General features: G+C 36.1%; 1 protein-coding gene across 3 annotated transcripts; it reads left to right on the plus strand.

The window, feature by feature from the left end:
* The first annotated feature begins 15,171 nt into the window (after positions 1 to 15,171).
* LOC131155617 (uncharacterized) lies at positions 15,172 to 40,978 on the plus strand. Of its 3 annotated transcripts, none has more exons than XR_009136861.1 (5): positions 15,172 to 15,635; positions 17,439 to 17,500; positions 17,619 to 17,723; positions 18,494 to 18,752; positions 40,607 to 40,978. XR_009136861.1 is itself a non-coding variant. In XM_058108865.1 (4 exons), the coding sequence occupies exons 1-4, from the start codon at positions 15,410 to 15,412 to the stop codon at positions 18,623 to 18,625; spliced, it is 525 nt and encodes a 174-aa protein (XP_057964848.1). In that variant the 5' UTR covers positions 15,172 to 15,409; the 3' UTR covers positions 18,626 to 18,846. The 3 variants fall into 3 exon arrangements, 1 of the variants encoding a protein (XP_057964848.1); XR_009136860.1 differs by lacking the exon at positions 40,607 to 40,978 and adding an exon at positions 18,898 to 19,005 and having other exon boundaries at positions 15,201 to 15,635; XM_058108865.1 differs by lacking the exon at positions 40,607 to 40,978 and having other exon boundaries at positions 18,494 to 18,846.
* Positions 40,979 to 72,089: the final 31,111 nt, after the last annotated feature.

Consider the following 72,089-nt stretch of genomic DNA (forward strand, 5'->3'; position numbering starts at 1 on the left):
AAGAACCCGAACCGTGATATATAAATTTAATTAATTAAGAGAATGGTAGAATGGTAAATTGAGCAAGCTTTGTCGACGAAGCTAGAGTTCATTGACGAAGGCCTTGTGTTGCTCAGCGACGAAATGCAGGGGCTCGTCGACGAGGAGAAGCCGAGGGGTTTCGGGAAACCAAAAATCTCAGCCTCGTCGATGAGGCCACTGTTTCGTCGACGAGCTGTCTACATGGGCTCGTCGACAAAGATGCCATTCATCGATGAGGACGGCCAAATATCCATTTTCATTACTTCTCAGCTAAGAAACCTCAAATCCTCTCTTTATCTCTCTAGGAACTCAACATACTCTCTCTCTCTCTCTCTCTCTCTAGATTTCTTTGTCATATGTTGTTGGAATCGTAGATCCGACGTTACCATGAGGATCAGGAAAGGATTCTCTGCAAGATTTACGGATCAGATCTTTGTTTTGGGCATTTTCGGGTTTTGGTTCAAAATCAAGCTATGGCTCGATTTCCATTTCGTTTCGATAGTCTAGGTAACGGAAATGTGAGTATATTCTGTACTGTGGTTTGTAGGTTTTGGAACTTGGTTCGCTATTTAGGGGCCGTAGAGTTCGGGATTGACCATTTGGGGAAAGGTAAGGGTATTTAGTTTATGTCGGTTATTTTTTAAATCGGACTCAGTGAAACTGTGGTTCATGGTCCTGTGTGCGTTTTGGTTACTTATTTGGGAGAATCTAACAGGTAAAATTATGGGTTTTTCATGTTACAGTTTTAGGAAAAGGGGACGACGGGCTGCATCCCTGGTTTTTTTGGAAAACCGTAGATATATTGTGATATAATTTTTTGTATAGGGAATGGCCATGCCTTGACTTGTTTAAACTGTATATGTCTGTAAAATCATGATTTTAGATTACCAAATGGGAGTGGTTTGTTTGGTTATATGAGCATGCATATGCTGTGTTTTGATAAGATGAAATAGGAACGGGGTTCCGAATTGTTCCAAGTTTTGAAATCTGATTTTTGCCGAAGAGTGCGCAATACCACTAGATCAGCCGAATTTTGTCGAAGGGTGTGAAAACACCAGATCTATACCGATTCAACGCTGAGGGCCGAGGCTATGTCAGGTTATCGGGGGCACCGGCGTTTGCCGAAGGGTTTGAAATATCACCAAACTGCTGGCGTTTGCTAAAGGGTGTGAGATATCACCAGATTGCCAGTTTTTACCGAAGGGTGTGAAATACCACCAAACAGTCCGGCTTTGAGCCGAAGGGTGTGACAACACTAGATTGTATTGCTTGTTTTATGAAAATACTGGAACTGATTTTAACTGTTTTGACTGTTGAACTATGCATGTTAATATGTCATGATAACACTCATATGTCATACACCGATATAACCTGATTCTTCCTTACTGAGAGGTGTCTCACCCCTTCTATACGCACATATTTTACAGGTCATTCGAGTAGCTGGAACTAGCGTCCTGGTGTTGGGAGTGTAGTGGTCGGTGTACTACGAGAGGTACTTGGCTAAGTACTAGGATTGTACTAGGTTGTCATTTTGGGATGTTGACTGGCACCCAGGTCTTATTTTGAATTATGGATCCTAGTTCTCTTGTATAGACTCTGGTATGGTACGAAGTATGTATAGAATGACTTTTTCCGCTGTGTTTATGGTTTGTATATGGATGTGTATAGGGTGCCTAGGTGTTGACCTTTTGAATTCGATCCCTGTTTTGATAATGAGAAACCATAGTATCCCACTTGTGTAACTGAGTGTGAACTGGTTTATATTTCTGTAAGCACAAGTGATGAATGCAAAATGGAAGTCGTAAATTCCTGCACTTAAATTCCAGTATGTGTATGCTTGTACATGTTTTTTTTGTAACTATCTTGCATGCACACAGAACTAATTTAAATGAGACATGCAACACACGTGTATGTATGCACACACTGATAACCTTGTCGTTGTACATACACGTTTTCAATATTGAATGGGATATGAACTGTGGTGAATCGACGTAATTGTTTAAATTAGTAAAAAATATTTTAAAACCCAATTCACCCCCCCCCTCTTGGGATCACACCAATTCCAACAATTGGTATCAAAGCCTGGTTGCAATAAGTTTAACCACTATTTTTATAAATATTGCAACAGCTCATTTTTCGGTGTATCCCTGTTTTGAGGGTCAACGCCTTGCAAATCCTCCACTAGTTTTATTGCGTAGATTTTACCATGTGATTATCGAAAATACTTTTGTAAAATCAAATGATTGGAGGATTTGGAAAGTGTTTGTCATGCTTATCATATCCCATTGAAAATGTTTTCAAATTGCAAATTTCCTAAAATTTGAAAATGAATTAAATTTGCATGACTTGTGTTTCAATGCTTATCATTTGAGTGTCATGCATACTTTTACTGTGCCTTAGTCACTAATGCTTTTATGAGTGTATATTCTTCTATGTGCTAAGGATTTTGGGAATCATAAGGATTTTGATAAATTAAGAGAGAAAAAGACACCACTCTGAGCATGAACTATTATGGAGGAGTAAATTGTAAAGGTATATCTTTCTCCTTCAACTTTGTTGAAAATTCTATGTCGTGATTTTGTATGGCTTGTGTTGTGTTAAATTTTTATGAATCATGATATATTGGATAATGTATGCATGCAAGTTATGAGAAATATTTCAAGGAAATTTCTTATACTCATAAGATCTTAGAAATTGTTATACATAGGGTTAGAATACTTTAAATAGTGTATAATGCTTAAAATTCAAAACCTTAATATACACTATTATCATTTTGAGAACCCTAAGATAATCTAGCCAATATGTGAGTTTTAATAATCTTATCCAATCTAAGCTTAATATATATATATATATATATATATATATATGCATATAATTATGATTGGTTAATATATGATAATGTTGGCTAGTGCATGCTTATATCATTATTAGTTTTAAAATTAAACCTCATAAGCATGTTTAAATAAATCTCATTCAAATGGGCAAAATGTTTTAATTGTTACATGATTTTTGGTGCTATATATATGCCTAAATTTAAAAATCTTAAATATAGTATGACTTGTCCTTCACACAGATTTTGTGTTTAGGGAATTAACATTATTTATATATATATATATATATATATATATATATATATATATATATATATATCATATAGCCCTAAATTCACAGTGGAACTTAAAGCTCATCCCCATATTCGAAAAATTTGTTATTCCAAACACTGTTATTGAATATAAAATTCTTTGATTGCATAATTGAGGGGGAATAGTATGTTTTGAAAATTCATTCAATATGCATTTTGTTGTATTGTGCTTATTATTTCATATATATTGGATGCTTTGTATGAGCTAAATGCAAATATCCATGTGTGCTAAATGAATATATTTTATGATGGATGGATATTCTTTAAATTTGATCTGCTTTGAGCTAAATACCACTATCCATCACTTGCCTAATGATTATATCCTCGTATGGATAGTTTATATTTTATTTGATATATTGATTGAACTACCTGATTGCATGCTTAGTCTAAGATGTCTCTTGCATGGTGGACGCAGTTGATGGGAATTGCATGCTGGTAGTGGAAATAGGTTCTCGCATGCTTAAACTAAATTAGTATGTGTTGATTGCATGAATCTATCAGGTTTTAGGTACACGGAAAAATGGAAAAATGTTCAATTTACAGTCGAAATGCTGCCGAAATTTTGGTAGATTTTTTCCCAAAAATAAAACCATGTATTAGGATAATAATATAATGCATGCTAAAATATTTTTGAAAGGATGAGTGAATCATAAAAGAATATTAATTTTCATCCTTAGTTATAGGTGCATACTGAACCGTCCACTTGTGCATGTTAAATTTTAAATGGTATATGCTTAACAGAAAACATACATAATCTTCATGTCATTTCCTAAGTTGCTAGATAATTAAATAGATTTGTACATGTAGAATCCTATTGGTTTGCGCTGAACTGAAAACATGTACACATTTTATGGACCTAGGAGAAACTTAGTTCATGGACACCATTCGATCCTAACCTTGGGATATGTACTTTCACTTCGGACCCAAATGGTAGAGCATCATCCCTTTTAAATTAAACACCCCATATTTTGATGATGGTCCATTGACTAAGGAATTTGCATGACTTAGGGGGATTTTTTCATTTCACACACACTCATTGTGAATTTTGAGTTGTGTCGTCCTTATTGAACCCTTATTGCATTACCTTTGAGTATAGCCTTGATTGGCTATTGTGTATTTAAATTGAAATGCAATATGTCATGCTAGTATGTGCTAAATGTCTATATTTGCTGCATGCTAAAAATCTTTTGAAAGGATGAATTTTTTAGGAATGTTCTTAAATGACTATCATCCTGAACTTAATGCAAGTATGTATGCAAGCAAATATACAGGGGGAGTTTAAGCCCCACTTTTAAGGAAAATGAACTTAATGTCTATAATCTCCTGCATGCTAAGTAATATTTAGAAGGATGAACATGTGTTGAGTGTGCTTAAATGAAATCCATCCTTGAACGTTAATGCACTTTTGTATGCTTGAGACTATATCGGGGATGTTAAGTCCCATCCTTGAAAAAGGATAAGAATCACTTGACCCATGGACTCGCATTATTTCTATTATTTCTACTTTTTGAGTGCGAAGCCTTTCTAAATACCTTGAACATCATATCCCGTCTCCACTGAACAACTTTGATATGATTTGTTCTAGGTACAAATGAACACCATGCATGACTTAGTACTTGATATTTAGCGCATGTGTGTTTAGAGACATTTTACTGGTGAAATTTATTCGTCTAACACATGTCTAATAAAATTTGAAATTAATACTTATACTGTTTGGACTTTCACAAATTATATCAGTATAAGTAGTTAAATGAATCTAAGCACGTATTCACATTAATAGGGGGAGCACCTAGAAATTATTTTTCTATCTTGTTGTGCTCATAACATTTCTAGCTTAGATTTGGTTTTTGAATTAATTGTGGCTTGTGCTAAATTGTAATGTCTTCATTGAATATAATAAATGAAAATATTTTGTTTGCCACAGTGTTTTGGGTTTTGCCATATGATCCCCATTCTTAAATTTATTTAATATCCTTGGATATGTATGGTTGCATTTTTCGAGTACTTTGTGATTTGTGCTTAAATAATAAACCAGGAAAATAATGCTTGTTTGAGTTTTAAATTAAAGTTTCTTTTCAGCAAGCATAAACCCCCAGTTTTTTAAGCAAACTTCATAAGGGGGATATATATTTATATATATATATATATATATATATATATATATATATATATACATATATATTTATTATAATACTTTATGGCAAGAACTTCTTTTAAAAGTAGAACTTTCTCTCTTGCCTTATTATTATTATTATTATTATTATTATTATTATTATTATTATTATATACATATGAGTTATAAAATTGCATAACTGGTTTGGTAATTTCATATGAAAATGCATGCGAACTTCGTAGACTATTTTTATGCTCAAACCTCCATTTGGTATCATATGTCATGTGCCTTTAATTCAAATCTTCCACGGGTCTTATGATATGTTTAAATTGCAAACGGTTTGTGCATGCTTATGGTCTAACCTTGTTTACATGTCATTTTAATCTTTTAAATGACTAGTTAAATTGTTCTATATGCTTAATGGTTATATCTTTTAAACAGTTATAAAATTTTTATGCCCAACTGTTATATCACATAAGGGGAGAGTTTTTCTTTTCTTCAAAAAGGGGGAGTTCTCTTTGCCGAGTATATTTTAAATGATAAAATTATTTTCTACTCAATTTAGCCCTTTTGTTGATGACAAAAGGAGGAGATGTTTCTTGAGCAAAATTATAAACCCCTTTTATCTCTTTGCCTTTTGTTATTCAAAATGGAAAATGACAAATGCACAAACTTGAATATTTTGTTAAAATAGCTTCAAACATAAGCTGCACATTGAACCACTGAGCTTAACTGTCAACTTGAAAATTTGTGAAGTCTTCATGTTTATGATTGAGCTTTTTTGAATATCATTTTGAATTTATGCATATTGTAAGGGAGAGCCCTATCAGGCAATCCCAATTTTGCTCCCGTGTTTGTCATCATAAAAAAAGGGGAGATTGCTGATTTTTTGAATCCGATCCCTATTTTGATAATGAGAAACCATAGTATCCCACTTGTGTAACTAAGTGTGAATAGGTTTATTTTTCTGTAAGCACAAGTAATGAATGCAAAATGGAAGTCATAAAGAGCACTGAGAAGAACACCAATCGGCGTATTCCATGGAGAAGACACGAAGACTTTATTTATTTTCTAGGTTGTAATAGTAATTAGAGTTAAATGTGCATGCATCTTACATGATTTAAATTGAAGCTCTACCTAACCTTAGATTGACCATAGGACCTCCAATTAAAATGAAAAACCCTTTTCATAAAATGTCTAACTTATACAAAGGTTTTTAAATGGTTTTAAAGTTAAAGAAGGCAAAAACTAAATTTTTCAAAGGGGTCGGTCAACCGGCCAGTCTACTGAACGTTAGAAATGAGCAATTTTATTACTCAATTCGATATCATCTCAAAATATGTTCAACTTGAAAATTGTGTCATTTTACCTTAGCTTTTGTTTGCTACCAAGAACGTCCAAATTGGAGTTACACATAAAAAGTTATGGCTAAAATACTAAAAGGTGTCCGTAATAGAAAAACTCCCTTCATGTTTCTTTCATCTCATTGATGGGCATTTATATTAATATAAAAATTCTTATCTTAAAATGTGTTAAACATAAAAGTTGTGGTATTTCCTCTTAGCTTTCTATTTATATCAATAAAATCCAATTTTAAGTTGTATAGAAAAAGTTATGGCCAAAACACCAAACAGTGTTAGCGCAAAAAAGTCGAGGCCGGTCGACCAAACCTTCATTACGGTCGACCAAACCTTGAGCTTGGTCGATCGAACTTTTTGGGAAAATGCCCCAACGGCCGAAAAATGGCTACTTTTCAAAATAAAAACATATTTTAAGGTCCCAAGAGCTATATAATGGTCACAAGGGGTGTTTTCCTATAAATACAACCCCAAAACACTTGAAAATTGTTGGACAATCCTTTTGTTAATTTAGTTTATCATTCTTTGATTCTCCCACACTTCATACCCCATTTGTTATTTAAATTCTCATTTTTCTCCTACTCTTCTTTTATTTGAAAATCATTTTGGGAGAAAATATTCTTGGGGGTTTTATGTGAAGAGGCTTGAGCATATATCATATACACATATATTACTTGATGTCCTTCTTCTTTCATTTGTGATATATTTTCAAAGATTAAAATTTCCCCTATTCTCTTCTTTTGAAAACCATTTTTGGGAAAAATATTTTTAGGGTTTTATTTGAAAAGGTTTGAGCATATAACATTCTCTATATGTATATTGCTTGAAGGCCTCTCTATTTTTCATGTTTTTAAAGATTAAATTTCTCCTATATTCTTTTATTTGGAAAAACAATTTTTTTGGAGAAATTCCTTGTGAATAATGTCTTGAAGGCTTGGGCTAATATTCTTGGTCATATATTTTGCTTAAATGCCTTCTTGGGATTAATTTTACTAAGGTCAATCATTTTGAACAAAACCCTAATATTCTCTTACTCTTATCTTGAAATATATTTGTTGGAGAATTTCTTTAGGTTATACAAGAGGGAGCCTTGAGCATATATCAATTTAATATATACTTCCTTGAGAGGCTTCTTCTTTTATTTTATAAAGGTTAATCATTTTGATAGCAAAATTCTAGTTTCTCCTACTTATCTTGAAGTATATTTTTGGAGAAACTCTTTGGGTTATTTAAGAGCTTTGAGCATATATTCATTAATTTATATTGGCTTGAAAAGCTTCTTGAAAAAAGAAAAAAGGCTAAAACATATATTCATTTTTGCTTGGTAGCCTTTTGATTTGAATTTGAAAAGGTCAATCATTTTAGAAAAGAAAATCATTTTCCAAACTTTCACGTTTTACTTGAAAAATATTTTGAGAGAAAACTCATACTCTACATGAACTTCATTTCAAAATCATATGAGAGTGCACATTAGATTTTAATGTTGTACATCCCTGCTTAGTTTAGAAGCATTTATTTGTACACAAATTCTATTAAATATATTTGTATTCCAGGCATAGCCTAAAGAGGAAGACTCGTCCTGTGAAGAGTCCTGAATAGACTTAGACTCGGTTAAGAAAGTCCCGGACTGACTTAGACCCGGTTAGGAAAGCTAGGTGCGTTATCCTAGTAAGGCGTGATGGTTAGGTTCAGCCCGAAATTGAACTGTGGAGTCTCAGCCTCGTAAGTGAGACTAGTTCAGCTCAGCCTAGTAATTGAGCTGGGGTTTTCCTTGCCCCATAAGGAGAGAATGTAAAAGGCTTTTACTCCGCTTGGTTAAATGAACAGGTTTAGTGGAATCTTTGGGGGGTATGCCCAAGGCGGGGATGTAGGCAGTATTGACCGAACCTCATTAACAAATATGTGTGTCATTCTCTCTCTATCCTATTTAAATTCCTGCACTTAAATTCCAGTATGTGTATGCTTGTATATGTTTTGTTATAACTATCTTGCATGCACACAAAACTAATTTAATGAGATATGCAACATACTTGTATGTATGCATACACTGATAATCTTGTCGTTGTACATACAAGTTTTCAATATTGAATGGGATATGAATTGTGGTGGATCAGCATAATTGTTTAAATTAGTAAAAAATATTTTAAAACCCAATTCACCCCACTCTCGGGATCACACCAATTCCAACACTAGGAACCCTATGGGGTTGGACCCTCATTCATTGTGCTGTATCATTGATGATTTGTATGATATAGGGACAGGTTAGGTTACTTATTCACTCCTGGGTCCCATTAACAGGTTCGGGGCATGACATTGACAATCATTAGGATCCTCCAATCTTGAATAGCTCTCACCTTCTCCATATCCATTTGGTTATGAACTTGTTCAATCATATGAACATAGATTTGATATTCTTTTAAGAAAAAAAGCACTTGCCTAATTTAATAAAGGTTATTCCCTTTTAGCGTATTGAGCACCTTTCATAAATGCTCTCCATGTTCTTTTAGCGTGGAGCAAGAGAAAATAATGTCATCCAAGTATACCATAAAAACTTTTTGACATAGTTATAAGAAACCTTAATCCTAAGTGTACATAAATTCATTGGCTTGTTTGTTAACCCGAAGAGCATCATATAGAATTCATATGCCCACACTATGTCACACGAGTAGTTTTCAGATTATCACCATCTACTATCTTTTCACCAATAATAGTTTGACAGCAAGTTAAGTTTAGTGAAGTGCTTGGCACAACTTAACTAATTAAAGAAATCATCAATTAATGAAATGGGATACTTGTTGATTCACTTTGTTAAGTGCATGACACTTTACACATATCCATGTGCTCCCATCATGTTTCCTCTAAAACAACATCACTGCTCCAAGTGGTGCTTTAGAAAGATGTATACAACCCGTTTTCAATTACTCATAAGGCATCTTCCTTAACTATACTAACTTTGGAGGTGTTATCACGTAATGGCCATTTAGTAGGAGGCTTTACCTTTGATAACAACTCGGTTTCATAGTCCACACCTCGTTATAGAGCCAAGTTGTGTGATAGCTTAGTTGACATCACAATTTCCTACTCTAACATATCTTGGATGACAATAGGCCAATTATTTTGTCCTACGTCTTCGTCCATTATCAGTGAGGCAAGATATGCTAGTGAGATAGTCAACTGTTCCATGACAACCTCTACAATAGGTAAGTTTTTAGTTCTTCATGGATGAAGTTTAGCCTTTGCCTATGATTTTAGTCCTTCAATGAAAACGAAACAACTTGTATTCTCTTACATCGCTCGAATATCCAACTTAAAGTAAAGAATTATTTCACATACTCCTTTACTATACTAGTGTGCTTAAGATATCACAATTTTACACCGAGTATTGTACTTAACATTTTCATGAAAGAACTGGGCTTTAAGCTCACTCTTCAAATCTTCCTAACAATCAATTATAATGTTCATTCTAAATTTCTTCATACTTGATATGCCTTTATTGTAATGATCTGCTTAATTTTCATATATATTTTTCTCTTAAATAATACAAATTAGTATAATAAATCCAGCAGATCATGATCAACCTGAACCCATGGGTACCAGGGACATACCAGAAAAGCAATACGGAAGCTTAAGTAGCAGGAAACATACAATCATAATATCATAAAAAAAAACCTTCCATATCAATACCAGAGTTACTACATCCATTGTATTTAGGTATATACATCCAAAAAAAGAAGAAGACCTAGAGACATTTCCCACAAAAATCCATCTATCCCCACCAAGCTTACCCTTCAGAAAGAGCAGATCAATTGTACTATCTCAACGGAGCTTTATCCGCTCTCCTATCAGGAGCTCCTAAAATGTTTATGAAATTTTGGGGTGAGACACCTCTCAGTAAGAAAAATAAACTAATACTAGTGTGTGACAACATGAGTATTTCTATAATATATATATATATATATATATATATATAATCATATACATAAACATAACTAGTAAAACTGTATGCATTATTTCTAGGAAAACATATATAGTCAAAGCATAGCCGAACATACATAATTTTCATAACATAATTCATCTCATATAAATATAATACAATAACAATCATGGTAGGTTAGCTAGTTGTTGTCATGTATTACCCCCACATGACTGGGTTGTGTGGTCTGAAGGTGAGACCTGACATTGGTTGGCTGACCACGGCCAAGTCAAAAGTACAGTTTGTAAGTTTGATGGGTCCACTAGACCTGGTCTGTACACTAGGGGCGCTCACACTTTTTAAAACCACATTGACCATCCAACCTCATGCCACTCCGTATAGCAACGTTAACACAAATATCATGATGAATCATGAACACATAGCATCGGTACCGTGCAAGTGATAGTCTAAACCAAGTCAACCAGGTTCTGATAACATATAACATATAATCAAATTGTGATACTTGAATATTTCATATTATAATTGCCAAATCAATATCATCGCATCATTTTGCATATTTATACATATATCATGAAAATCATCGGCCCGTATGCCGGTATTTCATATTTTACCATAGCTCGGCTCGTACGCCCGCAAATCATATCCATAACTCGGCCCGTACGCCAGCAAATCATATCCATAGTTCAACCCGTACGTCGGCAAATCATATCCATAGTACGGCCCGTATGCCGGCAAATCATATCCATAGCACGACCCATACGCCTGCAAATCATATACATAACACAGTCCATACGCCAACAAATCATATACATAGCACGACCCATACGCTGGCAAATCATATCCATATCATTATCATATTCCCAAAAAATAGTAGTTCATTATAAATTCTACTCATACCACACGAAACATGTTTTATACATATTTAAACATATCATCTTTTACAGCAGTATTTCCCAAACATAATGCATATATAAATATATATTTATTTTCCTGAAATCAGATACTATAATAACATACATAAATTTTCATAAAATAACTAGCTTAGTTTATCCCCTTACCTGATTCTTGAAAAGCCCCTAAGATAATCAGTCCTGCCCCCGCAGGGTTTCCCGTTCAACACTCTGAAAATGACATCTCCTAGAATTAAAGTTCAATATTTCTACACGTACTACACTTCCTACAACTGTCAAGAAACCAAATACTGAGTAGAAAGCCTTACCCTGGATTTGGGATGGTTTCCAACTCAGCCCCACCGACGATCCACTCTAGCAAATTTGGAGAGAACTCTCTCAGGAGTTTCGTGGTGGCTTCAGAGTGTTGAACCAGCGGAAATCATGCCCAAAATTAAAAGAGAAGAGAGGGAAATCGAATGGAGGAGAGAGAGAGAATCTGTTTGCGTGAAATCTGACAAAAATTTCGCGTTTAGTACTATTTATACTATGACCTTCGTCGACGAGCCCAATTTCGCGTTCGTTGACGAGGCCTGTTGCCTCTTTCTTTTCCTTTTCAATTTCTATTTCCTCCCTCTCTATTATTATTTAAATATTATAATTATTCTGGTCACTACATTTATAACATTGCATCACCACTTAAGTACATAGTCGTTATAGATACTTTTGCCTTCTTTGAGTTAGTACATACGACACAAAAGAATTCCTCCATAACAAATTCTTCAACTCCTTAGGATCACGGGCATCCCTATGCTCTAGGTTCTAGCACCTTGTTCTTACATATTCTACCAATGTAGAATTAGAATTCCTAAGCATGAACCATCTGGTTCAATTTGGAAAAAAGCTCACCCATTTGGTGTTGTTGTATTTCCACTATACCACAAAAGTCTTTTGAAAATTCATCAATTGAATCCCTCCAATAAATCAACATATTCTGAAAAGTTGGGACATCTTTATGTCCACATGGTTGATTGACTCATCTTGCACCTTTAGCACATTCAATTATCTTTATATTATTGCGCTACATTGTTTTCTCTTACCAATGTTTCACACAGTCGCACAATTTGAAGGTAGTCGAATTATGAAGTATTTAACCATGCTTTGATACCAACTGCTATAGGTGATGGGACGAACACTTTTTTCAAACCTTATAAAGGGTTGTGCAACATGTTATGGTACACTAGCTTAACTAGAAAGTCAAAACTATGCCAAGATTTCACCACATGAACAAAATAACAACCATCAAATACGAAGTATGCAAAAACACTAAATAATCATGAAAGCAAATGAGAGTCACAAGGTAAATTGTAAAGTAACACAATTCATTTGCTCCTCTGTAGGCGACATGTATTTAGCAAAGCAAGTAAGTAAGCTAAACACGCTTAAAATAGCTAATGAGTTTTACAATGATTGACGAATACTCACCCTCCTTTAAAGTGCTTTCTGTACTATTTTAACTCTTGCATCAAGAAACAAACTAACCAAGATAGTATACTCTTTTTTCTTACTAAGGGATTATCCTACTTCATTTTCTCTCTATTTCATGCAACAACATTGCAGTTGTATATGTTCCGCAGTTGAGTTATTGCTGTCACCCTCCTTACCTAGCCCAATGAGCTTCTTGGTCTATCTTTTCCTTTAGCATTTGCAAACAAAGGAGGGATGCTAAATCCCTTTATTATATTTATTATTTATTGTATTGTTACACTACTTTTATTGGTTATTGATAAGGACTAATAAAAAAGAAGCTTTTTGAGAAAAATTAAAGATTGTTTTTCTTTCTAGCCTTTTATATCCCTTCTAGGGCTTGGAATAATCCACAAGGCAGAGGGGCCTTCCCTCTCATTGTGGCCACCTCCTCTCTTGCCATTGGAGGATTGGAAGTAAAACTAGATGTTAAGATTCCATATTGAATGTGTAGTAGGAAGATCTTGGCTATATAAGAATGACTCAAGTTCTGGTTGAAACTATTTATATGAGGCAAAATCGTGATACCCAAGGGGACAAACTAGATAATACCTCACCAAGTTGAGTCAAGACAATTACATTTAATATTAAAGTGACTTCTAGGGTCTTTCTATGTGGCCAGATTCAATATAAAGATGCAACCCACTCTAATGAGAAAAGAAGGAGTCCACCATGATCCCATATTAGATATATGGTGAAAAAATCTTTTCTACATAAGCATAATTTAGCCTTATTGAAGTTAAGCTCAAACCATTACACTATGAGACAAAGGGAGAATATTTTTGCTAATTAATTAGCTTCACAAATACAAAGGGTAACGTTGTCATTATAATTTTTGTTATGATAAAAATAGTGGCTTAAATTTTAGTTGTTTGGGCCCAAATGCGTCTAAGAACTATGGTGCATGGCTATATGTCCAGCCCTTCCACTATTTTTAGTCAAGACCTTTGCTAGACCATTGGAATCTTGAATCAACCACACCTAACCTTGGAGTGTCCCCTAAGGACCCATTTCAAAGGCGAGCCCCTAGTAGAGGTGGCAAGATGGGTCAAATTACCCACTCATGGGGATTGAGTTTGGGCTTGAGAGAAGACAACTCATTTATAAATGGGTCAATTTGAATCCAACCTTTTTAATGAATGGATTAACCGAGTTTAGGTCGAGTATTCGTCAAATCACCCGTTTACATTACAAATATAGTATTTATAATTTTAATTTTTACTTTTGGGTTTTAGATTCACAATATTTTATAGTTACAAGTTATATAACTAGATCTATTGAAAATTTAAAAAGGAAAAAAAGTGGTACATAATACAAGTGATGAATTATATTTATATTGGTGTTGTTTTATAAATTTTAGATAGTATTTTTTAAAAAAAAATAAAGAGATGTACTATTTTTAAAATTTTAAGTTATTTGTTAAGATATTATTAAATAAAATAAATAACTAAATGATTATTATTATTATTTTTTAAATTAAGTTAATTTTGATACAATATTAAAAATTTAAAATAAATAAATTATATTTTTAAATAGATACTAAATGATTATCAATTTATAATTTGTTTATTAAATAAACTTGTTTGAATTTAGAGAATAAACGATTAGTAGAATACAAAGCTATTTAACACTTATCCACCCATCAAAATCTGGTCCCGATTCGTTTTGTCACCCATAGCCCCTAATGCCTGTACGGTTGAGTGTCACGGTATGACTATTTTCATACTATTGTGAAAGGGCCATGCGACGCTAACTAAAATACTCTTGTTTAACTAACGAGCCTATCGTTTACCAACATTCATCCACGAAACACTTTAATTAGCATTCAATCAAATGGTAGTAGAAACAGTAAACATTCATGAAAGTAATGACACGTAAGTAGTAAACATTGAAACTATATAATTCATTAACAATACCTTCGTTGACAATATATGATTAGCGAGGGAGGCAAGTAGGCTAAATACATTGACAAAAGTTAGTAAGTTTTACAATGACTGATGAACCCTTACCCTCCCTAAAGAGCTTTTTAGGTCATTTCTACTCTAATACTAGAAAACATTAAAGTGATTGAGGAGTCATACTATCATATTTGACATATAAAGATACTATTTATAAAAAATAATTCTATACTAATATTTACATGATAAAAATTTATTCTAAATATACGAGAAAACAAGCAAATAAGCATAATATCCTTAACAAACTTATCGACATGAGATATGACAAAGCCGCGTGACTTCGGGCGCTGTTCCTCCCTTCAGATTGTTCAAACATCCGAGTGTGGAGCTTTATACTTCAGCTCTTCTTCTCTGCGCAGTATCTAGTTTCTCTCACCAAGTTCTCATTCATTGCAAAAATCTAGATTGAAAAGCAAATTTGTTGTATAATACGTCATTATTTCAGTAGAGAAGAGAGTTTATATACATGGGTTCTTGTGTTATTCTTCATAACTTTCTCCCAACTACCCATCATTGGCAGTGTTGCAGAAAACAAACCCTATCTCTCACCCCTTCTCCATTTATTTTGCTTAAATCTCTTTCAAGCTTGAAGAAACAAATCTCACTCCCAAATAACCGATTCAAGAAGCTCAACTCTTCGAAATCTCGTCCTGCTCCGGTTGTTTCGGCTGTACAATCCAATTTCTTCAGAGGTTAGATTTTCTGAATTTCTCTCTCTCTCTCTCTCTTCAAATATAAATCCTTTGGATTTTCTGTGGTTTTTGTGTTGCTGAAAGGGTTGGTTTTGTGCTGAATTCTGTTCTTTTTCATGTGGGCTTCTAGAATTATTAGTAATTTTTAGTTGGATCATTTGGTTTTTTGTGAATGCTTTTATTGAAATCATTTGTGCGTGGACAATTTAGTTGTAAGTTCATGGTGATTCTGTAGGAAGTTCTATGCAATGGTTGCGATTAGGAATGGCTGTAAGGAGGCTAATTTGCCGCTTAGTCCCTCCCCACCCCCCCCCCCCCCCCCCCCCTCTTTTTTTGGGTGCAAAATTATACTGTATGTTGGTGCCTGCATTGTGGTTACCCAGAAACTGTGGCACTAGAGTGCAAGGCCTGTTTATATATGAGTAGTTCTAATGTTCTATATTAGGTTATGATGTTCTGTAACTGCTAATGGAGATGAAATTGATCCATATCGACATTGTATTCAGTTTTGATCTAGGTTTTTTCTAGGCATATTTTTCTTAATGTAAATCCATACCCTTACAGAGAAGGGGAAGGGAAAAAAAATGCTAGAGATAACAATGGAAGATATTGTTGAGCATTGGGAGTTGGGATTTACGCAGGGCAATATTTATTGTTGAAAGCTGTTCCTGAGTACTGGTAAAGATGCATGTAATGATGTAAGCATAACTATGACCTTATTAGGTTATTGACTTAATATAAATGAACCAAGAAAACACATTTGCATGACTTGAGCCACGAACCTAAATGAACCTTTGAGAGTACCAACACAACTTGGGAAATTTTGAACACTTAGCTTACATAATGGAAGAAGGTGATGTGCAGTACTTTTTGTTATTCCATCTAACATGGAGTAGGAAAGGAATACACATTTCCCTCATGAGATTTGGGAATAAGCATTCCTAATCTATTCTATGCTATGGATTATATAAAAATTTTTACATTGTCATTTTCTTTATGGTGATAACACCTATATTTTTTAAGCTACCAAATCCTTGTACCATAATCATTCTATATATAGGAATAAACATTCCATGAACCTAATGTAACCTCAGAACTTTACTTCATAATCCACCAAGGTTATCTGCACTTGATGAAATAATTCCTAGTAGTTGGGCATAAGTCTTCTCCTCTTGGCTCTCTCTACATTGTTTTCAACTGATGTGAATGTCTCGCAGACTTGCATGAGTGGCGGGAGGGCAAAGGACCTCTATATATGTATTGACATAATGGACTCTCCCGTTAGTGAGTCATTAATTATGTTTTCTAATTTCTTCCTCTAGATTAGATGAATCCATATCCCATTAATGTAACTTCTTTCCCATATGAAAAGATAATTAACTTGGCCGATGAACCTTCATGTGTTGACTTAGGTGTACTAAAATCAGGAACTTTGAATGGTCCCTATCTTAATTCTTAGTGTTTGGGTACCTTAATGAATAACGCATTTGACTGCAACTACACATGATAAATTTATTCGCATGATAAATTTATGTGGTCATGCAGGGATATATTTTCCAGTGGATGTTTCATATAAGAACTTTTGTCTTTTGGTTTTTTTTTTTAATTATTATTTTTTATCCTTGTTTTCTTAAAAGGTGCAAGTACCAACTTCTATGCATCATCATATTTCTATTTTAAAAGTCATTGTAGGTGGCATACTTCAATAGTGCCATTCAAGATAGTTCTTCTTAATGAAATAAACATATATTAAGTTTAGATTCCATCTCTCACTAATTTATATTAAAATTCCTACAAATTTAGTTCTTCAAACAGTGTGGAAGGTTGGAAGGGATGGAATAGAGGCAGGAACTAATCTGGTGCCTGTAAGTTCATGTTTTCCCATGCTAGACTAGACTTTTATTCTCTTAAATTGGTAGCTGCCTTTCCATGTTCTTAATCTGCTGGCATTGCTCTCATTTGAATATATATTATTGCTATTAGGATGCAGTTCCAAGACCACTAGCAAGGGTTTCTGTAACCATAGTTGCGTTAACCGTTTCCCTCTTTTTACTCAAGTCATTCCTGTCCACAGCTTTCTTTGTGCTGGTATGTTTTGCATTCTTTTCCACTGATGAGAATTTGGGATGCATAATTCTATTTTATTTTTAAATCAACTAGTGACAGCTTTTGATTTGTATTAGTTTAAGCTCAATAATTACATAGTTGAAATCTGCATCTTTTTTTCTTTGGATAATATTCAACTTATCTTGGTTTCTTTTGCTCATTTTCTATCCTTTTACCCAATAATAGAAGCAAGAATGAACTGTAAATTGAGGAATAAAACATTTTGAAAACATAGATCACTCGAGATGAGATTTACAGATGACCAAACTGATTCTATATGCTCATAAAACTGATACAAGTTACTCTCTCACCCTCTTTTTCTCTGGATCTCTATCTGGGCAAGTTCATATGTTGGTCACCCCTTAAAGCTTGAATGCTCACTAACTTTTCTTTCGCTGAGAATCAGTAGGTAAAGTTTTAGACCAATATATTCTATCACTCCAGATGAGACTCACTGGTGACCAAACTGATTTTTTATGCTCATACAAGTTACCATCCTGCCCTATTTTCCTATGAATCTCTAGCTGGGCAATTAATACGTTGTCTATTACTCAGCAGTTGCATCTTTCCTAACTTTTCTTTTCATGAGAATCAGCGGATAAGATTTGAGGCTTCCAAATTCCAATATATTCATTGTTTTATGGTCAGTTTGCTTTGAAGTTAAAAGGACATTATGGTAATACATTGTAATGGTTATTTCTTCAACAGTTAATTCTAATAAATGTGACTTGAGAAATCTATTTCATGAATAGGCCACCATGGGACTAGTGTACTTTATGTTCATAGCCTTGAATAAAGATAAAGGTCCAAGAAGTGGCGGAGGTACTACTACCACAGAGGACAGTCTTGAAGAAGCAAGAAGGATAATGGAAAAATACAAGTGAAAAGAGAAGTTAGCAAGTTTGTTTTTGATCAGTCAGAATCTCTATTTTATCTGTCAGTTTATCCTGTACATGAGCTGACCAAAAGAATCACAGGACGACAGGTGTCTGCATATATTTTTTTGCACGGGTATGTATCCTTATGTTGCTTAGATCTATCCTTGAAAATATTATTATTGAAACAGTGTTTTCTTCAGTTTATAAAGAAAAAATTTGTTTCTTCAGTTTTGGTTTGGCTTTAGCATGTAATCTATGGCAGTATTCTTTTGTTGCAGTCATTTATTGAATTCCATATCACTTTTAAGGAATTCAAGCGCTCAATAAATTTCAATGGCTAATATCCATGAAGTGCAGACAATAAAATTGCTATTTCATAGACCAAATTTGGAGTGCTTGGGGACATGATATTTTTCCCGTGTCATAATTTTCCTACGCTTATCATGAGTGAACAAGCGTGATCACATATCTTGAAGTAGTGCAATATGAGTCGCTAAAAGGTATTCCTTAGATTGTGTATATTCAAATCTTTGCAACATAATTAAAGAGGCAAAATTAAATCTATAAATACAAATGGACTGAATGTTGTAAAATACTGAAAACCTTGCATCTAGAGAACTAATACTGTAATTAAAACTCTTCACTCTCTTTCATATTCTTCCTTTTTCCCTTTTGTAGATGCATCCAATGTTCTCTGCACTGCAGTGATAATTTTGGAATCACAATTTGTTTCTTTTTTGGCAAGTGTTTTGAGTCCTTTTATTCCTTAATGTTTGAAACCTTTTTTGACATAGACTTCATTGTATTCTAGAGGATATTTCCTTGAACCCACTGTGGTTCATGTGTGGTGGGGGCTGAATAAATCATTATGGAAAGTGATGTTTGCAATTTGCCTTGAAGTCATTTTCTGATATTCTACTTCATCTTTGTATGCTAGTGTTCATCTCTGCTACAAAAAAGCTGATGTTCATTAGGGAGATTATCTTGTCAAATTGGAGCAGTTTATGGATTAAAATCATAAGGAATGACACCTTAAACAAGTTGGTCACTCTGTGCACTGATCCCTACTCCCTTTTCTATTCAAGCATGGAGTTATTACTATGTAGTACCACAATTAGAATGTGCTAGAGTTGTTGATTGTTTAATGTGTGTCATGACTTGTATTAGACTAGATATTGTAGTCGTCATTGAAAAATAAACTGGGTAAAATGCATTGAAATGCAGTTAATAGAGTACTTAAAAACTTAAGAAAAATTATGAATTATGAAATGCTGTAATGGTTGATCTAATTGTTCTAGAAAGTTTTATTGATGCTAGTTGGATTATTAATCAAGAAGATTATTCACCACTAGTGGGTAGATTTTCACTTTTGGTGGAGTCATATCTTGAGGTTTTAAGTATGCACCCCTCCACCCCCTGAAAAAGAAAATAATCAGTCATAGATTACAAAACACTATCAGTCATAAAATCACACAAAGTTATGAAGGATTTTTTTTTTTATAGGAATGAAAAATTACTAAAAAAATAAAAAATAAAAAACTAAAATCAACAAAAGCGGATGAAACTAATCATGCTGTAGGGCTTGGATAAAGCTTTTGTTGTACATATGTTGGGCATAAAAATACCACTTCTTAAGGGATGACTTCTTTCAATCTTATGAGATGTTTTCTCGCTATTCTATTTATCCATGAATGTGACTTGTTCTACATTCCCCCCCCCCCCCTTTTTCCAGTTCTGAAAAACTCATCTTCAAGGTGAAGGCTCGATAAAAGGAACATCTGATGAAGGATAATACTCAAATCTAGGAGAGATATCTAATTCATCTGATGTGATCTTCTGTAAAATCCTGCAATGTCTATCCTTACTTTACCTCTACTTGTCATAGGTACATGATTGGAACCGCTCTTTGCACAGAAATACCACCACTAAATCTCCCTCTTCAAAGACCTTTTTACAATGGTATTGGTTTGCATCCTTCTTGTACTTCGTGTTGGACTGTTTGAGCCTTTATCTTCAAATTGAGTTGTCTAGATCCGTTTAGCCATATGCTTTGCTGCAATACAGTAGCCTGGGATCTTTTGTAGAGGAACGAGATCCAGGATATACTGTGGAGCCAATCTGATAAATAAAATATCAAATGTTTTCATCCTTGTAGGCATGCTTACCATGTCATTGCAGGTAAATTTAGCTGTAGAAAAGCTATGACCCACTATTTTAGTTTTTCACTACTAAGAAACTGAAGATACTCTCAAGGGTTCAATTCAATACTTATGTTGGGTCATTGGTCTGAGAAGGAATTAAGTACTTGACTGCAAGTTAGTTTGGAATTGCTACCATAAAGCCCACATGAGTGGCTAAGGAATTTCCAATCTTGATGAGATGAACTTGGGTATTCCAAAAGAATGAATTGGCTGCATGACTTGTATCTCAAGTCTTATAAATAGTATGGAGTGCGTCATCTTTGAGCGTCTGTCAACCACAATAGAAACAGAGTTCATACCATATCGAGTAAATGGAAGACCCAACACAAAATCCAAAGAGATACCCTCGCAAGCTCCTGATCGGATGCACAGCGACATGTAGAGATAGCGTCCATACCATATTGAGTCTGTGGAAGACTCAACACAAAATCCAAATACCCTTCCAAGGTTTTGATCAATGCACAATGAGATGTAGAATATTTGTATTTAGGATTGTCGTTGGAATTCTAGCAAATCACACCCTTCCTGAAGTACTTGGTGACATTGCTCTGCAATTGAGGCCTTAAATACTGCTCCTCCACAAAGTCATAAATACCCTAGTGCCTACCAAAGTCATCACCATGTAGTTCTGAGAGCAAATTCTCCCTTAATGACCAATGAGGTATGCACAATACCAAAGAACAAAAATCAACTTGTTTGATTAGCACTTATGCCACCAATTTTCAATTGCTGTCCTTTGCATGTAACCCTTTTTAAGCAATCAAGCCCAGCTACACTTGAGTGCATGGTGACTAGTAGGGAAGCTCTTTGGCTGAGTGCATCAATCAGTGCCCAGCAAAAAATAAAAATAAAAAAAACGAGAAAAAAAAGGGGGTGCATCAACCACTCTGTTCTATTGACTTGACTTATGCTCGAGAATAAAATTGAGTGGCTGAAGTTGGAGACCGAGTGAGTTTGAGTCTAGGTCAAAATTTTCTTACTTCAAGTACTTCAAAACTTGGTGGTCAGTGTAGAGTATGAACTCTGTTGGAAGAAGTACTATTTCCAATGCTTGATGGTTTTGAAAATTGCATAGAACTACAACTCATATGCGACCACTACTGCCTTGTAAAATGCTACAGATTGGCCATCTTAGGAAAGGATAATACTAACTCTTACAATTGGAGCATCACAATTTAGCTCTAGCACCATCGCAAAGTTTAGTAGTACAATGGTTGGAGCAGTTGGTAACTTTTCTTCCATTAACATGAAACTATTCTTTTGCTTCACCACCCATACCAACCACCCCCCCCCCCCCCCCCCGGGGGCCCCTAATTGATAGTTTCCTTTCTTTAGACATTTAGTAAATGAGTCCATGTCTATGATTGAGTTGAAGTTCTAAATAAGTTTGCTGTAGAAGGTTGCCAATTCATTGGGGAGGGGTCCAGTCTTTGATTTTGTGAAGCTTCTTGTCCTCCAGATTAATTCATGCAACAAAAACGACAAACCCTTTCAAGAGTAACTTATCTATCAAACTTGCACTTCTTAGGTTAACATATATAGCTTGGTCTCCTGCAGTATGGTTAGTACCTCACTCAAGTGATGCAAATCGTCATCTTCACTTAGATTGGGTGCATTTGACAACCCAAAGGGCATCACCAACCAATCATACTACACTTAGTTTTGAAACTTGTCTTCCACTCCTATCCTCATCTCATTTGAATTTGGCGATGGCCACTTCATATGCCAATCCTTGTGAATACCACTGAATCTGCCAATCTATCTAATAGGTATTTTAGGGAAATGTGTACTTCACTATGATCATGTTGATCGCCATGATATTGGCACACATTTCCCAGTTATCATCCTTCTTTAGAATTAACAACACATGCACTGCACACAGGCTTATGCTCTCCTAAATCTTCCCCGTCTTCCACAAGTCTTTGACAATCTCTTATAATGTTGTATTCTCTTGTGGCCAAGCTCACACCTAGTGTGGTACACACAAAAAATTGGCTCCAAGAGCAAGGGCAAACTTATTTAACAAAGCTTGCACTGTGATAGGAGCCTTATTTTGGATAGTTTCCTGATCTTTCGCCACAATAGCATAACTTAGTGGGGCTTCACATCTACATAGAACATTGGAATTGGAACTGTGAAAATTGTGGCCATTCATTTAGCTTTGGTAGCCTTGGGGTGAGCATAATCGGTTAGGGGGCTAAGGGTAATAATGGGTAGTGGATTATATTCGATGATGTTTCAAGAATTATATAATTTGATCATATTTGGATTATTATGGATTTAATCATATTTTAGTTTATAATGGTTGTTTGATTTTTCTTTAGTTGTAACTATTGTATTAATTAAATGACTAAATAGATGTGGATATGTGAATATTTGAATACTTTGGTCATGCTTTAAATTTAAACTCTTTTCTTTTATTAAGAATTACTGAAATTTCAAAAAGGAGACAAAAATGGCAATTGAGATGTTCCTTTCTCAAGGTTTCTAAGTTTTGTTGACCTATATGATTTGTAATTTATTTTCTTGATCCTGCACTTCAATTATATTTGGTTATAGAATGGAATAAGGTATTGGTAGAATAGTTAAATGTACAAGGATATAATAATTTACAAGAAATTCACTTCTGTAAAAAATTCTGTTATTTTGTCCAACATAAATCATGATAGATATAAACATTCTCAATGGTGAAATTTGGGAATAAACCTTTTTTTTTTTTCTTCTTGTTATTGATATTTTTTTTTAATTTTTTTTTTTTGCATTGCCATTTTCTTGTGACGATTTTTCTCTTGTAAGCTATCAATGATTTTATCATGGCAATTCATTTCCTAAGAATGAACATTTGGTGATTCAAAAGCAATCCTTGTTTAGGATGCCTTTACTATTTTGAAGTTTAACTAACTTTTTTTTTTTTTTTCTAAAAATAGTAAGATGATGACTTGCATTAGTTAAATTGAATTCCAATTATTTAAAAATTATTTCTACTTAGAACTATAGCGGTATAAGAATTCCTATCAACAACTTACATGATTGGGGGATAATAATCCATAAGATTCATACTTGTTGCAACTCGTGGACAAAGGGGTCTAAGGCTTTGACTTAGATGATGATCAAGAGAGTGTTGGATGAGATAATGTGGTTGGATGGGCTAATCACTAATCAATACTTGCTCTTTAAGTTAAAGGTAGTCTCAAGGAATTAGTAGTCTCAATTTTATGCAATAAAGATGAGGTTCGCAAATAGAGTTATATGAGGGAAAAGTATTTGTGCTTCATAAACAATCAATTTACAAATGATACTGATTAGCCAATGATTTCCTTCAAATTTGAGCATTCACGACTAGTGATTCTTCCACGTTTATTTAGTAACTAGCTTTTAAATGTTGAATAGTCCCGAAGAAAAGAATCAACATGCCTTGCTCTCTCTTTTCTTTCTTTGCTTCTAGTCCCCTTATGCGAACAGAACCTCCCCCACTCTTGTGCATATGGTGCCATGGGGCCTCTTGTTGTAGGCTATGTTGAACCGAATGATAAAGATTGAAGGAAAATATTTCGAAATGCATTTGGACAAGGTTGAGGGGGTGTCATCTTTTCTTGTGGTTGAGAACAATGTTGTTCCCAATAGGTGGGTCAAGTTCTTGAAGAGGCTATATCTTGGTATGTTGATAGGTTGTTAGTCTTCGATTCGATGGAATGGAGTATTCGTAAGGGTATTATGCAATATTGATTGGTGATTAGGTGGATGAAAGTGGGAAAGTTCTTGGAGTTAGGGTTAGGGCGGAAGGTTAACAGATTTTTTGTGTTCATTCCTGGCAGCGCAAAGGGTGACGAATGGCAAAGCCTTGCAAGTGATTTCTGTGAGCTAGCCCTGAAGGATTTTAATGGTCCTTCAGACACCAGATCATGGAGTTAAGTGGTGTTGGAAGGTAATGAAGGCCACGGGGCGAGTCTCGCGACTGTCTAGATCCTTCTAGAAGTTGATGTATGCTGGTCCGAAGAGAAGAAAGGTGCTGTAGATCTGGCGATGCGCTTGCGATGGAAGAACTTGGGCTTTCGAAGATAGTAATCGTTGCAAACCATTCAGAATCGAGGGAGATGGAAGCTATTGTTCTGGGAGGAATTTTTCTCGTTTTGGACCTAGCCCAATTAATTGAAAAAGGAGGTACGCCTTTTTTATCTAAACTGGGCCATTTATTTGAGCAGGCCCAAATCAAAAGTAAGCCTGAGTTGGGCTGGGCTATGATGAGGAGTCTTAAGGGACGATCCCATTCTTTGGGATCCATAAGGATAATGGTGGTTGGGGAAATAGGGATCCAGGTAATTAAATTCCTTGTCAAAACCCAAGAATAGGGAAGGCCCAGATTTGTGCCCCTAGAATTTAGGAAATGAGCGGTGAGGATGCTATACCCTTAGCTAATGGAATCCATTCCCTGTCTCCAGCACTCCAAGATTCAAGTCAAGGTGAACGAATTTCAGATACATTCCCAGAATATTAGTAGTTTTCAGAGTCAAAACTAGATTGTGGTATTAAAAATGGTAGTAGCCTCAAAGAGGGTTTAATAGGTGGGGTGGAAAGGAGTAAAAAAGTAGGAGCTTCTTTGGGGAAGATTGCCGATGTTTTTGGTCTTTAATTCTGACAAATTTGAGGGACAATATATGCTCATTGAAAGGTGGCTTGTATGGGTGCTAAAATAAGGAAGCGTGTTTGAAGAGAATACAGAAAATTCTGATGTGTTTGGGGGAGATTTTGAAGGAGAACATAGTATAGTGGAAGGCTCTCCCACAAATGAGGCTGCGTGTAGCAATGGGGCAAGAAAAGAAAAAGGAAGTAAAGAAATGGGGGGATTTTTCAAATTTAGAAAGTAATGATATTAATGAGATTGGCTGTGGTGGAGGTTGTTGTTGGATGAGAATCAAAAACAATATGGGAACACTTTTTATTCTTGTGACGAAGTAGGGGATCTATCTTATGATCTTCCTCTCCCATTGGAAGGTTTGGAGGAAGTGTATGTTTTTTTTTATAATGATGGATTAGTTAACAATTTGCAACACATGGATGGGTTTTTGCCTACTCTCATGGAGGAAATTATGTAAAGTGCTCTAATTGCTTTTATTGGGGCGTCACATGCATGGTTTATGAGAAACAAATCAACCAAGCATTGAAAATTCCTTCAAGATCTCTTTCACTCAAAGCTTCTTGCTATTTGTTTTAAAGTTTTGAATTGCTACGAAATTTCTAAGAAATCTCTGAGCTTTTACAACTTCTCTAAAGTACTTGATTTAAGTTCTCGATCCTCATCTAAGAGAAGTAAATCGGTGGTATTTATATTAAACTTCTTACTTCATTCTTTTGATATTTTGAATTTGAAGTATATTAGTTGTGCTGTAATTGTTGTACTAACCAGCTTTTTGAGGAGCAAGTTCTTTGTACACATCTATTTGATCTTTATCTTGTAGTTTGACGATTCCAATGGTTGTTTGGATCATTGACTAAGTAAGAGGATATTGCTTAGAGAGGCGGCCTTTAGCCTATGTAAGGAGTGATCGGACGAGGGGATATTGTTTGGAGAAGGCGGGTTCTAGCTTTAACCAATGAGTGTTGTAAAGGTATTGTTCCGCTCGTTAAAGGAACAAGTTTAGTAATCCTTTGGTGGTTTGCCAAAGGTGAGGACGCAGGCTGGGTATAAGCTGAACCTTGTAAAAATCTCCGTCTCACTCTCTCTTTCCTTGTTCTTTATTTTTAGTACATATTTAAATTGCATGGATGGTTTAAATTTGAAAATCATATAAACTACGTATATTTGGAAATCAAGTAAACCTTAAAGTTTGATTTTGATTTTGATTTGGGTTGCGGAAACCGATGGGGAGTACGTTGGTTGAACCATTCTTTGCGGAAACCATACGGGAGTACGTTACTCGGCTAAACACCCCAAGAATAAATTAACTTAAAAGTTTATTTGAATTCTGAAGTTTGGAAAGGGTAATTGGATTTTATATTAAACATCATATTGAAGAAGAAATTTCATGTATACAGGGCTTTGTTCAAACTCATATTTACTACAGGGCTGAACATAACATAAAAGCTGAAAGTTACATATACTAAACTTGAATGCTTCCATCAATCTTATAGTGCTGAAGTAAATTTATATTTGGCAATCAAATTGGTTATGTTGGTTTGGAAATTGTGTTTAATTGTGTTGTTGATTGATTGTTCTTATTTGATTGACAAAATAAATAAACAAGTGAAAGAATTGGTTAAATCACAAAAGAAGTTAAGGATTTTAAAAGAACTAAAGAGAAAGTTTTAAAAAGCCAATTCACCCCCTCTTGGGAAGCTATTCCTAATTTCAGTATCATCTTTGCTTGTAATTGAGAACAATGTTGTTCCCAATAGGTGGGTCAAGTTCTTGAAGAGGCTATATCTTGGTATGTTGATGGGTTGTTAGTCTTCGATTCGATGGAATGGAGTATTCGTAAGGGTATTATGCAATATTGGTTGGCGATTAGGTGGATGAAAGTGGGAAAGTTCTCGGAGTTAGGGCTGGGGCAGAAGGTTAACAGATTTTTTGTGTTCATTCCTGGCAGCGCAAAGGGTGACGAATGGCAAAGCCTTGCAAGTGATTTCTACGAGCTAGCCCTGAAGGATTTTAATGGTCCTTCAGACACCAGATCATGGAGTTAAGTGGTGTTGGAAGGTAATGAAGGCCATGGGGCGAGGCTCGCAGCTGTCTAGATCCTTCTAGAAGTTGATGTATGCTGGTCCGAAGAGAAGAAAGGTGCTGTAGATCTGGCGGTGCGCTTGAGATGGAAGAACTTGGGCTTTCGAAGATAGTAATCGTTGCAAACCATCCAGAATCGAGGGAGATGGAAGCTATGGTTTCGAGAGGAATTTTTCTCGTTTTGGACCTAGCCCAATTAATTGAAAAAGGAGGTACAACTTTTTTATTAGAACTGGGCCATTTATTTGAGCAGGCCCAAATCAAAAGTAAGCCTGAGTTGGGCTGGGCTATGATGAGGAGTCTTAAGGGACGATCCCATTCTTTGGGATCCATAAGGATAATGGTGGTTGGGGAAATAGGGATCCAGGTAATTAAATTCCTTGTCAAAACCCAAGAATAGGGAAGGCCCAGATTTGTGCCCCTAGAATTTAGGAAATGAGCGGTGAGGATGCTATACCCTTAGAAAATGGAATCCATTCCCTGCCTCCAGCACTCCAAGATTCAAGTCAAGGTGAACGAATTTCAGATACATACCCAGAATATTAGTAGTTTTCAGAGTCAAAACTAGATTGTGGTATTAAAAATGGTAGTAGCCTCAAAGAGGGTTTAATAGGTGGGGTGGAAAGGAGTAAAAATGTAGGAGCTTCTTTGGGGAAGATTGCTGATGTTTTTGATCTTTAATTCTGACAGATTTGAGGGACAATATATGCTCGTCGAAAGGTGGCTTGTATGGGTGCTAAAATAAGGAAGCGTGTTTGAAGAGAATAGAGAAAATTCTGATGTGTTTGGGGGAGATTCTGAAGGAGAACACAGTATAGTGGAAGGCTCTCCCACAAATGAGGCTGGGTGTAGCAGTGGGGCAAGAAAAGAAAAAGGAAGTAAAGAATGAGGCTGGGTGTAGCAGTGGGGCAAGAAAAGAAAAAGGAAGTAAAGAAATGGGGGGATTTTTCAAATTTAGAAAGTAATGATATTAATGAGATTGGCTGTGGTGGAGGTTGTTGTTGGATGAGAATCAAAAACAATATGGGAACACTTTTTGTTCTTGTGACGAAGTAGGGGATCTATCTTATGATCTTCCTCTCCCATTGGAAGGTTTGGAGGAAGTGTATGTTTTTTTTTATAATGATGGATTGGTTAACAATTTGCAACACATGGATGGGTTTTTGCCTACTCCCATGGAGGAAATTTCTAAGGAGAAGGTAGGAGCTCAAGATCTTTACTTGTTGACTGATATTGGCTAAAATAATGTGTGCTTGAATGGTGGCAAAAGTCTAAAGATGAAGGGTCAAGGGAATTAGTGAATCTGAAAAGTTTGGTAAATTATGATGGAAAGGGTTTGAAAAGGTGCTTCCAAGGTTAATTTTGTATAGTTTCATTTGGTGATCTTGTGTTTTTCTATTTTCTTTCTATTTTTCTTTCTCTTTTCTTTTTTTTTTTTTTCTGTTGTTATTTGATTACTTCTTGTCCCTACTAATTCTACCTTTTTTTTTTTCCCTTTCTAATATAACTTTTATTATTACAAAGAAGAATAATCCAATTTTTCTCAGCTAGGAATCTTGTATGGATGCCATTGCCCACTTTATTTTTAACTTTTCTCAATTTCAAAAGAAAATTTCAAAAAATAAGCATACAATAAAATGGAGTGTGAAATACAATCACCAAGGATGCTTAAGGTGAGTGAATTAGATAGATTGCCTTTTAGATATTTAGGAGTGACATTTTCTAATCTCCTATTTCCCCATCGCGATAGAGTTGTATGTGCATGGAAATATGCAAATGATAGTAGCAAAATATGCAAAGTGAAATAATAAAAAATGAGATATAGATGGTTGGTTTGCTTTTTGGATTTCTTTTTAATAAAATTTTTAGACTTCTCTTGAACTTTCTTAAATTATTTTGGTTTTGCTTTTGGTTTTTTGGATTTTATGGCACTTTTGGAAATTTTTATGTTTTTTTAATGCATTTTTGAAAATTTTTATAATTTTTCAAATTTTTTTTTTGAAAATTTTATATTTATATTTTTATAAAATTTTCCTAATTTTTTTTAAATTTTTTTTTCTTTGTTTTTTCCTAGTTAATAAGAAAAAAGGTGAGGTAATAATAATATAATAATATGAACTTTTTTTTTTGTAGTAATAGTAATAACTATAATACCAAAGAAATAATTATAGTAACCCAACCCAGGAAATAAATAAATAAATAAATAAAAGAGAGGGATGGAAAATTCAAAAATAAGGACAGCATGGCCTCGTCGACGAATCCCAGTTTTTGTCGATGAGTGCTTTCTAGGGATCATTGATAAAGTTTAGAGCGTTGTCAATAAAGAGATCTCGAACGACCGAAAATATCAAGCTTAGGGTTCGTGAACAAAACCCTTTTTTGGTCGACAAATGGCATTCTGTAGTTCGTCGACGAATTTGACCGAGTCAAGGGGGTTATAAAAGGAAATTTTGTTTGCTAAGTCTAGCGGAGTGGATATTTGATCTGGGCATTTTGGACCTCACTCCAAAAAGTTAGGGTTTCGGCCTTTTGGGGCATTTTTAAGGAAAACAGGTAGGAGAATTATATTATGTTAGCTAATTTTACGGATTTTACAAATTTAAAATGTTGGAAATGATTATATGTGAAAAATTACGACTTTTCTAGGGTTTCTGAGCCTAGGGTTCGGTTAACCGACCTTATTTTCAAAACCAACCGATTAAATTCAAATATGATATTTTTATATTAAAGTACTCGACTTTCTGAATGTTTTCACCGGTTGGGAATTTGGGATTTGAAACCATAGGGGTATTTTACAACGAACCAAAGACGGTAGGGTTAATTATCTTTATTTTTCCTATATTTAGTTATATATCTATATTTTTAGTAAAATAACAACTTGGAGATACTCATACCCCTATTTTCCGTATGGTATTTATTTTCTCAAGCAGTGTGTATTTATGAATTACCTAATGAAAAATTGTGTCATTAGTACAATTTTAATTGGCATAAATGAGCAGGTTTTGTGTAATACTGATATGATACGATGGCTATATGTCGAGATATGATATGACAGCTATATGTCGATATGTGATATGACGACTAGATGTCGAGTTTATGATATGTCGATTTTTACCGAGACAGTATACAACAGATATTTTTATAGAACTACGAACAATTTATGTTTTATGTAGTTTCATGAAAATGAATTATGATTTCAGTTTTATACGATGTAAATTGTCATATATGTCCGTAGAGCCCTGTTAATATGATGTTATGTTATGAGCACGATACCATAGTTATATGTTGTAGGGGTGCAACCACACGTCTTAGATAGAGTGTGGATATAGGAAAGGCGACTAGTGGCCTGAGTAAAGTACTCCCTGATATAGAAATTTCGGGGCTCCATCCAATGTAGTAATTTTGGGTGACCCGGCCTTTAGGCATAGGGTAGGCACCATCGTACTACTTTATGTTTGACTTAGCTGTAGTCGGCCGGCTATATGCTAGGTCCAGCATCCAGGCTGCACAACCCGTAATGGGGGGAAGCATGTCGTATGTTATGTGTAGCGTGACGATGCTAATTCAGTAGTACATGTTGTATCTTCTAAGCATATATGGACATATTTACTATAAAAAGGATTATATTGAGTCAGCAATATGTATTTTCAAATATACAATTCAGTATAGTTTAAAATGTCAGTTAAATGATTTAAAAGTTAGCAGTAATATGTACACATGAAATTTTATATTAACCACACACTAATGATAATATAATCCGTCTTACTGAGAGGTGTCTCACCCTATTGTACAAATCATGTTTCAAGTCTTTCGAGGGATCGTGTTTAGCGTACCACCGGGCTAGTTGTTGATCGTTATTTGTTTTGTCAAAGCTGGTGAGTCATAGACAGTAGCTATATCCCTTTTGGGGATTGTAATAGCAAAGTATGAATGTAGTATGTATTGTTGACCTAGTTGGTCATATCCTGGTTTTGATAATGACAAATACATTTGATACCGACGTTTGTCATGAGCTTGCATGCAGATTCACCCTACGCGTATATTTGAACAGAAAGCTATATCATGATGGCATATGGTGATCACGCAGAAGAATGAAGAAAATTGTATTGTATTTGTAATTATTTTTGTAATTCTTCATTTTGGGTTGTAATTTAGTTATGGACTATACCACAATATGGTCTATAATAATCTGCATCATGCATGGTAGGATAATATGCTCAAAAAGACCTAGACTGACCTTAGGACCCTCATATTTGCATAAAAATGTGCCCTATCATTTTAATATTAATCATCATATGAATAGGGATAATTTTATAAAGGGACTAGGATTGAAATGCTCTAAAAAGGCATGTTCGGTCGACCGAACTGTAATGCACATAAGTATTTGGTTGACCGAACCTTCACCGGGTCAACATTTTGACCCTTCGGTCGACTGAACCGAAAATGAGCTGCAACGCTCTAGTCGACTGAACCACCTTGAGGATGTCCTAACACTCTAGTCGACTGAACCTCCAAGTTCAAAAGAACTTGGTCGACCGAAGTTCGGATAGTTTTGTCAACCGAACCCAGTACAGTCAACCGAACCGTAGAGGTTTAGAATCGCCTTATAAATGGTCGACTGAACACTTAGTTCAAATTCTCTATGGTCGACCGAACTAAGCACCACAGTCGACCAAACCATCAAAATGGTCAACCGACCCTCTCGGGTTGAAATAATTTTAACTGCGGTAACATGGGGTTATTTGGGTTAAACTGGTTTAAAACTTTTTTAATTATGCCCATTAAGTCCCTAACGGTCATAAAATTGGCCAAGTCTATATATAGGGTCTCATTTGCAAAATTAACATATGATTAGCACTTAGATTAACTTGAAAATTCTCTAAAATTTTAAGGGCATTTTCTTCACATATAAGCCCATACATCCACTATTTGCTATTCCTTTAAGAAATCTAAGTAAGTTACAATTGTTGTTGAGTGATTCAAAGTGCTTGAACTCTCCTAGTTATTGATTGATTGATTGATTTTTTTTTCATAAAGAGTTCTAGCTAGGGTTTTTTTCCCGATTTAAATAATAAATCTTTGTGTGGGAAAATCCTTGTAGCTAGTGAGTCTTTGCATCTTGGTTGCAAGACTCATCAAACTTATGTGATTTTGATTTGTAAAATATTTTTCATAAGCTTACATATTTTTCAAATATCGCTTGAACCATTATTTTGAGAAAATCTTGTTTGGGATATTTTGAATATAAGTTAGAATACTTTCAAACTTGTGCTGATTGATTTACCTTGATTATTTGTTTCAAAGTTTGCTTGGGAATACACTCTAGATCATTAACTATAGATTTACATTAGATTGAGTGTTTAGCACATTATTAAGCATTGAGCATATTTACTATCATCCGTGCTTGCATATTATCTGGACTGTATCGTAGTACATATCTGCTTGTGTAAGAAGCATTTCCGTGTACGCACAATTTTCATACATTTTTTGAATTCTAGGCATGGGTCTGAAGAGGGAGACTAGCCCTGTGGAATAGTACCAGATTGACTTAGACCCAATTAGGAAAGTTAGGTGCACCATCCTGATAAGGTGTAGGTTGATGTCAGTCTCGCTAATTGATCTCGTTGTAAACGGTGCGACTCCACCCGTTAAGTGAGCCATAGTGGAATCCTTGTGCTGGTGAGCCAAGGCGAGGACATAGACACTTTGACCAAACCTCGATAACATATCTCGTGTGCTATTTATTTATTTTTTCGCATTTTATATTATCGCACATGTATGTTTTATTTATTATTGCATAGATAAACCCTAGATTGTATAATATTGCTGCAAAACTGGTTGATCTAGGGATAAAGTTTTAAATCTCCAATTCACCCCTCATTTTGGGATTGCACCAAAGCTAACATGTATGTATGTATGTATGTTGGGAAATAGTTAGAAACTCTGGTAAGTTTTAGAGGATGTATGTTATTTTGTTGTGCATATTTATACAAATCAGTATACAACACTTGTTTCCCTTTATTTGGGCAGGTTGTATATGTATGGTATCAGAGAAATGTATGTTATGTATGTTTAGTAGCACTCCGGGCCCACCTAGGGGGTCAGGGCGTTACAATTGGTATAAGAGACAAGTTGTTAGGTCTTGTAGACTTGGTTAGATGAGGTTAAGAGGTCATACTAGAGTATAGGAAGATAGGATTGGGTAGAATAGGAATGTTGAGTTTGGCTTTGTAAGCTTGGAAACAGAAATTCATTGGCAGACTTCTGTATTTTTATGGATCAGTCGATGGGTTCAGAAAGTCACGACAATCCATTGACGGTTTTGTTTCCGAGTGGAAAGATGGAACTTGAGCTAGAATGGAAGTAATAAGTTGGTAGAGTATGTTCTCATTAGGGACGTTAAGTTATTAAAGTAAGTCTTATGGTATTGTAGTTGTAGCAAATATGTAGGGCACTAAGATTCTAAACAACTTTCTCGATTATCTCTTCAGGATGAAGTCCAGGAACAATACTGCTAATGCCGGAGGGAGTAGCATTGAGGGGGCTGGCCATAAGACTGGCAGTGACTCTACGGTGGTACTTCGGGACTTTGCCTAGCAGTTTATGGTGGAGGTTATGCGGAATTCCAGGGGGCAGGACCGTCCCACGGTTGAGTTAGGAGGATTTATTGAACAGTTCACCCGACTAAAACCTCCTACCTTCGCAGGGAGAATCGGCTCGATCCGTGCTAAGAATTGGATTCGAGAGATTGAGAAGGTCATGACTGTTTTGCATTGTACAGATGAACAGAAAGTGTTCTACGCGACGTTTAAGTTGACTGGAGAAGTCGAGAGGTGGTGGGAATCGGTTAGAATGCTAGAGGAGCAGAGACTGGTACTTGTGGCGATGACGTGGAGCTGTTTCAGAGAGGTGTTCTTTGAGCAGTACTTTTCGGCCTTTGTCAGGAACGCAGAGATGGAGGAGTTAATGAGCCTAACACAAGCGTAGCTGACAGTTCAGTAGTACGCTGCTCGATTCATGGAACTGTCCTGTTTTGCTCCTTTTATGGTACCGGATGAGGCGAGGAAAGTTTGGAATTTTGAGAGGGGTTTGAAGAAGGAAATCCTGAAGCAGGTGGCGATATTGCAAATATAGGACTTTGCTACTTTGGTGGATAAAGCCATTGTGGCAGAGGAGAGTTTGCAGGGAGATACAGAGGTCCAGAACCCGAAGAAGAGGCCAACACCTTCCAGTTCTTATTCAGGTGCGAGGCAGGGTCCTTGGAAGAAATATGGTGGTGGCGGAGGCCAGTGGCAAGAGATGGGTGGTGATACATCTCAAGGTACCACATCTTCCTCCACTTGTCCTACTTGTGACAAGCAGCATGAAGGGAAGTGCATGATGGGTTCAGGTGTTTGCTACCGGTGTGGTAAGCCAAGGCATCCGACACGAGATTATGGCACGCCGAAGAGCAATGCACCCTCATAACAGCCATATCGGGGAGGCTATTAGGCACCACGAGGTGGATATCAGAGGGGTACGACTTAGGAGATAGTGTATTCCTTAACTCCTGGTGGCGCTGAGAACGCAATAGATGTGGTTATAGGTAATATTTATATGCTTTCAAATAAAGCTATTATACTATTTGATTCAGAAGCGACGCATTCCTTCATTTCTCACAACTATTAGATGATGAATTAGTGGTGGCTATACCATTAGGGTCGATAATCGTATGTAGTAGGGTGATTCAGGATTTTCCATTAGAGATTTAGGGGAGTGTATTGCCAGTTAATTTAATTGTGTTTAATATGCACAGTTTCGATATCATTTTGGGAATGGACTGACTAGTGGCCAGTTATGCAAGTATCAATTGTCATAGGAAGGAGATAGTATTCAGGCCTTTCGGAGAGCAGGGATTCAAGTATGTGGTGTTGTGTGTGCACTCTACACCACAGATCCTTTCAGCCATTCAGGCGAGGAGGTTACTGCTGGAGGGATGCCAGGGGTATCTTGCGTTTGTGAAAGAAACACTGAGGGAGGAGCTTAGATAGGAGGACATTCCCGTAGTAAGGGAGTTTTCAGATGTGTTCCCAAAGGACTTATCGGGATTGCCTCCTGACCGCGAGGTGGAGTTCGCTATTGACTTGACTCTAGGGACGACACTGATATCGAAAGCTCTGTATCGAATGGCTCCAGTAGAATTGAGGGAGTTGAAAGAACAGCTACAAGAGCTACTTGATAAGGGCTACATCTGATCGAGTGTTTCACCTTGGGGAGTACCGGTGCTATTTGTGAAGAATGATGGGTCGATGAGGATGTGCATCAACTACAAAGAGATTAACAAGGTGACAGTGAAGAATAAATACTCGTTACCTAGGATTGATGATCTATTTGACCAGTTACAGAGCACATAGGTTTTCTCCAAGATCGATCTGCAATTCGGGTATCATCAGCTGAAGGTGAAATCAGAAGACATACCAAAAATTGCATTCCATACTAGGGGTATTGTCACTATGAATTTCTGGTTATGCCTTTCGGATTGACCAATGCTCCTGCAATATTTATGGACTTGATGAACAGGGTGTTCGACGAATATCTAGATCAATTCGTGGTCGTTTTCATCGACGACATTCTAGTTTATTCGAGGAGTCCTGAGGAGCATGCAGCTCAGTTGAGGTTGGTACTTCAAGTGCTTAGGGAGAAAAAGTTGTTTGCGAAGTTTAAGAAATGCGAGTTCTGGTTAGAGCAAGTGGCATTTCTAGGGCATGCTGTGTCTAGAGAAGGGGTATCGGTGGACTCGAACAAGATAGAAGTGGTAGTGGACTGGGCAAAACTGAAGAACGTGCAGGAGGTTAGAAGTTTTCTAGGTCTTACGGGATATTATCGCAGATTCGTCGCAGGGTTTTCTAGGCTATCAGGTCCGTTGACACGACTTACAAGGAAGAATATGAAGTTCGAGTGGACCGATGAGTGCAAGTAGAGTTTTCAGGAACTGAAGCAGCGGCTGGTTATTGCTCCAATGTTAACCATTCCATTAGAAGATGGTGGACTTGTTATCTACAATGACGCCTTTAAAAAGGGACTAGGATGTGTCTTAATGTAGCAGGGAACGGTGATTGCTTACGCTTCTCGTCAACTCAAGGAATATGAGAAGAACTACCTGACGCACGATATGGAGTTGGCAGCGGTAGTCTATGCATTAAAGATCTGGAGACTCTACCTATACGATGAAAGGTGCGAGATTTTTATTGATCATAAAAGTCTTAAGCACTTTTTCACCTAGAAGGAGTTGAATATGAGACAGCGAAGGTGACTTGAGCTAATAAAGGACTACAATTGTACCATTAGTTACCACCCAAAAAAAGCTAATGTGGTAGCTGATGCTCTGACTCGGAAGTCAGTGGAAGCGTCAGTCTTAGCAGTGGGTGTTCAACATCAGATCAGTATGGACCTAGAAAGGTTATGCATGGAGTTAGTGGAAGGAAATCATCAGGCGTTCATTACTAGCCTAGTTCTGCAACCGAACTTACGGGAAAGGATCAGAACAGCTCAGATAGAAGACGTAGAGCTGGTAGAGGTTATAGAAGGGGTTCATAATGGTTTAAAATCAGATTTCAATATCTCTGACAATGGGATATTGAGATTCCACACCAGGATATGCGTACCGAATGACGTTGAGATCAAGCGAATCATTCTAAAGGAGGCACGTCGTTCACTCTATGTAGTACATCTAGGAGGTACAAAGATGTACAGGGATCTACGGGAATCTTTCTGGTGGTCTAACATGAAAAGAGAGATCGCCCGTTTTCTAGAACAGTGTTTGACATGTCAGCAGGTGAAGGCCAAACACTAGAGGTCAGCAGGACCGTTGCAACCACTTCTCATTCCTAAGTGGAAATGGGAGCACATTTTCATGGATTTTGTCACAAGATTGCCATCAGCACTTCATGAGTAGAATGCGATTTGGGTTGTAGTTGACAGATTGATGAAGACGACTCATTTCATCCTGGTTAAAGTCAATTATTCCATGGATATGTTGGTCGAGCTTTATGTTTAGGAGATTGTCAGATTGCACCGGTGTTGATTGTTTCAGATAGGGATCTGAGGTTTACTTCTTGATTTTGGAAGAGTCTTTAGGAAGCATTGGGATCTCAACTCGCATTTAGTACTGCGTTTCACCCACAGACTGATGGTCAGTCAGAGAGGACCACCCAGATTCTAGAGGATATAATAAGGGCGTGTGTACTGGATTTTGGGGGTAGTTGGATCAAATATCTGTCGTTGGTTAAGTTCGCCTATAATAATAGTTATCACGCTAGTATCAGGATAGCACCGTATGAGGTACTGTATGGTCGGAGATGTTGATCACCGTTGTATTGGGATGAGGTTGGTGAGCAACATATTTTGGGGTCAGAGTTGGTCCAGTAGACCTCAGAGATGGTCAAGCTCATTAGAGAACGAATTAAAACAGCTCAGAGTCGGAAAAAGAGCTACGCAGATATACGTCGGTAAGAGTTAGATTTCAAGGTAGGTGATGTTATATTTTTTAGGATTGCTCTGATGAAAAGGGTAATGAGGTTTGGTAGGAAGGGCAAGCTGAGCCCTAGGTACGTTGGACTGTTCGATATTTTGGAGAGAGTTGGTCCAGTGGTGTATAGGATAACATTACCTCCAGTATTGTCTAGGATTTACGACATGTTCCATATATTTATGCTTAGGAGGTATGTTCAGATCCTTCGCATTTGATTAGTTACAAGTCTTTGGAGTTTAAGGACACATTAGCATACGAGGAGATACCAGTTCAGATCCTAGATTGTAGGGAGCAAGAGCTACGTACGAAGAGGATTCCGTTAGTAAAGGTACTGTCACGTAGTCACGCAGTCGAGGAAGCTTCATGGAAATTAAAGTCAGAGATACGTCAGAAGTACCCACAGTTATTCAGAGACGCTCAGAGCTAGACAGGTAAACATAATGGTAAGTAAGTGGTGTGTATGTATCGTAGTAAGAGTAAGTTGGTTTATGGTTTAGAGTATGTTTGGTCTTCGGGAGAGTTTTGTATGGATATTGTAAGCTCTCGAGACATTATGTGTAATCACGGTATTCCTCCGCCACAAGTGAGGGCAGGTAATAAATTTGGGACGAGGCTGCTATGTGGGTGACCACCGGCTCTTCTTAGAGTCAGAGCAGTGATAGTTCAAATGATGTGATAGTAATCAATTAGAAAATTTCTAGGACGAAATTTTTATAAGGAGGGGAGATTGTAGTAACCTGACTCAAGTAATAAAGAAATAAAGAAATAAAAGAGAGGGATGGAAAATTCATAAACAAGGACAACATGGCCTCGTCAATGAATCCCAGTTTTCGTCGATGAGTGCCTTTCTAGGGATCGTCAACGAAGTTCAGAGCGTCGTCAATGAAGAGATCTCGAACGACCGAAAATATTAGGTTTAGGCCCTTCTTTCGTTGACGAATGGCCTTCTGTAGTTCATCGACAAAGGCGCCATTTCGTTGACAAATTTGACCGAGTCAAAGGGGTTATAAAAGGAAATTTTATTTGCTTTTTCATTAAGAAACTTATTCTCTCTCTCTCTCTCTCTCTCTCTCTCTCTCTCTCTCTCTCTCTCTCTCTCTCTCTAACCTACGAACCATACTCTTTCTCTCTTCGATTTTCTCGTCGATCGTCGCCAGATTCAACGATCGGAAGTTATCACTAAGATTTAGGAGTATTTCTTTACAAGTCTAGCGGAGTGGATATTTGATTTGGGCATTTTGGGCCTCACTCCAAAAAGCTAGGGTTTTGGCCTTTTGGGGCGTTTTTTAGAAAAAAAAAAAATAGGTAAGGGGATTATATTATGTCAGCTAATCTTATGAATTTTACAGATTTAAAATGTTGGAAACGATTATATGTGAAAAATTATGGCTTTTCTAGGGTTTCCGAGCCTAGGCTTCGGTTAACCGACCTTATTTTCAAAACCAACCGATTAAATTCAAATATGATATTTTTAAATTAAAGTACTCAACTTTCTGAACGTTTTCACCGGTTGGGAATTTGAGATTTGAAACCATAGGGGTATTTTAAAACGAACCAAAGGCGATAGGGTTGATTATCTTTGTTTTTCCTATAGTTAGTTATATATCTATATTTTTAGTAAAATAACAACTTGGAGATACTCATACCCCTATTTTCCGTATAGTATTTATTTTTCAAGCAGTGTGTATTTATGAATTACCTAATGAAAAATTGTGTGACATGAGTACAATTTTAATTGGCATAAATGAGCATGTTTTGTGTAATACTGATATAATACGATGGCTATATGCTGAGATATGATACGATGGCTATATGCCGATATGTGATATGACAGTTAGATGCCGAGTTTATGATATGCTGATTTTTATCGAAATAGTATACAACAGATGTTTTTACAGAACTATGAACAATTTATGTTTTATGTAGTTTCATGAAAATGAATTATGATTTCAGTTTTATATGATATAAATTGTCATATATGACTGTATAGTCCTGTTAATATGATGTTATGTTATGAGCACGGTACTGTAACTATATGTTGTAGGGGTGCAACCACACGTCTTAGATAGAGTGTGGATATAAGAAAGGCGACTAGTGGCTTGGGTAAAGTACTCCCTGATGTAGAAATTTCAGGGCTCCTTCCGATGTAGTAATTTCGGGTGACCCGGCCTTTGGGCATTGAGTAGGCACTATCGTACTACTTTATGTTTGACTTAGCTGTAGTCGGCCGACTATATGCTAGGTCCAGCATCCAGACTGCACAACCCGTCATGGGGGGAAGCGTGTTGTATGTTATGTTTAGCGTGACGATGCTAATTCAGCAGTACATGTTGTATCTTCTAGGCATATATGAGCATATTTACTACAGAAAAGATTATATTGAGTCAACAGTATGTATTTTCAGATATACAGTTCAGTATAGTTTAAAATGTCAATTAAATGATTTAAAAGTTAGCAGTAATATGTACACACGAAATCTTATGTTAAACACACACTGATGATCATATAATCCGTTTTACTGAGAGGTGTCTCACCCTATTATACAAATCATGTTTCAGGTCCTTCAAGGGATCGAGTTTAGCGTACCACCGGGCTGGTTGTTGATCGTTGTCTGTTTTGTCAGATCCGGTGAGCCATAGACAATAGCTATGTCCCTTTTGGGGATTGTAATAGTAGAGTATGGATGTAGTATGCATGTATGTATGTATGTATGTTGGGAAACATTTAGAAACTCTAGTAAGTTTAAGAGGGTGTATGTTTTTCCACTGTGCATGTTTATACAGATCAGTATGAAACACTCGTTTCCCCTTATTTGGGCAGGTTGTATATGTATGGTATCAAAGAAATGTATGTTATGTATGTTTAGTAGCACTCCGAGCCCACCTAGAGGGTCAGGGCGTTACAATAATAATAACATAAACTCCTTTTTTAACTTTTGATTTTTTTTAATTTATCTGTTATATATTTGCTTCTTATGCGCTTGTATTTTTTTTTTTTCTTTTTTTGAAAAGGCCATGCATCAAAATAACGCCACTTTGGATCCTACATGTGGATGTGTTCATACGCTGTGTTGCATATTTATCCACACACTTGCCTAATTTTTAACTTTTTGTTTTTTCTTCCCCTAAAATCAAAATGATATTGTTTGTTCATTTTGTGGATGTGCATGCACTGTGTGTGGCTTTCATGCTCTAAAATTAATTTTTTTCTATTTTTTAATTTTAATTTTAAAAATCTTTCTACAAAAGAAAACATTACACATGTAAGAGAAAAATAGTCAAAAAATTCAATATAAATTCTAGAGAGGCTAACAAAATTCAAGAAAACCCATAAGTAAATAGCAAAATTATCAATATTTGTTCTATGAGCTCTAAACTTCCCTAGATTATCTTGGACCATGTTGACTCACTAGTATTAAGGCGATAAAAAAGAAAAATTGTAGGAAAACACAATGTCGATAATACAAGTTTGTGGGTGGTCCTTCTATATGATAAGTTTAGTAGGTTCCTATTATTTAAGTTTTAAGTTAAGTGGTGGTGGTCCATCTTAGGATTTATATAGTTAATTTATTTCTTTTAGAGATATTGGCTTATAAACCCAGAAGGCTTGAAAATAATTCCAAATTGTTATAAAAGATATAGGAAAATAAATAGAGATGAGACAGAAATTTACGTGGTTCTGCTATACGTACTCCACAGGCTGATGAGATCAAAACTTCACTATGTTGAGTGGACTTACAAGATGATTTAGAACCGGCCTTGTACAAACTATCGGAATCGATCTTGTAAAAGATATCTCTCTTCTCTTTATCTCTCATTTTCTTTTTATAGGCCTACTTTCTTCAAGCATGAAAATATGTATACAAGCATGCAAATATGTGTATATAAATGTGAGGAGTAGGGTGTCCTTTTATAGGGCAATATGGATAACAAGACATTTATTGGGGCGAAAAAATTGAAGTGGTGGAAGATGGGGTGACATTCATATTTTTCTTAACACTCCCCTTTGGATGTTATCTATATATTAACTCCTTCTGCTAAGATCTTTAAAATGTTTCATTCTGATGAGATGAACCAATTTTTTGAATGTTGTAGTAGGCAAAGTTTTGGTGAACAAATATGTTAGATTGTCACTTGATCGGATCTGTTGAACATCTATATCACCATTCTTTTGAAGTTCATGTGCATAGAAGAATTTTGGAGAGATATATTTTGTTCTATCACCTTTTGTGTATCCTCCTCTTAGTTGAACTATACATGCAGCGTTGTTTTCATATAAAACTCTTAGAATATTCTTGATTGATTGAAAACCATAATTTGCTTGTATATGAGAAATCATTGATCTGAACTACACACATTCTTTACTAGTTTCATGGATAGTTAGTATTTCAGAATGATTGGAGGATGTTATCGTAATCGTCTATTTTACTGATTTTCAAGATATAACAGTTTTTCAGTAAAAAAAAATACATATCCAGATTGAGATTTAGCATTAAGGATCAGATAGATATCGAGCATCTGCATACCCTACTAGTTGAGATTTGGAATCAAATGAGTAGAATAGACCCAAATCAAATGTACCTCTCAAATTGCGTTTAATTCCATTCTAGTGTCGCTGGTAACACTTAAATATGGTATTTCACGACCAAGTAATTCCTCCCCCTCATCATGAGGTCAAAATAGATCCTTCGTAACATCAAATGATCGCACCATCATTGAAGATCCCAATGGATGAACTTTGTACATATATAATTACTGTAGGTCTAGACAATATTTTGTCTTTCCTAAATTTTTTATCTCAAATTCCACCATTAAATAATTAGCAGCTTTAGTGAGCTTTTTAGGAGTTCCAACTAAATTCAAATCATCAATATAAATAGCAATTATAGTAAATTCAGATTCAAATCTTTTAATAAAAATGTATGGAAAAATTGAATCATTTATGAAACCTTTTTTCATAAGGTACTCACATAATCGATTGTACCACATGCATCCAGATTGCTTTAATCCATATAAAGAACATTGGAGTTTAATTGATTATAAATTTCTGGGTTTTGCTTCAGGCAATTTAAATCCTTCAAGGATTTTTATATAGATTTTATTATCCAATGATCCATATAAGTATGTTGTTACTACGTCCATAAGATGCATGCTCAGTCATTCAGTAATACTAGCCCAACTGAAAGTGATTCAATCTATTGTGGGAGAATATGTCTCCTCATAATCAATTCCGGGTTTCTTTAAGAAACCTTGTGCCACAAGCCTTGTTTTATATTGAGTAATTTCATTATTTTCATTTCACTTGTGTACAAATTCCCATTTTTATCCAACATGTTGGACATCTTCTGGTGTCTAGACTACAGGTCCAAAAACTTCTCCTTTTGATAGAGAGTTTAATTATGATGTGATAGTCTCTTTCCATTTTGGCAAATCACTTCTATATTGACATTCATTAACAAATTTAGGTTCAGGATTCTCATTACTTATGGTAATGTCATTACTTCTGACAATGTCATCACTACTTCTAGTAATGTCATCATTACTTATGGTAATGTCAATTGCCACTACATATGCAAATGTGTTATTAACAATAACTTTATTTCTATCCCACGATTCTCCTATGTAATGAATTGAGATCGCATTATTATTTCCAAGTACTTGTCCCTTTTCAAGGGATGTTTCTTCAGGAGATTCCTTTTTAATAGGTTCCATAATAGGGATTTCATTTTCAGAAGAAATGAGTTTGTGAATGTTGAAGGAATTATCCACTTCTGTAATTTCTTCTGGAGTGTTTACAGATTTCAATTTTCTCCTTCAGGAAATTTTATCTTTTGCACCAACATGCCTTCCACGCTTAACTTGCAATTTAAGTTTATTAACTGACTGTTGTCCTTCAGGGACATCAATACATGCTGGAATATTTATAGTAGGTATATGAGATTTTAATATGGCCTTGGTATCTGCAAAAGAATATGGTAATTGATTTGCAACCCCTTCCAAATGTATAATCTTCTGAACTTCAAGTTCACTTTGATTTGTGTGATAATTTAAATGAGATAAACTCATGGCATTCCATGTGATTTCATGTTATGCTTCAGACATTGATTTTGTTCCCCTTAATGTAGGGAATACTGCTTTATCAAAATGACAATCTTGAAATCGTGCTTTAAACAAATCACCTGTTAAAGGTTCAAGATATCTAATAGAAGGGGAATCAAAACCAACATAAATACCAAACTTACGTTGATGACCCATTTTAGTTCTTTGAGGAGGGGCAAGAGGAACATATACTGCACAACCAGTGGTTCTTAAATAAGAAATATTAGGTCGTTGCCTAGAAACTAATTGCATGGGTGAAAGATTGTTGTAAGCAGTTGGCTTTATATGAACTAAACATGCAACATAAAGAATAGCATGTCCCCAAACAGATAAAGGCAATTTGGTTCTCATAACCATAGGTCTAGCAATGAGTTGAAGTCTCTGAATAAAAGATTCAGCTAAATCATTTTGTGTATGGATATGAGCCACGCGATGTTCAACATCTATTCCAAGTGATATGCAATAGTTATCAAAAGTTTGGGATGCAAATTCACTAGAATTATCCAAACGAATTGATTTAATTGGATAATCGGGAAAATTAACTCGTAATCTAATCAGTTGAGAAAGAAGTCTAACAAATGCAGTATTACGAGTAGAAAGCGGAGAAACATGTGATCATCTAGTAGATGCATCGATTAAGACTATGAAGTATTTAAATGGTCCAGATGGTGGATGTATTGGTCCGCATATATCATCATGAATTTTCTATAAGAAACTGGAAGATTCAAGATTTACTTTTGAAATAGATGGTTTGATAATTAATTGCCCTTGAAAGCAACCAGTACACATGAAATCATTTGATAAAAGAATCTTCTGGTTCTTTAGTGGATGACCATATGAATTCTCAATGATTCTTCGCTTCATTACACCCCCAAGATGTCTAAGACGATCACGTCAAAGTATAAATAACTTTGGGTCATTGCACTTCTAGTCCAAGACATTATATGATTCAAATGCTTTAATCTTTGTATAATACAATTTAGAAGATAAAGTTGATAGTTTTTTTAAAATTTGTTTCTTCCTAGAAACAATAAAACTCATTATTATAATTGATCATAGTAATAATAAATATGATAGTTTATTTATTTAAATCCAAAATTTTCTTACTTTATATCTTAAAATATTGGATCATTATTTTCGTCTTGATTTGTAAGAAAATTAGCAAAATTTATTTCTACTTTACTATTTTCCTTTTCATTTATAAAGGTCTGGTATAGATCTACCAAGTGCCTAAGCGTACGACAGGTACGCAACCAATGACCTTTTCCTCTGCATCTGTAGCATTCATTTTCATGATGTTTGGGTCACTGATTTTGATCATTATCCCAAATCTGGGGGTCATCCTTCTTCAAAGGGTTATCCCTCTTTTAGAGGATTGTAACCTCATGTCAACACTAGTGATTATTTCGACCACGGCCATGACCATGTGCATGACCATGCCTACAACCTCGTCCTCAACTACGAGATGTATTCATATTCACTTCAGGGAATGGGGTCAAACCAGTTGGATGAGTTTGGTGATTTTTCATTAAAAGCTCGTTATTTTGCTCAGAGACAAGAAGACATAATATAATTTAAGAAAATTTAGTAAATTTTCTCTCCCTATATTGCTACTGTAGGAGCACAATAGTGGGATGGAAAGTAGTAAAATTTTTTTATAACATATTTTCATCAGTAATATTTTCACCACATAATTTTAGTTTTGAGTTAATCTTATGCAGAGCTGAGTTCTATTCACCGACTGTTTTAAAGTCTTGCAACCTCGGGCACAACCATTCATATCGACCTTTTGGTAAAATCACAGTTTTTTGGTGGTCAAATTATCCTTTAAATTTTTCTATAGGATAAAGGGGTCTTTAAAAATGAGGTATGTAGTCTTTAATTTTTTATCTAAATAATGACGGAGGAAGATCATAACTTTTGCGCGATCTTCTAGGGATGCATTATTTCCATCTAAAATAGTGCTTCCTAAGTTCATTGCATTTAGATGAATATCAACATTAAAAGTACATGATAAATAATTGTTGCCTTTGATATCAAGGGAAACAAATTCAACTTTGCTTAGGATCAACATGTGAATAAATTAACAATAATAAGGAAATTTAGAAAAAAAAAATTGTAAAAACTAAAATAAAACTGAGATAATAATATAATATTATTTTCACCCTCCTGGGGTACTTAAATATGTTTCTTCAGAAGCATTATTTTATTTTTCTCAATTTGTATTCTTCAAGAATATGATTCCAATTTACAATATTAAAATGAGTAATAATTTACCATCTCTTATGGAGATTGATATTCTTTACACTCTAAAAGAAATATTCTCTTCTGAAGAATATTATATTCTTGTGGAGTAAAAGTTATAAAAAATAAATTAAATAGGATTTAAAGATATATGTCAGATAGTTAGAGTCTCGTGTTGATAACATGTTATAAAATATGCAACAAAATAAGTAGAGATGAGATGGAAATTTACGTTGTTCGGCTATGCCTACTCCATGGGCGGATGAGATCAAAACTTCACTATCTCAGGTGGAATTACAAGATGATTTAGAACCAACCTTGTACAAAATATTGGAACCGATCTTATACAAGATCTCTCTCTTCTCTTTATCTCTCCTTTTTTTTTTTTTTTATATGTCTACTTCAAGCATGCAAATGTGTATACAAGCATGCAAATATGTGTATATAAATGTGAGGGGTAGGGTGCCTTTTTACAGGGCAATATGGATAACAAGGCATTTATTGGGGTGGAAAAAACAAAGTGGTGGAAGATGCAGTGACATTCATATTTTTCATAATACAAATCATTTTTAACCAAAAAATATGCATTCTTTAAAAATGAAGATCAAACAGATTTTCAAAGAAAAATTAAAATTCAAAATTTATTATTTTAGTGGGTTCAAGGGTGGGTTCATAAACTAATGACTCAATTGAGATATTGATTGTTTAATTTAGAATATATCAATTTGAAAATTCTTAGACCTTATTATGTGCACTCATTATGCTATCATTTGCGTGTTTGTGTATTATATATGCCTTGTGTGATTTTAGGATGATATTAGGTAGTTTATCTCCTCGGCTAGATCATTCTTTTTGGTCATATCATGTTGCTTATAACGGTATTAACTCCAAAATCTTGTACAAACCTATGCTTGATACATCACATATGCATACTCTTGGACTAGCACAACCCTCTAACGTAACATGCTACGATATTACATTTCTCGACTAAATTGGAATCTTAATACATCTAGGAAAAAGACACAACCTTATAGTTTATATCAACCTTTTGAACCATTACAAATATTACTACAGTTTATGACATCAAGATATCACAAAAATGTATATATTTTATCAAATTATGATCCAATGTCATAATTGAATCCCAAGTGTTCTCTCATTAGGTTCATCTAGCATTATGGCATGAAGACTCAAAAGTTTGTCCCAAATCCAACATAAGGGTAACCTTTGAATCTATCCCCACTATAAAAATTGTGATGTGGAGTCTTATTAAAAAATATGTGTGTGTGTGTGTGTGTTTTTTTTTGGTTTCCATAGTTCAATTAACAACTATGCCCTAATATTGAGGTGGACATAATATTAATAAGATCTTCGGTCTTTTCTCAGTTGTTAGGATTATTACATTGTTCTATGCCAACTAAAAAAGAATCCAAAAAAGTGAAGGTCAACAAAAGGATATATCATGTTAGGGTTTCAAGTTGATTTTTTGGACCCATATCTACTCTATTAGGGTTGTGAGATTGGCTTATCGAAAATAAAAAAAATGTTGTTATCATGATATCAAAACTTTATGACTATGCCCTAATAATAAATCTACCTTGCAAGTGAACTGTGACATTTTATATGGAGGTCTAAAAGTTTGCTCACTAGCTCAACTGAAGTGAGAGTAGGGGCAATCCACCGTGCAATGGGTGTAGGAACCATAGACCAATTGAAAACATTATTAGCACTATGATGCAGGGCCACTCAAAAATAAAATCATATTTTTCAAGTCAAGTTCAATTAAGTACATTCTAATGGTCAAACGTGCTAGAAAAATATCAAATGTCCTTGCAACAATCAACGTAAAAAGTCTAGACATCAATCAAAAAGTATGGACATCCCTACCTTAGATGATTAAATTTTTGAACTCATTTAAGACCATTAGGTTATGGCACTAAGAATACATGAAAAGCAAGATGTCTACTCTAATTCAAGGCTCAAAATCTTATCCCTAGAGTGAAATGGGACATGGCCATTTTTCTTTTTCCCTTCAAGGTTTATGGGCTTAAGCATTGACTCAAAGAAGGATGAACATAAGGCATATCTTCACCAAGACATTGGAACATATATTTTTTGCCTAAGTTAGCCTTTCAATAAGCAAGGGTTTGATTGAAAATGAAAAAAAAAAAAAAGGTGAGGATATAATAGAAGAAAGAAAGAAGAAAACTGGATGACTTGGCTTCCTAACAGTTCAAACGAAGGGGAGAACATAAATCAAACCATGGTTGAGGTACCATTAACTCTTTGGAAGCTTGACATGCTTTTTGAGGAGTCTAGCGCCAACGACTCAATTGAAGGACATGATAGTTAAGCAACCACTTGGATTTTAGGAATTGTGGTACTTGTGCATGATAGATTATGCAGCTTCCTACTCTTCAATTTAAATGAATTAGAGATAGTGGTCCATTCTGGGATTTGTATCGCTTGCTTTGTTCAATTTAAGAATAATGGCTAATCTTAAATTTTAAAAAATGGAATCTAAATAATTTTTTGCCCAAAAACCTGTATTTTATTTTATTTAACAAAGACCAGAAGAATTTTCAAAGAAAATAAAAATTCCATTTTACTGTTTTTGTGGGCCCAAGGGTGGTGTTCGTGTACACATAAAATGGTGCTACTGAAGGCATTTGGACATAAAAAATGTTGGTCTTATTGGAACCTTTATGACTACGAATTAACTATTTCCAAATCTCTTCATTAGAAATATATGACCATTCTAATTCATTCTATGAAACAAACGTGATGTAAATGATATGAGGCTATGCATTGTATCCATTTTAGTTTTATAAAATTCTCATGTTTGTCGAAAACCAATAAGCAACAAAGTTTAGTCACTTTAGAAAAATGCATTTAGACATATAAATTTAGTACTTTTGATAAGCTAAAGCAACATAAAACATCTTGATGTTTGCAACAATTATTGTGAACTCGAACATCCACACCAAGCAATCCTTCCAAAATGTTGTTTAAGATAGATTTGAGCTCCATTCCTCAATGAGCTTAACCAAGGTACTTTGGCTCACATAACATGTTAGCAATTTTTCACTATGTAGGAGCAATTCATATTCAATGTGTAATACACTTGAAGTTTGTAAGCAAGAAGAAGGTTCTGACATAATGTTTTTGAGCTAGGATAGTGTTAATATATTTTTAGATGAGGATATTTGGGAATTTTTGCATAGAGCTATTTATAATTGTGGCTAATAGTTGAAACGCAAAGGCATTTTTTTATCCATTATTTTCATTCTTCTATCTGATGGTTAATTTATCTTCTTATTCATACATGGATGATATTTTGATTGCTATGAGGAAAATAAGTGATGCTAATTACTTACAATGAACTTGAATAGAAATCTAGGTAGACAAAAATTCCAAAAATTTTGGGTATCTTGAAAGACCTACATAGAAATGGTGTTGGAGCGGTTTGGCAAAGTAATGTCGAGCTTGTATCTACTTCATTGATTAAACAATTCAGATTATCTTCACCACAATATGCATACTTAGAGGACGATATGGAAGGCATTTCCAAGGTATCATAATACAATGTTATTAGATACATGATGTATGTCACACTTTGTACTCTAATCATCCATATCATGCACATGTAGTTAGTATGGTGAGTGAATTTATGGCAAACCTAAGCAAGGAGTACTAGCATGCTTTGAAGTGAATTCTTAGGTACTTGAAGACATTGCAAATATTGGTATTAATTTTGGTACATGGTAGGATTTAGCTTTAGTTAAGAATTATGTTGATGCATAAGATTTGGATGAGAGGAGATTGTACAAGTTATATTTTTGTTTTTACTATTGAATCAGAATATATGATAGTGATAGAGGTTGTAAAAGAATCTATTTGTTTGGAGGGATTATTAATTGTATTCGGCATGGAGCACAAACTATTCAAATGCATTGTACCAACCAAGGTGTCAGTTGTTACTAAGGAGAAGTTCTTGTATTCTAGAACTTGCTCGATGTTGCATGTTGTTGCATCAATGTTTTATGGTTTAGGGTGGAGGTGTAGGTCTAGAAGGTTCTTTAGAGATGAATATTTGCTAACATGGAGATTATTTGATTGTGGCTTATATTCAGAGTGATCCACTTGAAGTTTGTATAAGTTAGCTGTGTTAGTCCTCGCCTTAGAATGCCCAACAATGAATTACAAATGCTGGGGGAGGGGGTATGATGTAGGAGGGCTTCTCCATCACTTCCTTCCCCCCTGGGGTTTTGATTTAGTATTTAAAGTAAGGACATAGTGTCTATATATTGTTATAAGTATTTTGGAGTTAAAAAATCTAAGTTAGTTATTGTTTATAGTATGATGAAGATTGCACATAAGATTTGTAAATATAGGCAGATTGCCAATTTACATAATTGTTGTGTTCTTCTTTCTTTTCAATTTGATTTTGCACATGCATGCCATAAATCATTTGCACGAGATAAAGACGTATATTTAACGCTTATGTGTTGAATTAGAATTGTTTCGCACAATGGCATATATACTAGAGCAATCACAGGGTCCTAGGCAGACAGAAGGAAATATGAATAAGAAGAATAAAAAATTGATATATGAAACTACAACAACAATAAACCATGCTTTATGTCCAACTAGGTGGGTTCGGTTACATGAATCTTTTTCTGCCAATTTACATGATCATGGGTGATTTCCTTTGACAAATTCAAGGCTATTAAATCCTTCGTCACCATCTCATTCCAAGTTATTTTAGGTCTACCCCTACGCCTTTTATTTCTCCTCATGGTAACTAACTCACTCCTTCTCACTAGTGCACCATTTGGCTTATGTTGTACATGCCAAACCATCTGAGCTGCCCCTCCCTTATCTTATCTTCTGTAGGAGCTATGGCCAACTCACCATGAACATGTTCATCCCTTAATTTATCTTTTAGCATTATAACACTCGTCCATTTTAGCATTCTCATCTCAACAATTTTTACTTTTTGCTTTTTGAATATCTTGTTTCTTAGTTGCCCAACATTCTGATCCATATTATATAATAACAGGTCTTACAACTATCCTACATAACTTTATAATTAATTATAAGGATATTCTACGATCAAATAGCACACACAGAGCACTTCTTTATTTTATGCAAATTGCTCTACTCTATGCATTATATCTTCTTCAATTTCTCCTTTAGCTTGCATAATAGATCTAAGTCATCAAAATCTACTAGTGTTATTGATATCTTGACCATCAAGTTTAATATTTTCTCCAATATTTCTTGTACTATTACTGAAATTACATTTCGTATATTTTGTTTAATTTTTACTTATCTTAAAACCTTTAGGCTCTAAACCTTCTCTCCTTAATTCTAATTTAGATTCTACTCCACCCCTAGTTTCATCAATAAATACAATATCATTTGCAAACAACGTACACCATGGAACCTCATTGTGGATACTCCTAGTATGTTCATCCATCCCTAAGGCAAAAATATAAGAGCTCAAAGTAGATTCTTGATGTAGAAACCCGAACCCAAAAAATAAAGAGGAAATAAAGAAAAAGAAGAAAGGAAAATTTAAAAGGGCAATTAGCAAGGTTTGTCGACGAATCCCCTGTTTTCGTTGACAAATGTCCTTCTGCAGCTCGTCGACGAAGTTCAAGCATCGTCGACAAAGAGATTCCGAGAGGAATTTCAAGCATACAGTTAGTTGATGAACCCCTTCTTTCGTCGATGAACATCCTTTTGCAGTTCATCGACGAGGGCTCCATTTCGTCGACGAATTGTGCCGGGTCAAAGGTTATAAATAGATGTTTAGGTTGCTTCTTCATTAAGTAAACTTAATTCTCTCTCTTCCTCTCTCTCTCTCTCTCTCTCTCTCTCTCTCTCTCTCTCTCTCTAACCCACGAACCCTCACCCCTTCTCTCTTTGATTTCTTGTCGTTTGTCGTCCGAATCGACGATCAGAAGCCGCCACAAGGATCTAGGGGTGTTTCTCTACAAGTCTAGCCGAGGGGATTTTTGAACTGGGCTTTCCAAGCACCACTCCAAAATCAAGGTAAATAGGGCATTTTAGGGTTTTATTGTTAATTTTGAGTGTATGGGATCTCAGAAATGCTAAATGAGAAATATTTTGTGGGTTGAGTTGATTAATTTGGGAAAAATATAATTTCAAGGTTTTGATCTTTGAACGCCACAGGACATGGATTTAGGATTCCCAATAAGTCAGGTAAGGGGATTATATTATGTTAGTTAATTTTGGAATATTGACCGATTAAATTACAATACGTGATTTTCTAAATGAATTGAGTATATGAAAAGGATGATTTTAACTGTTATATGTTTTGGGGAAAATTTACGTGATTGGTTTGAAATCTCCTATTTTCTATAAAATTAATAGTCTAAGTTAAATAAACCCTAGAGATGCTCAAACCCTATTTTTAGAAAATTATGCCTTTCCCCATTAGTTTATTTTATTTATGATTTATGAGATAAAAATTGTGTGGCATGAGAACAGTTTTTAAATGGGATATATATATATATATATATATATATATATATTTATATGAGTAGAATATTTTTACTAATAATACGCAGTATGATATGATGGCCGATGGTTGAGATTTGATATAACGGCCGAGGCTGAGCTTTAATATGACGGTCGAGGGCTAAGATTTAATAAATGACAGGTTTTATATGAAATGAGAATAAAGCAGTTTTTATTATGTAAATTATCATATATGATTCTAGAGCCCCGTGGATATGAAATGTGATGTTATGAGCATGGTACCGTAGCTATTTGTTGGTAGGGGACTGGGATGATTGTGTGATGATGGATAGACGATTTGGTGACCAGGGCCACAGTACTACTCTGAGATTTTTGCCAGGGGGGCCCATCCAAGCCTATTCCGGATGACCATAGGTAGATACAATCGTACTTACTACCTTTACTGACTCAGCTATGGTTGGCCGGCCATATGTTAAGTCCAGCCTTCGGGCCGCACAACCCGTCATGGGGGGAAACATGTCGTATGAGTTTATGATAGCGTGACGACGCTAAGACAACAGTTCAAGTTGTATCTTTTATGCATATATGGACAAATTTACTATAAAAGGGCTATATTAAGCCGACAGTTTATTATTCAGAAAGTATGTATTTTCAAATATACAATGTAGTATAGTTTAAATGTCATTTCATATTCAGTTAAATAATGGAAGTTTTATATTCACATGAGAACTCATGCTAGCCATACACTAATAGTAATATAATTCGTCTTACTGAGAAGTGTCTCATCCCACTATACAAATTATTTTTTAGGTCCTTCAGGGAACCGTACCTAGCTTACCTCGGGGCTGGGATTAGACTTCTAGAAGTGGTTATCAGAACTGGTGAGATACCAGAAATCTTATTTTTTTTTTATTTTGGGATTGAAATATGTAGATAAATAGTGGTATGTATGTATTTGGGAACAGATAAAATGCTAGTAAAGTGTTTGAATGTTTTAAAAATCTTCCGTTGTATGGTGTTATTTCAGTAATGGTAGATGCACCCGAGATTCCCTGGTTAGGGCGGATTGCATTTATATATGCTACAGTTGGTATCAAAGATATATATCTTTATATATATATATATATATATATATATATATGTATGTATGTATGTATGTATGTATGTTTTACTAGCACTTAGGGCCCACGTGGCGGGTTGGGGCGCTAAAGGTGGTATGAGAGCCTAGGTTGCTAGGTTCTGCAGACTAGGTCGGATGATTTTACTAGAGTATAGGTTTAAGTAGGATGAGGATATAAATAGGTAGAATAGGAATTTTGAGTTTTGCTTTGTCAGCCCGAAGACAGAAATTCATTGACGATCTTCTGTATTTTTTTGGATTAGTCGACGGGTTCAGAAAACCACGACAATCCATTGATGGTTTTGTTTCCAAGCGCAAGGGCAGGAACTTGAAAACTAGAATAGGAATATGAAGTTGGTAGAGTATGTCATAAATTAGGGGAGAAAATTTAGGCCGGTATTGGGGTCTATTTAAAGTGAATATTTTTATATTATAATTTCACCAGACATGGTAGGATATTAGGATTCTAAATTTGTTTTGGTTATGTCTACAGGATGGATCCCAAGGACAGTAATGTCATCGCTGGAGCTAGTAGCAGTGAGGGAGCTGCCCATGAGAGTGGCAGCAATTCTACAGTGGCGCTTCGGGATTTTGCCCAGCAGTTTATGGCCGAGGTTATGCAAAGCTCTCAGGGGCAGGATCGTCCCACTACTAATCTTTGAGATTCTATTAAAAAGTTCACTCGCCTAAAGCCTCCTACCTTCGTGGGAAGTACCAATCCAATGCTTGTAGAGAATTGGATTCTAGAAATCGAGAAGATCTTGGTCGTATTGCAATGCATCAACGAGCAAAAGGTGCTATATGCTATGTTTAAGCTAACTGGAGAGGCCGAGAGATGGTGGGAAGCAGTAAAGCTGCTAGAGGAGCAGAGTCTGGTACCGGTGGCGATGACATGGACCCCTTTCAGAGAAGTATTCTTTGATCGGTATTTTCCAACCTCTGTCAGGAAATCCAAGGCAGAGGAGTTCCTGAACTTGACTTAGGGACAACTAACTTTTTAGCAATACGTCGCCCGATTTGTAGAGTTGTCATGCTTTGCTCCTTACATGGTACAAGATGAGTCTGCGAAGGCTTGGAATTTCAAGAGGGGTTTGAAGCAAGAGATTAAAAAGTAGGTAGCTGTGCTACAGGTGCAAGAGTTTTCTACACTGGTAGATAAGTTCACTATGGCAAAGGCAAGCCTACATGGAGATGTAGAGGCTCAGAACCAGAAGAAGAGGCCAATGCCTTATAGTTCTCATACGGGTGCCAGGCAGGGCCCTTGGAGAAGGTACGGTAATGGTAGAGGTAGACGACAGGATATAGGTGGTGGAGCATTTAAGGGTACCTCATCAGGCCCTGTTTGCCTTAAGTGAGGCAAGAGGCATTTGAGAGAGTGCACGATAGGATCAGGTGGTTGCTTTTGGTGTGGTAGGCTCAGGCATTTGGTGTGAGATTGTCACGCGGAGTGGAACAACGCACCTCCAAAACAACCATATCAGGGAGGTAATTATGCACTACATGGAAACTATTAGAGGGGTATAACCTAGGTGCAGGTGTATTCCTTAACTCCTGGCGACGCTGAGAACATCGGTGACGTGGTGATAGGTACAATTTCCATTTTTTCAAATAAAAACATCATATTGTTTGACTTAGGTGCGACGTATTCTTTTTTTTTTCTCGAGATTTCATTAAATTGTGCATGGTAGAAACACAACCATTAGATGCTGAGTTAGAAGTGGTCACATCGATAGGGTCAGTGGCAGTTTGTAGTAAAGTGATTCGAGAGTGCCTAGTAGAAATTCAGGAGATAATGATGCCTACTAACTTGATTATCTTTGACATGCATAACTTTGATCTTATTTTGGGGATGAATTGGTTAGCAGCCACCTATGCGAGTATTGACTGCCATAGGAAGGAGGTAGTGTTTTGACCTCTAGAGGAGCTAGAGTTTATATTTTTCAGGTCGTGTGTGCGCTCTGCACCACGAATCCTTTCAGCTATTCATACAAGGAGGTTACTCCTAGAGGGATGTCGGGGGTATTTAGCATTCATAAAAGAGGTACCGAGAGAAGAACTTAAACTGGAGGATATTCCTATAGTAATTCTTGTAGTATAGGAGTTCTCTGACATTTTCCCAGAAGATTTATCGGGATTGCCTCCTGAACATAAGGTGGAGTTTGTCATTGAGTTGCTTCTAGGGACAACATCTATTTCTAAGGCTCCATACAGAATGGCTCCAACTTAATTAAAGGAGTTAAAGGAGCAGCTGCAGGAACTTCTTGACAACCAGGAACTTCTTGACAAAGGGTTTATTAGACCGAGTGTATCACCCTGGGAAGCACCAGTGTTATTTGTAAAGAAGAAGGATGGGTCGATGAGAATGTGCGTCGACTATAAAGAGAATAATAAAGTGACAGTAAAGAATAAATACCTATTACCCCGAATTGATGATCTGTTTGACCAGTTACAGGGCACACAAGTCTTCTCCAAGATTGATATGCGATTTAGGTATCACCAGGTGAGAGTTAAATCAGAGGATGTACCAAAGACGACCTTTTGTACTAGGTATGACCACTATGAATTTTTGGTTATGTCGTTCGGATTGACCAATGCTCCTACAGCATGCATGGACCTGATGAACAGAGTGTTCCATGAGTATTTAGATCAGTTAGTGGTTGTATTCATCGATGACATCTTGGTTTATTCGACGAATCCTGAGGAGCATGCAATTTATTTGAGGTTAGTACTCTGGGTACTTAGAGAAAATAAGTTGTTTGTGAAGTTCAAGAAATGCGAATTTTGGTTTGAGCAAGTGGCATTTCTAGGACATGTAGTGCCTAGGGAAGGTGCCGTAGTGGACCCGAGCAAAATATAAGCGGTAGTGGATTGGGCGAGACCAAAGAACGTGCATGAGGTTAGAAGTTTTTTGGGTATGTTAGGATATTACTGCCGGTTTGTATCGGATTTTTCTAAACTATCAGGTCCGCTGACATGACTCACGAGGAAGAACATGAAGTTCGAGTGGAGTGATGAGTGCGAGCAGAGTTTTCAGGAACTGAAGCAACGTCTAGTTACTGCCCAAGTTTTTACCATTCCATAGGGAGAGGGTGGATTTGTGATATAGTGACGCATCTAAGAAAGGACTCGGGTGTGTCTTAATGCCAAAGAAAACTTATCGTGTATACTTCATGCTAACTCAAGGAATACAAGAAGAACTATCTGACGCATGACATGGAATTGGCAGCTGTAGTCTATGCATTGAAAATCTGGAGACACTACCCTTACGGTGAAAAGTGTAAAATCTTTACTAATCATAGGAGTCTTAAGTAATTTTTCACCTAGAAGGAGTTGAACATGAGGCAATAGAGATGACTTGAGTTAATAAAGGACTACGACTGTATCATTAGTTACCACCCAGGAAAAGCTAATGTGGTAACTGATGCTTTGAGTCGGAAGTCAGTGGCTGCGTCAGTCTCGGAAGTTGGAGTTCAATATCAGATCAGAGTGAATCTAGAAAGGTTGGGTGTGGAGTTAGGGGAAGGAGATCACCAAGCGTTCATTGCTAGCTTGGTAGTGCAATCGACCTTACGAGAAAGGATCAGGACAGCTCATATGAAAGATGCAGAGCTGACAGAGATTGTGAGTGGAATACAAGATGAGTTGAATGTAGATTTCAATGTCTCAGATGATGGAGTGTTGAGATTTCACACTAGGATATGCGTACCGAATGATACTAAGATTAAAATGAACCATCCTGAAAGAGGCACATCGCTCTCTATATACAGTACATCCAGGGAACAAAAAGATGTACAGAGACTTGCGGGAATCTTTCTGGTGGTCTAACATGAAGAGAGAGATCGCTTGTTTTGTTGAGCAGTGCTTGATATGTCAATAGATGAAAGCCGAGAACTAGAGGCCAACAGGACCGTTGCAACCTCTTCTCATTCCTAAGTGGAAGTGGGAGAATATTTCCATGGACTTTGTCACGGGATTGCCGTCGGCACTTCATGGAAAGAATGCTATCTAGGTAGTTATTGACAGATTGACAAAGATTGCCCATTTCATTCTGGTTAAAGTTAGTTATTTTATGAATAAGCTAGCAGAGCTTTATGTTCAGGAGATAGTCAGACTGCATGGGGTGCCTATGTCTATCGTTTCAAATAGGGACCCGCAATTTACTTCCTGATTTTCGAAGAGTCTATAGGAAGCTTTGGGATCTCAACTCACTTTCAGTACTGATTTTCACCCGCACACCGATGGTCGGTCAAAGATGACTATCAGATTCTAGAAGATATGTTGTGGGTATGTGTATTGGATTTTGGGGGTAGTTGGATTAAATATATGCCGTTAGTTGAATTCGCATACAATAATAGTTACTAGGCTAGTATAGAGATAGCACCATATAAGGCACTGTATGGTTGCAGGTGCCGATTTCCATTGTATTTGGACGAGGTCAATGAGCAACATATTTTAGGGCTAGAACTTGTTCAGCAGACCTCTGAGAAAGTTCAGTTTATCAGGTAAAAGAATAAAGATAACACAGAATCGACAGAAAAGCTATGCAGATACATGCTAGCAAGAGTTGGAGTTCGAGGTAGGTGATGCCATATTTTTTAGGATTGCTCCGATAAAAGGGGTAATGAGATTTGGGAAAAAGGGGAAGATAATTCCTAGATACATCGGGCCATTCGAGATTCTGTAAAGAGTTGGTCCGGTGGCGTACATAATTGCATTACCTCTAGCATTGCCTAGGATTTATGACGTGTTCCATGTATCCATGCTAAGGAAGTACATTTCGGATCCTTCACATGTGATCAGTTATGAGTCTTTGGAGCTCGGGGATACATTGGTATATGAGGAGATACCGGTTTAGATCCTAGACTATAAGGAACAGGAGCTTCGTACTAAGAGAATTCCACTTGTAAAGGTACTTTGGCGTAATCATGTAGTGGAGGAAGCATCATGGGAATGAGAGACAAAAATACGTCAAAAGTATCCACAGTTATTCAGAGAAGCTCAGCGTTAAATAGGTAAGCAGAACAGTAGGTAGGTATTAGTTTTGTATATAGGTTTCTTAGAGTAGGTTGTTTAGTTTTATCAGTTGTTTTATTGTAATCTTCCAAGATAGTATATGTAACCATGGTATTCCTTCACCATAAGTGAGAGTATTTAATAAATTTGGGACGTGGCTACTATATGGGTGGTCGCCGGCTTTTCCTAGAGTCGGATCAGCAGATTAGAGATAAATCAGGTGATATAATGGAAACCAATTAGTAATTTCGAGGAAGAAATTCTTATAAGGGGGGGGGGGGAGATTGTAGAAACCTGAACCCGAAAAATAAGGAGGAAATAAAGAAAAAGAAGAAAGGAAAATTTAAAAGGGCAATCAGCAAAGCTCGTCAACGAATCCCCTGCTTTCGTCGACGAATGTCCTTCTATAGTTTGTCGACGAAGTTCAGGGGTTGTCGACAAAGAGATATCAAGAGGAATTTCAAGCATACAGTTCATTGACGAATCCCTTCTTTCATCGACGAACATCCTTCTACAGTTCGTCAACGAGATCTCCATTTCGTCGACGAATTGTGCCGAGTCAAAGGGTTATAAATAGATTTTTAGGTTTCTTCTTTATTAAGTAAACTTAATTCTCTCTTTCTCTCTCTCTCTCTCTCCCACAAACCATCACCCCTTTTCTCTTCAATTTCTCATAGTTCGTCACCCGAATCAATGATCGGAAGCTGCCATGAGGATCTAGGGGTGTTTATCTACAAGCCTAGGGGAGCAAATTTTTGAACTGGGATTTCTAGGCACCACTCCAAAACCAAGGTACGTTGGGCATTTTAGGGTTTTATTGTTAATTTGGAGTGTATGGGGCCTAGGAAATGCTAAATGGAAAAGATTATGTGGGTTGAGTTGATTAATTTGGGGAAAATATAATTTCAAGATTTTGATCTTTGACGTGGATTTAGGGTTCCTAGTAAGTCAGGTAAGGGGATTATATTATATTAGTTAATTTTGGAATATTGACCAATTAAATTGCAATATGTGATTTTCTGAATGAATCGAGTATATGAAAATGATGATTTTAACTGTTATATGTTTTGGGAAAAATTTACGTGATTGGTTTGAAATCTCCTATTTTCTATAAAATAAATAGTCTAAGTTAAATAAAACCCTGGAGATGTTCTGACCCTATTTTTAGAAAATTATATCTTTCCCCGTTAGTTTATTTTATTTATGATTTATCAGATAAAAATTGTGTGGCATGAGAATAGTTTTTAAATGGTATATATATGAGTAGAATGTTTTTACTAATAATACAAAGTATAATATGACGGTCGAGGACCGAGATTTTATATGACGGTCGGGGGCCGAGATTTAATATGATGGGCAGGGGCCGAGATTTAATAAATGACAGGTTTTATATGAAATGAGAATAAAGCAGTTTTTATTATATAAATTTTCATATATGATTCTAGAGCCCTGTGGATATGAAATGTAACGTTATGAGCACGGTACCGTAGCTATATGTTGGCATGGAGTGCAATCACACTAGGATGATAGTGTGATGATGGATAGATGATTTGGTGACCTGGGCCACTATACTACTCTGAGGTTTTTGTCAGGAGGGCTCATCTGTGACAGTTCCGGATGACCATAGGTAGGAACAATCGTACTTATTACCTTTACTAACTCACCTATGGTCGGCCGGCCATATGTTGAGTCCAGCCTTCGGGCCGCACAACCCGTTATGGGGGGAAGCATGTCGTATGAGTTTATGATAGTGTGATGATGCTAAGACAGCAGTTCAGGTTATATCTTTTATGCATATATGAGCAAATTTACTATAAAAATGCTATATTGAGCTGACAATTTATTATTCAGAAAGTATATATTTTCAGATATACAGTGTAGTACAATTTAAATGTCATTTCATATTCAGTTAAATAATGGAAGTTTTATATTCACACGAGAACTCATGCTAGCCACACACTGATAGGAATATAATCCGTCTTACTGAGAAGTGTCTTACCCCATTATACAAATTATTTTTTAGGTCCTTTAAGGAACCGTACCTAGCTTACCTCGGGGCTGAGATTAGACTTCTGGGAGTGGTTATCAGAACTGGTGAGATACCAGATGCCTTATTTTGTTATCTTGGGATTGTAATATGTAGATAGATAGTGGTATGTATGTATTTGGGAATAGATAGAACTCTGGTAAAGTGTTTGGATGTTTTAGAAATCTTCCGATGTATGATTTAATTTCAGTAATGGCAGGTGCACTCGGGATTCCCTGTTTAGGGCGGGTTGCATTTATATATGCTACAGTTGGTATCATATATATATATATAAGTATGTTTTACTAGCACTCCGAGCCCACGTGGCGGGTTTGGGTTCTACACTTGATGTACATCTATTGTGCTTCGAAATTCCCTAGCCTCTACACCTCTAGTCAAAATGCTAGTCATTACAGCCCCCGGGCATATGGCGCAGTGGCAAAAGGCGGTCTTGGTGTTGGCATCTCACAATGTGTGGGCACGGATCGATTCCTGGATGCTGTGTTGCACATCCGCGTTTACCTCCAGGAATGTGATGGGCTAGCTGCTCCTGGCGTGGGATTAGTCGGGCTATGTTCGGACACCCGGTGTTATCCAAAAAAAAAAAAATGCTAGTCATTACTCCCTCGTACATATCCTTAATGAGAATGATTTTTTTTTTTGTTTTCTAAAACCCACCATAGAGCTTCTCTAGTACCTAATCATATGCTTTCTCTAAGTCAATATATACCATATGGAATTCCATGTTCTTTTCAATAAATGTTTCCATTAATCTTCTTGAAATATATATAGCTTTTGTAGAAACTAAATTGATTTTCTAAGACGCTCGTTTCTAACCTTAATCTTTGTTCAACACTAATTGCAAGAAATTATAAATCAAACAAATCTTAATTTGGCATATAATGTGTTTTTTTTCTTTATTTTATTATGTCAAAACATGGAAGATAGTACATAGTATTTTTTTTTTTCCAAGGGGGTGGGGGTGGGGGGATGGTTTGCTACTTCACATGGTTTACTTAATAGTAAGATTGCTATAAGCCATTTGAATGGAAGAAGTCCAGAAGTGTTTTTTAAAATGGCTATCCTTGAAACTCCAAGACCTGATGGTATGTCTACTATTTTCTATATTACTAACTGGAATATATTGGAAAAGAGACTTTTGCAATGGTGAGGAGCTTTCTTACAAGTAGTTTTTTGTTGAAGGAATTAAATCAAATGTTCATTAGTAGTTCTTAAATCTTTCCAGCAATAAAGATGGTTCATTTTAGATCTATAAGTCTGTGTAATGTGTTTTAAAATTGTTTCTAAATTCTAGCAAATAGACAACCTTCCTATACAAAATCGTATGTTCTTATCATCTCAAAGAGAAGCATTGTGGGTGGTACTATCCTCACCAATGAACCAATGGATATTATTATGTCTAGGAAAAAAAAGAAATTTACCCCACCCCCTCTCTCACTCTCTTTTGCTTTGGTAGTCAACCTTCAAACCATAGCCATCGCCATACATTACAATGGTGCAGCGTCCATCGCTTGATGTAGCTTCATGGAAGGCTTTAATCCTCTTTAAGCCTTTGAAGGATGAGTCTATTTTTCTTTGGTTTAACAACTCTCACCCTCGTGTGAACATGAATATGGTTGTGTTAGCAGAAGGTGATGTTAAAGCATTTGGTGCAGATTGAAGGAAAATCCTTCGATCTGAGATTGGATAAGGAGGGGGAGACCCCTTTACTATGCGTGCCTGAGAATAACATTTCTTGAAATAGGTGGGTTAAATTCATGAAGGCAGCTTTGTGGCTCACCTTTCAATTAGTTGGAAAGGGGCTCTAGAAGCATTCACAAGTGAAACTTCCCTTGTTGGATGGTGAAGTTTTGCGAATGAATTTTGCAAATTTGTAAAGGATATTTGTGACAATTTTGAAGGAGCAAGTGTGGAAAGCACTTCAGTATCCAGATCGAGGAGTAAGGTGGTGATGGAAGGAAAGATAGGTGAAGGTTGCTCAAGTAGCCCATAATCAGAAAAATTGTGTGTTAGTTATGGTACTGATATGTGATTAAAGGAATTGGGGTTGTTGTTACCAGATTATGATGCCGCTTGATAAGAGGTTAACATCTATAAGATGCATGGAACTAGGGTTCCGGTGGTTGCTGTTAATTTTGTAAAGGTGGCTAGGGCCATAAAAGGGGACGATGAGAGTATGAAGTCTAGGCCTGTTCGTTTGGTTCTCATCTTGGATTTGGGCCAAGTTTGCAAGAAAAGTGGTGTTTTTTTTAGCAAAGTTGGGCCATTTAATATAACATTACCAATGTTTCTACAAGAAATACTATGGGCCTTTCTCTGGATTCAAAAGAAGTCTCTTATAAAAAGGGGCTTTCACAGATATGGTGTCACGAGCCGAGTATTTCACACTTGTGTGAAGGGCCAAGTGGTGCTAGTTAAAGCACTCTTGCTTAACTAGCTAGCTAAAAGTTCATCACAATTTACCATCATGTATATACTAGTGTAGGTTTATTTTTCAAAGATAGTTTTGTCCTAGGCTAAAAATGGGACTATGACTCCTTTGACAAGTTGATGTTTCCTAGTTTCAGAGTGAGATTTGCACAGAAAGCTCTGTAAGGGAGGGTGAGTGTTCATCAATCTGTAAAACTCGCTAGTCATTGTAAATGTGTTTAGCCTACTTGCCTCCCTTACTAGACACATTATTAATGAAGGTGTTGATTTAATGAATTATGTTTCTTTGATGTTTAACACTTGCTTGCCATTGCTTTCATGAATTACAACTTCCACTTACATTTCACTCAATGACGATGAATATGTTCTGTCAGTAAACCGAGATAAACATTCAGTCGAGTAGTTAAACAAGAGTGTTTTAGCTAGCTCCGCATTACCCTTCACAAAAGTGTGAAATATTTGGCCAATGAGAAGAAGCCTCATATCTAGGAAGGCCTAGGGCAGAGATATGGGTGTTCAAGCCCTTCCCTTGCACGACCCTGTTTTTGAATAAGGCCTTTCCTACTAAGTATTCAACAAGATGTTAATGAAATTCAAAATCTTTCTCCATCTCTCCAAAATAAGCATAGATTATATAAACATTCAAAGTGCAATTAGGATGATTTTAATTTGGTTTTGAAATCAGTTTGTGAAGAAAGTGATGATAATAATAAGTGTTATATTGGCTGTTGATTTTGGTTTTATAGAGGGATTAGAGGCTGGTGTTGACATGATTAATAAAAAAAGACGAAGCTGGATTGGGTAGGAGATATGGTGTTTCAGGATTTAATTCTGAAAAATATAAGGGTCCCAAGGTGTATGCTCGTTGAAAGGCTACACTGATTGGTGCAAAAAAGAAAAAATTCTATGAAGTAGAAAGAGAGCATTCCATTTAGTTAAAGCCAATGATTATGAGTAAAGATTCTAAAGTAGAGTTGAACATTGTGGAAGATAAACTTGCTCAGATGAAGGAAATAGAAAGTGATGGACTTAGCAAAGGAAAGGAGGCTAAGAAATGGGGTGATTTTTCAGATAACGATAGTGATGACATCAACGAGTTTGACTATGGTGGTGGTTTGTTGTTGGATGAGATTTGGGAACAATACGGATATGTTTCTGATTCCTATGATGTTCTCGGGGATCTATCATACACACACACACACACACACACACACACATATACATATACATACATATATATATATATATATATATATATATATATATATATATATATATATATATATCTTGCCTTGATGGAAGGATTGGAGGGGGTTCCTATTTTTGAGAACGATGGGTTGGATAATAAACTACAATGCAATGATGGAATTTTACCTACACCAGTGGAGGTGATTTCTAGGAAGGACTTAGAATCCCAAGATATAATGGATAAATTAGATTTAAAAATGTGTGATGCTAGTGGAATTGAAGTGCACTTTGATGGGGGTGAGAACAAGGTGAAGAAGGGTCAGAGGGAGCTTGCAAATTTAAAGTGCTCGATGAATTATGATGGAAAGGGATTGAGAAGAGATTTTCTTGGAAAAGAGTACTTTTGGTTATATCTTATTTATTTATTTCTATTTTTTAAAATTTTCATCTTTATTATTATTTTTTGTTTTGTTTATGTTTTTTTTTTTTTTTCCAAGTGGACCTCTTGCCACCTTAGGTTGTAATATAGCTTCTTTTATTTTCTAAATAAAATGTCTAGGAAAAAAAGGTGCTATAAAAAAAAAAGGAAAGAGGAGCTAGGTGTGCTTTAAAAGTGGATACATCCTAAGCTTACGACACAGTTTAATGGAGTTTTGTGCACAATGTCACAAAGTGTTTTGACTTTTTTTGTCACTTTGTAAATTGGGATTTCAACTGAAACATTCTCTATTCTCATAAGGGAAGAGGTGGAAAAGGGTAACCTGCATGGAATCTAGATTTCTAGGAACTATGGTGCCACTTCTCATGTCATGTTTGCTCATTACTTGTTCCTCATTCCATAGTCACTAGTAGAGACGTGGAAGCAATTTGGTCTTGTCTATATGCCTATATGGATTGGCTGGGCCAAGTAATTGACAAGGAAAAGTTTGGTGTGTTCATTAGTTAGAATATAAACAATCGTGTAGAGACTCGAAGAATTATAGTAATTAAATAATAAAAGGAAAGAGAGAAATGGAAAATTTCAAGAGGGACTCAGCAGGGTCTCATTGACGAACGTAGAGCGCTCGTTGACAAGAAGCTTTCTTGGGATTGTCAACGTGGACTCATGTCTCGTCAACGAGAACTTATCGAGAGGGTTCAGTTCAGGGCCTTAAACTCGTCGATGAGGGTTAGGTGTTCATTGAAGAACCCCCTTCTTGGACTTGTTGATGAGATGACGTGGCTCATCGACGAGGCCACGTGGACAATAATTCTATATAAGGCCAAAAATCACATTTTCTGCGAGGATTGTATGCAAACTCCCTCTCTCTCTCTCTCTCTCTAAAATTCTTTTCTCTCTTATTCTCTCTACTATTCTAGCTTCGTTCTTCACCAGTTCGACGATCGGAAGCCGTCTCATTACTCTTGGGAAGATTCTTTTCAAGTTTATTAGACTAGATTGTTGGTTAGGCCAACTTAGGCACCATCCCAAAATCAGGGTAAGTTGATTATTTAGGTATTTTCTGTATTACAGACTTATCTAAGTTTAGATTCTGTGTTATATGGGAATATACTGGTATTTTGTGGAGTAAAACTAGAGTATTATGTTTTCAGGATTAGGGTGTTTTTGGGACCCTGCATATATGGGTTTAGGACCCCAGCAGGTATCTTTCCAGGAGCCTAGGTAACTTATAGTTTAGAAATTCTGGATATGTGGAGTTAGGAAAAATATGAATATGATAATATTTATGATAAATTCAATTGTCTGATTGGGGATTATATGAGTGTTATTTTAGGGTGTTGAAAATTATGAAAGCCGCATGTGTATAATTTTTAAATAGTATCTAGAGCTAGAGAGTTAGGTAAGGGGCATACATGTTATGTCAGCTTTATTAAACATATTACCAGTATAACATAATATTTGATCAGAGCATGAAAATTATACAACTTTACGGAATATGTTTATATGAAATTTTATTTAGTTGTATGACATGAGAATTACTGAAATATTATTCATTATTCAAACAGAGTACAAAATTATGCTTATATATAGTTCCTATAGAAACATGTTATACAGTTTTACAGAAACATGATTATATAGCCTACAGAATTATGAAACATAACTTATATAATTTTATATATAGAGCTACAACTATACATAAATATACAAAAATAAAGTTTATATGATATATAATATTTTACAGAATCATGCTTATATAGTGGATTACAGAATTATGATTTTGTAGTATATTTCAGAACATGATTGCTCGGTATTTTATAGAGTTGATTATACAGTTTTTTATTACCATGATTATACAGAAATATACAAAACCATGATTATATAGAATTTTATAGAACCATGACATACAGAAATACAGGTTATATAGAGTATAAAGCCATGATATACAAAATACAGAATTTACAGAATATATAGATATACAGGTATTACAGCGTCATGACTGTACAGTTGATATAGAATCATGGTTATTACAGAAATACAGAATCGTGGTAAAACAGCTAGATTTATAAATAAATATTATTATACATTATTAGACCTCGATGGAATACAACAGTTTACAGAGCACGGTATCATTGCGATATAGTAAAGACAGTACAACCATACGTCTTAGATAGAGTATGGTACAGTCGATTGTGGTCTCAGGTAGAGTTGTGAGCTCCCTAGCGTCCGGACCAGGTGGAGTGGGCCTTTCGTGCTATAGGCATCCAGATATACATACAGTTAGGTTAGCACTGGAGGGCCAACTAGTGTTCAGTCCCGCCTACGGGCCGCACAACCCAGTCATGAGGGGGTAAGCCATGACATATAGTCACCCAAGGGGAAGTTTACAGATTTATGTTATGTATAGTACACACAGAAAGTAGAGATTACTTATTATAGATAGAAGTACTTTCAAATAGATAACTCAGAAATTTTCATATTCAAAATGACATAAGCATGTGTTATTATACAAATGTTTTTCTTGATGTATATCGTATACAATATAGATTAAATGATATGTTTCCAATTAACACATATGTCAAACACTTGTAATAACATGTTTCTCCTTACTGAGAGGTATCTCACCCCAACATTATTAAACATTTCAGGTAATCCAGAGAGGCGAGAAGGGCCGGCTCAGAGGTAAAGGTGGTGTAGAGTCGGCATAGTTTTGGGGTGAGTTTTGGGCTGGTCTGTGAAGCCTACAGTATTTTGAGATTTTTGGGAAGCGTTATGTATATGTGTGTATGTGTACAGCTAGGTATATAGTACTCTGGTATTGTATTTTGGAATATGTTGGATATGTATGTACTTCTGCTGCTTAGGTGTTATATGAAATGCACAGGATACCACGGTTCCACTTTGGGCCGTGATTATGTCAGCTATGCTTATGCAAGGTATCTAAAACTATATATTAATATAGAAGAAAAAAATGGATGGAAATTTGAGGTTGTTACAATTTGATATCAGAGCACAGGTTGCTAGATTCTGTAGACTATAGAGTGCAAGAGAAATAATACCAGAATATAGGTAGGAATTCGGTGAATCAATGTTGGGAAAATGAAGATAAGTATTTAGGGTTTTTTTTAGTGATCAGGAAGCAGAATTTATGTTGGGATTTCTGTGTCTTTCCTGGGGTGATGATTTTAGGAAAGTCCTAGTAATCTATGGTCAGCTTGTGTTTCTCAATTATTGGATTGAATCTTAAATTAAGGGTTAGGACGATAGATTAATTGATGTTATGAGATTTCAAAATTTGATGAATATACTGGTTATTTCATATGGACAAGGCCCTTAGACTATGTTTATTTTATTATAGGTATGTTTATATTATTATAGGATGGACCTTGGGGGTAGCAGTGCTCATGTTAGTGGAGATGATGGTACATGTCCCTCTGGTGCAGGCAGTGGTGATTTAGATGCAGTATTGCGTAGCATGGCTCAACAGGTTATGGCTGAGATTGCATGTAACTCCAGAGAGCAGGGAGGACCATCAACAGATCTTGGATGTACTATTGAAAAGTTCACAAAGATGAATCCTCCGGCATTCTGAGGAGGAGTCGATCCTACAGTGGTTGAGAATTGAATGCAGGAGATCAAGAAAATATTGGTAGTCCTCTATTGCACCGATGAGCAAAGGGTTCTTTATGCTACCTATAAACTAACAGGTGAGGCTGAAAAGTGGTGAACGACTACGAGATTACTGGAGGAACAGAGACAGGTACCATTAGCTATGACTTGGTTCCAATTTAAAGAAATCTTCTTTGATCGCTATTTTCCCACCACCATCAAGGAGGCGAAGGTAGCAGAATTTCTGAGATTGACTCAGTGAAATCTTACGGTCCAGCAGTACGCAAGTGAAGTTTATTGAGTTGTCACGTTTCGCCCCTTATATTATTCTAGATGAGGTGAAAAAGGCTAGGATGTTTGAAAGGGGTTTGAGATGGTATATTTATAAATAAGTGGTCGTTTTAAAGTTGTAAGACTTCTCTGAACTTGTTGATAGAGCCACTATGGTGGAGGAGAGTAAGCAGAAAGATGCAGGAGTACCGAGCGAGAGGGATGTGGGACCTTGTGTTAGAGAAAGAGGCCTGCATCCTCAGGATTTTAGACTAGTTCTAGGTGAGGTCATTGGAGGGGAGGTAGATTTGACAGAGTTCAGAGACAAGAGAGAGGAGATCACGGGCATCGGGGTGAGCAGGAATACCCTATTTGCTTTATTTGTGGTAGAAGGCATATAGGAGCATGCCGATTAGGGAATGTTTGCTACAGTTGTGGAAGAACTGGACATGTAGCACAGGAGTGTCAGTGGTCATTGAACAGAGCACTAGCCCCTAGACAGATCTAGAAACATAATCAGGCACCCAGGGGTGATGGCCAGCAGAGGAATGTAGCCCCGGCGAGGCTTTATGCTTTGAGGCTAGAAGATGCCGAGATTGCCGCAGACGTCATGATGGGTATTCTTATCGCTTTATCATATAAAGTTATTGTTTTTTTTTTAAACAGGTGTGACCCATTCATTTGTATCATCGGGTTATAAAAAATTATCTGGGATTGAGGCACAACTGTTAGATGTAGAGCTGTCTGTTGCCATGCCGACTGGATCTATAGTGAGGTGTAGAAAGATACTTAGGAATTTTCCAGTGGCCATTCAGGGAAAAGTACTACCAACTGATCTCGTGGTATTAGACCTACAGGGATTTGATATGATATTGGGTATGGACTGGTTGACAACTAATCATGCTAGCATTGACTGTCATAAAAAAGAAGTGATCTTCAGACCCTTGGGTGAGTAGGAATTCAAATTTGTGGGATAGCGTGTGCGTGCCCCACCGCAGTTAGTGTCGGCTTTACAGGTGATGAGGCTGCTTTAAGGCAGTTGTCAGGGATACCTAGTTTATGTAAAGGAGAGGCTAGAGGGAGAATTAAAGTTTACTGATATTTCAGTGGTTAGAGAATTTCCAGATATTTTTTCAGAGGAGTTACCTAGCTTACCACTAATCGAGAGATAGAATTTGCAATTGATCTGCTTCCAAGGATGGCACCAATATCTAAAGCGCCTTACAGGATGGCTCAAGCATAATTTAAAGAGTTAAAAGATCAGTTGCAGGAACTGTTAGAAGAAGATTTTATCACGCCTAGTGTGTCGCCTTGGGGAGCACTGGTTTTATTCGTAAAGAAGAAAGATGGGACCATGAGGATGTGCATTGATTACAGAGAAATAAACAAAGTGATGATAAAGAATAAACATCCTCTTCCCAGAATCGATGATCTATTTGATCAGCTCTAGGGGACTCAAGTCTACTCCAAGATTGATCTCTAGTCACGTTATCATCAGGTGAGAGTTAAAGCGGAGGACGTTCTGAAGATGGCTTTTAGGACCAGATATGGGCACTACAAGTATCTCGTTATGCCGACAAATGCACCGGCAGTGTTTATGGACCTGATGAATCAGGTGTTCCATCAATATCTAGACCAGTTCATTATGGTATTTATAGATGATATACTAATTTATTCAAAAAATTTTGAGGAGCATGAACATCATATGAGGCTGGTGTTGCAGGTATTGAGGGAAAGAAAGTTGTATGCAAAATTCAAAAAATGTGAGTTTTGGCTGAGACAAATCGTTTTTCTAGGGCATGTGATATCCAGTAATGGTATAGCAGTTGACCTAGGAAAGATAGAGGCAGAGGTAGATTGGGCGAGGCCGAGAAATGTTCAAGAAATCTGGAGTTTTCTAGAACTGGCATGGTATTACCGATGCATTGTAGATGGGTATTCCAAACTGTCAAGTCCCTTGACACAGCTCACGAGAAAGAATCCAAGGTTCAAATGGTCTGATGAATATGAGCAGAGCTTCCAAGAGTTGAAGCAGTGACTGGTTACTGCCCCAGTGTTGGCTATTCCATCAAGAGAGGATGAATTTGTCATTTATATTGATGCGTATCAGAGGGGGCTCGAGTGCATGTTGATGCAGCACGGGAGAGTTATTGTTTATGCATCCACGCAACTTAAAGAATACGAGAAGAACTATCCTATGCATGATTTAGAGCTAACTACAGTAGTATATGCTTTCAAGATCTGAAGACACTATCTTTATGGAGGAAAATGTGAAATCTTCATGGAACACAAAAGTTTGATATATTTCTTTACTCATAAAGAATTGAATATGAGGCAAAGAAGATGGCTGAAACTCATTAAAGATTATGACTACACTATTAGCTACCACCTAAGGAAAGCAAATGTGGTAGCTGATGCACTGAGCCAAAAGTCAGTGGGAGTAGTATTGCTAGAAGTGGAGATTCAACACTTTATTCAGATGGATTTAGAGAGGTTAGGTGTGGAGCTGATAGAGGGTGATCACCCGGCATTCATTGCCAACCTGGTGGTACAGCCAACTTTGCAAAAAAAAAAAATTTTAATCCGCCCAGAGGAGTGATCAAGAATTAGTAGAACTGATGGAACTAGTGCAGGACGGATAGGGGGAAGAGTTCAATATTTCAGATGATGGAACTTTGAGGTTCCGTTCCAGACTATGCGTTGCTATAGACGCCGAGATCAGGAAGACAATCCTAGAGAAGGCTCATAGATCTCTTTACACTGTGCATCCAAACAGCACGAAAATGTATCGGGATCTAGGAGAATCCTTCTGGTGGAGTGGCATGAAGAGGGAGATTATTGAATTTGTGAAACAATGCTTAACATTCCAGTAGATAAAGGCTGTGCATGAGAGACTGGCAGGGCAGAAGTAGCTACTCTACATCCCTGAGTGGAAATGTGATCATGTTTCGATTTTGTGACAAGGCTACTACTAGTGCGGCCTAGGAAAAATGCTATATGGGTGGTCATAGATCGGCTGATGAAGACCGCTCACTTTATATCTATCAAAGTTAACTATTCTATGGACAAACTG

This window comes from Malania oleifera, chromosome 5 (assembly GCF_029873635.1).
Source record: "Malania oleifera isolate guangnan ecotype guangnan chromosome 5, ASM2987363v1, whole genome shotgun sequence".
NCBI classification, from domain to species: Eukaryota; Viridiplantae; Streptophyta; class Magnoliopsida; order Santalales; family Ximeniaceae; genus Malania; species Malania oleifera.

Coding starts and splice junctions, on each gene's coding strand:
- LOC131155617 (XM_058108865.1), top strand. CDS start 15,410: ATGGGTTCTTGTGTTATTCTTCATAACTTTCTCCCAACTACCCATCAT. Junction 15,636..17,438: donor ACAATCCAATTTCTTCAGAG/GTTAGATTTTCT, acceptor CTACAAATTTAG/TTCTTCAAACAGTGTGGAAG. Junction 17,501..17,618: donor CAGGAACTAATCTGGTGCCT/GTAAGTTCATGT, acceptor TATTGCTATTAG/GATGCAGTTCCAAGACCACT.